Here is a 72,089-nt window from a genome sequence, read left to right as displayed (position 1 = left end):
CCTTATGTTCATAGCAGAACTATTTACAATAGCTAAGATCTGGAAACAGCCCAAGTGTCCATCAGTAGATGAGTGGATAAAAAAGCTGTGGTACATGTACACAATGAAATACTATGCAGCTGTAAGAAAGAAAGATCTCTTATCCTTTGAGACGACATGGAGGGACCTGGAGAGTATTATGCTAAGCGAAACAAGCCAAGCAGAGAAAGACAAATATCACATGATCTCACTTATTTGTGAAATATAATGAATTAAACAAACTGATGAGCAAAATAGACCCAGAGACATAGAAGTAGGGTACAGACTGGCAAACCTCAGAAGAGGGGATGGTGGAGGGGGGGAGATAAACCACAGAAGTTATATGCATGTATGTGTAACCAACGGACATAGACAACAAAGCTAGAGATGGGGTGTGGAGGAGAGATGGGGAGGAGGGCGTCAATGGGGGAAAAGGGAGAAACATCTGTAACAAAAATAAATTAATAAAAAAGAAAAATAAATAAATATTAAGGAGTATGTGTTGCATTTGTGACTTCTGGAGATTACAGGCCAGTTATTTTGCATCATGTCTCCCCATTTTGGGGTGTCTGATGTGTCCTTGTGACTAGAATCAGATTGTGTGATTTGGCAGACACATCAGAGAATAGTGCTGTGTTCTGGCCATGCATCCTATCAGGTGAGACAAGAGTGCAATTTTCCCATCACTGAGGACGTTCGCTGTCATCATTGTTGAAGGTGCTTTATGCTGCACTTCTTTACTGTGAAGTTACATTTTTTTCCTTTGAAATTAATGTGTTTTGTGAAGACATTCTTTGAAACTATGCAAATATCCCATTGTTCATCGAACTTTCTTATTAATTTAGTTATATCAGAATGAACTATTTTTTTTTCCTATTTTATTCAATGGGTTATACAGTTGACCCTTAAACAACTCTGGGGTTAGCTGCGCCTACCACCCGCACACTCAAAACTTGTGTTTACTGGAAGTCTGCCCTTCTGCACATGCTCCCAACCTTCAGTTGACCCTTAAACAATGAAGGTTTGAACTGTGTGGGTCAAACTGAACTGAGCAGGTCAGTAGAAAAACATCCATGTGTAAGTGGAGCAGCGCAATTCAAATCTGTGTTGTTCAAGGGTCAACTGTAATCCTTTACTCTCGTGACTTATTTTGATGCTCAAATGTGATGACTTTAAAGATGGCTCTGATGTACTTTTGACATGTCTCATCATTGTTTCAGTACTTCCTTGCTTTCTGGTATAAAAAGATGTTCTGGGCTCATTTTGCGGTTTCCTGCCCCAGCCTTGGAACCAGCCGTTTCTCCAAGAAGCATTGGTTTCTTTTATTGGAAAATGCTATTTAAAAGCCAAAATCTGGAGACTACATGTGCTATTGAGGTGAGGCCTCAAGGCCCTCTCAGTCAATAGAACATTTACACCAACGTTTATTTCTATATCTATATTTATGGAAGCCCTTGAGTTCACATCAGTATCTCTAATCCCAATCTGACACCATAGGCTCATCCATATTTCTATCTCTCGTCTATTACAGTGAGAAATATAATGGGAATTACCCTTACCATATTCACTTTTTAAAAATCAACTCCAAGGTATGGAACCAATCTTCCATCACTCTGCCTCCCTTCTTCCCTATATGGATGCTCACCTCTACTTATTCTGGTCCCAGGATCTCATGCCAGGAAGCCCCTCAATGTGGAAGATGCCCTCCCCACCCCACTTGGTCTCTGACACCCATACCAGTTTGCCTCTCCATGTCAACCCTACCCACCTTCTCCAGGTATATTACCCTTTCACACTTCGATATGTTCACCAAACCAGAAGCTTTCTGAACCCTTTCCTTTAAGGATTTTATGGAAGTTTCATTACAGAGACATGATGGATTAAATCACCGGCCACTGGTGATTAACTCAATCTCCAGTCCTCCTCTCCCTAGAGATCAGGAGATGGAGCTAAAAATCCCAACCCTCTAATCTTGGTTTGGTTTTTGAAGTCACCAGCCCTAATCCTGAAACTAGTTATTGTCCCCAACCCTTCTGGCCAGAAGTCATCTCATTAACATAGAAAAGACACTCTTCACTCAAGAGATTCCAAGGGTTTTAGGAGTTCTGTGTTGGGAATCCAGGACAAAGACTAAATACATACTTTCATCAAACCACAATGGAGAAGCTTTACTGCCTGTTAACCACTTCATCCTGGCAGTGACACCCATGACCTGAGCTCACATTCCTTTGGTGAGAACTTGTCATGTGGTCATACCTGAGGGCAAGGGGAGCTGAGCAGTACAGAGAAGGTGTGTGGCACAGTGCCCAGACACCACCTTTCTGAATGAAGGTTGCCTTAGGATATTGGTTGCTCCAATCTTTGCTTGCTGTCCCCTGACAATGACTGAAATATTACACAGGAATTATAAACTGACACAATGATTCTTTAGCTCAATTTATAATGGCACAAATAAAATAGTGTCTAGGTTATCAGAAAGGAGAATCAAGGAGAATTAATGCATGCTGTCCTTGAATAATGAATACCAGTTAGCATACCACTGAGCTTAGTCTAGGCCTGCTGTTCAAAAGTTTTGCAAAACCTGTACTACAACTAGGTAAAGGATGCCTCTGAGAGTTGTGGCGTGCAGAATCGAACAGGTACAGATGATGGCCCTGTTCCACTGTCCTAGATCAGTAATTAGTATAAAGGATGTAACAGGAGACACATGCATAGAAACCACAAAAATGAAAAACTTGCAATCAATACTTTCTCAATCTTCTCAGAGAAATCAAAGAGGATACATATTCTCTGAATCAAAACATCAACAAAGAGATTAAAAGATCAGATACTAAAAAGCAAAAACCAATGAGGAACAGGGCAGTCATGCCACAAGGGAGGTGATTTAACTCATCGATTCTACGTGAGGTTACATATGGGTTTTAAGATCTTCAGGTTAGAACTCCGTTTGCTAACACTGCTTCTCGAGAACCTGGGGGCATGTGTTGTGGGGAGTCCACGGGAGAACTGAGAGACGCACTTTCATCTTTACAGCTCTGTAGCAGTTGATTTGTTTAACATGAAACATGCATTATTTTGCATTACTTTTCTTCTGGGGGAGAGGAAGAGCATCCGTTCAAGCATCTCTCTATTCATCAATAGGCACACATCTATTACTACAATTTTACATAGCCTGTATTCTGAAACCTTCATTTTTTATTCAATAAGACCCTTCTAGTCAATAAATATAGTCCACTTTCAAGGGCTGTATGAAGCTCCTACCTCATTTACTTTACCAGTCCATTATGATGGACATTAAGACTGTTTCACATGTTCACTGCAAATAGAGCAGTGATGTGCATCCTCTCCTAGGGTAGGTTCCCAGAAGTGTGCTGCAGAGTGAAATGTTTTACATCCCACCAGGTACTGCTGCATTCTTTCCTAAGGTGGTGGGACCGTTTCCCACTCTTGGCAATATTGCAGGAGACGCGCTGTCCCTCACAAGCGCACATTTGAGGTTGGCAATAATTTTATTTGATGGAGGGAAAAAGACTAGTCACATTTTACTAGTATTTCCTTGGTTATTTGTGAGGTTAAACATTTTTCAGATGTCTTTGTGTTTCTTTGGTAACTTGCCTCAAAGTATTTTGCTGATTTTTCATTAAAACATTAAATATTTTCCTCTATTGATTTGCAAGAGCTCTCTATTTATCTGGTATATTAATTCCTTGTCTAATATTTGTGAAATAAATTTCCAATTTGCCTTCTACCTTTCAACCTTGTATGGTGTTTATTTTTACACAGAAGTTGTATTTTTTAAATAGTCGTTTACCAATCTTTCCTATTATGTTTTCTGATGCTGAGGGAAAACGTAGATATGTTTTCCCCAAGCCAAGATTATAATCACCAATGGATTTAGTATTTTGTGGTTTCAGCAAGAATTTATTTTGGGATAGTAAGTGAAGTAGGAAGCCAGGTCTTCTTTTACTTTTCAAATGGCTAGCCAATGGTCTTAACCACATTTACTAATCTAATTTAAAAAGCTACCTTTACAGACATAAACTCCCCATATACCTTGGTTCTAAGTCTGGAGCTGGAGTCTTTCCGTAGTTCCTTCTGGTTTTGCACAGCAACATATATATTTTCATTGCTTTAACTTTATAATGCATTTTAATATCTGCTCAAGCAAGCTGCTCTCATTAGTCTTTCTCAAAATTTTTGAGTATTTTTACTTGTATATTTTTATGATTGTAGAATTGAAAAGAAAGTCTGTTGGATTTTAATTGGAACTGCACTGAATATGTGCACACACATGGGCTGTAACCTTTTTTTTTATATGCAAAGTCGTTTGATCCTGAAACAATATGGGCCTAAATCTTATAATTTTGTAAATTTCATTATTTGTGTTATAAACAACTGGTGACTTATTAGTTGTTATAGTAAATTATGTCTTTTCCAACTCTAGCACATGTTCACAAGGAGACATATGCCAGGATATCTATTGCAGCACTATAAAATGAAAAATAGTAAGTGATTTAAATGTCTATCAATAGGGGGAATGGATTAAATAAACAACAACCAAACAGTAACAGTTTCAAACAATGGACAACGATACAGTGTTTTAAATAAGTAATCTAGATCAATGTGTATTAATGTGTATTAATTTTGAAATCACAGTACCAAATTTTTTTTTAATTTATTTTTCTTTATTGATTTTAAAGACAGAGAAAAGGGGAAGGAGAGAGAGATAGAAACATCGACGAGAGAGAACATCGATTGGCTGCTTCTTGCATGCCCCCCACTGGGAATCGGGCCCACAACCTGGGCATGTGCCCTGACCAGGAATCGAATTGGTGACCTCTTGGTGCATGGGTCGACACTCAACCACTGAGCCACACTGGCTGGAAGTACTGAATTTTTAAAATTAACTTGTCAAATAAGTACAGAATGACCTCATTGATATAAAATGTTAAATTATCTAAAAAAAAAATTGTATGTTTTATGGGTATAAACACATGTAAAAAAGGAAGAATTCTATACCCAGGAAGAATCCCAATTTTCTCTTTTCTTTTCTTTTCTTTTCTTTTCTTTTCTTTTCTTTTCCTTTTTTCTCTTCTCTCCTTCCTTCCTTTCTTCCTTCCTTCCTTCCTTCCTTCCTTCCTTCCTTCCTTCCTTCCTTCCTTCCTTCCTTCCTTCCTCTCTCTCTCTCTCTCTCTCTATATATATATATATATATATATATCTCCCTCCTTCCCTCCTCTCTCTTCTCTCTCTCTGTCTCTCTCTCTGAAAGTGTGGCTTAAACAAATTCAGTGTTTATTCTTCTGCTGCAGTGGATAATCCCGAGCTGGTTCAGTATCTCCTCATGTACATCAAGTTCCTGCTCCTTCTGTCCTCTCAGGCATCCTTAGTGTGCGCGTATTATCTCATGGGCACATGACAATTGCCCTACCATTGGATATCTCATCTGCATTCCAGACTGGACAAAGGGTAGGGGCAAAAGACACAGAAGGTGTGTTCTAACTGAGCATGCTTCCCTGTTGAAGTTTTCTCCAGGAGCTACACTCAACAAAGTCTGCTTATATCTCACTGACGGCAACTGAGTTACAGCAGTCCCCCTATCTGCAGGGGATACGTTACAAGACCCCCAGTGGACACCTGAAACTGTAGATAGCAGGGAATCATCTATATACAGGGCGGGACAAAGTAAGTATACAGTTGTATTAGAAACACAGTTTACTCTTGTATTATTAATTATTATCCATACAAACAACTGTAAATCTATTTTAGCCCCACCCTGTATAGTTTTCTCCTCTATACATACATACCTTTTTACTTAATATGAATTGCTAGCTAATACAAATTGCTAGCATCACTACTCTTGTGTGTTGGGGCCATTCTTAATAAATAAGGGCAACTTGAACACAATCACAGAGATACTGCAACTCAGATCTGATAACCCAGATGGCTAATAAGTGACTAACAGGTGGGGAGCATATATGTTGCACAAAGGAAAGAGTCACATTCCCTGCAGGATGAATCAGGATGGCACGAGATTTCATCATGCTACTCAGAATGGCCAGCAATTTAAAACTTATGAATTATTGCTGGAATTTTCCATTGAATATTTTCAAATATTGACTGTGGGTAACTGAAACTGCATAAAGTGAAACCATGGGTAAGAGGGTACTACTAGACATATTTAAGCTTAAATGGGGTCTTGTCTGGATTTTTTAAAACGCACCTCTTAGATTTTCAACAGATTAGCTGAGGATTAGCAGTATTCAGGGGACCGTGTTTATTTCAGACACTTTCAGGAGCAGGTTCTATGCACTATCATTAGCCCTCAGGATGTAACCATAGCTCCAGTCAGTGCTTGCCAGAGGGCACATTTGTCTTGAGTCAAGATAATGGAGAAAACCTGGTCATTACGCACATTTTGGGCAACCCCTACTTTGGGCTTGGAAATTTGAAAATTTAGACATTGCAATGATTCATGTTTTAGTGATTCTAACCCAGTCTTTTCTTTTCTTTTTTTTAATCCTCACCCAAGGACATGTTTTTATTGATTTTAGAGTGACAGAGGAAGGGAGAAACAGACAGAGAGAAACATCGATGTGAGAGAGAGAACCAATCAGTTGTCTCCTGTCAATGCCTCAGCCTGGATTGAACCAGAAACCTAGTTATGTGCCCTGCCCAGAAATCAAACCTGCAACCTTTTGGTATATGGGACGATGTTCCAACAAACTGAGCCACCCATCTAGGGCAACCCAGTTTTCTTTTTAAGAAGAGTTGGTGCCAGTTTTGCTCAGTGGTTAGAGCACTGGCCCTTGGACAGAAGGGTTGCAGGTTTGATTCTGATCAAGAGCACATACCTGGGTTTCAGGTTCCATCCTGGGGTTGAGCAGGAGGCAACTAATCCATGTGTCTCTCTCACATTGATGTTTCTCTCTCTCCCCGCCCCACCTCCACTCTATCTTAAAATCAATGAAAACATATCCTTGGATGAGGATAAACAAAAAAAGAGTTGGCACCCCAACATGTCAGTACCTTTTATCTGGTAAATTATATCGATTGATTATCAATCATTTACCACTACTTTTTACTCTGGCACCTAATAATAAAACGTGTATTTTTCTGTCATCTCATATACAACTTAAAGGTCAGAAATGGTTCACTATTTTTGCATGGACTGCATGATCTGAACATACATTAAACAAGACTTTTTAACAGTGTGTACAACTAATTTAGCATTGGGAACAGTTTCAGGAAAATATTCTAAAATATTTTTCTATGTTTTATTACTGATATGTCAGAAACAACAACAAAAAAGCTTTATTTTATCCCTATGATGGCTTTGACAATAGAGAATTTCTAGACATTTATACATGCTCTGTATATTACCCTTGTCAATTGCCTATGTGACGATATTTTCTCCCAGACTGTGTCTTTGAAATTTGTGTAGCCCTGGCCAGTTTGGCTCAGCGCTTGGAGCATCGGCCTGCGGTCCAGAGAGACCCGGGTTCGGTTCCCGCTAAGGGCACGTACTTCGGTTGCAGTTTGTCCCCGGCCCTGGTTGGTCGTGCAGGTGGCAGCCACTCGATGTGTCCCTTCACGTCGATGTTTCTCACTCTCTCTCCCTTCCTCTCTCTCCCTCCCATTCTATCTGAACAAAAAATGGAAAAATATCCTCGGGTGAGGATAAAAAAAAAAAAAAGAAAAGAAATTTGTGTAAAAGAGTAGTGGCCCCCAGATTTGGGGGAAATGGCTCAGTATTTCCTTTAACATGGTTATTGACATTTGTTATTTATTTATTAGTTATAGTTCATAATTTAGACATTAAGTTTCAGCTTTCTTTCGATCAAATTACATTTTTGGGGGGCTTCTCCTATTATAATTGAATTTTGTATGATCAATTTTTCTGGAAAAATCATACAAAATAATTCTAAATGTAAGACACACAGGTCAATTTAAATGATTTTCAGGTGGCTGCTGTGCTGTGTTGAGCTACATAATTGTGAAATTAGTTTATTTTCTTATGCTGATCACATCCACTGGTCGGTGAGAACATGTAGGAGTTTAATCATGAAAATACTGGTTCCTCATGCCATTGCACACGTCAGTAGAAAGTCTGTGTGCCATTTCATTTGGATTTAGCAGAAGACAAAAGCTGTCAGACCCACCCAAATGAGATCTGATAAATTGGAAAGTAAAAATAATGAAAATAAAAAACTCTTATGCAGTTGTACTTATTATTTGTGATACTACTTCATATTTATGTCCTATAAATATAATAAATCAGTCAACATTATTGGATGCAGTTCTGATAAAAAAAAATAAATGTGGCCCTGGCCGGTTTGGCTCAGCAGTTGGAGCGTCGGCCTTCGGTCCAGAGAGACCCGGGTTCAGTTCCCGCTAAGGACACGTATCTCGGTTGCAGTTTGTCCCCGGCCCTGGTTGGTCGTGCGGGTGGCAGCCACTCGATGTGTCCCTTCACATCGATGTTTCTCTCTTTCTCTCTTCCTCTCTCTCCCTCCCACTCTATCTGAACAAAAAATGGAAAAATGTCCTCGGGTGAGGATAAAAAAAATAAAAATAAAAATAAATGTGACTACCAAAGGCCTTGGGGCTCCGAGAAGGAGTCAGAAGAACCAACCTGGGCAGGGATTGCAACCAGAAACAGGAGTCAGATGTTTCCCGAGGTGGGGGAGGTGGCCTCTAAAAATTCCCATGAGGGGAGGGGTCAGCTTCAGATATCTGGCATCAACTCTAACTTTGCCAGTCAAATTAAGACATTGGGCCTTTATCCACCCCATCTTTCTCCCCATTCCACTCTGGAGAGGCCATACAAACATCTGAGAATCAAGAAAGGAGGAGGAGGAGACCGGGTAAAAGAGAAATCAAGCATGTGCCCTGCACCACGCAGGCTTCCTAGTCTGAAAGAGAACTCAGTTTGGGAAAGAAAAAAAATTACATTTATGGAGGCAACCTAGGTGTCCACTGATAGATGGATGGATAAAGAAATGTGGTATACATGCACAATGGACTACTACACTGCAATAAAAAGGAAGGGAATCTTGCCATTTCCAACAACAGATGGATCTAGAGCAGTGGTTCTCAACCTGTGGGTCGTGACCCCTTTGTGGGTCGAATGACCCTTTCACAGGGGTCACCTAAGACATAACAGCAACAAAATTACAGTTTTAAAATAGCAACAAAAATAATTTCATGGTTGGGGGTCACCACAACAGGAGGAACTGTATTAAAGGGTTGCGGTATTAGGAAGATTGAGAACTACTGACCTAGAGGGTATTATGCTAAGTGAAATAAGACAGGCAGAGAAAGACAAATACCATATAGTTGGGCTTATATGTGGAATCCAAAAACAAAAACAAACACATACAATCAGAAACCAAAGGGATGGTTGCCAGAAGAGAGGGAGGGATGGGGAGGGGATGAGTGAAAAGGGGAAGAGGAAGTTAGTCAATAATATAGTGATAAGTTTACACAATGACAGCTAGTTACCAGAATTAGTGGGGTGATCACATTGTAATATATAAAATGTCAGATCACTGGATTGTACACCTGAAACTAATATAATCAATGTAAGACTGTATACCAACTATACTTAAATTTTTATTTTTTTATTTTTTTCCTCACCCGAGGACATCCTCCCATTTTTGTTCAGATAGAGTGGGAGGGGGAGAGAGAGAGAGAGAAACATCGACGTGAAAGGGACACACTGAGTGGCTGCCTCCCGCACGACCAACCAGGGCTGGGACAACCGCAACCAAGGTACGTGCCCTTAGTGGGAACTGAACCCGGGTCTCTCTGGACCACAGGCCGATGCTCTAACCGCTTAAATCAAAAAATTACATTTAATCAAGTTTAGAGTTTAAAGTGTAGAGAACTGGAAACTTAAATGCCAAGAATAGGAAAAAAGTGTATCTTATAGTGACCAAAAACTAGGAGAAGAACTTCACTGAAATTTTACCAGAAATATGAAGGCCAGTTGAAATGCAGGTTTGAAAGTGTTGTATACAGTTGTTTCTATTTGCATTCCATTGAGTACAGCTCATTCAAAAAACTCAAGTTTGGCCCTGGCCGGTTTGGCTCAGCGGTTAGAGCGTCAGCCTGCAGTCCGGAGAGACCCGGGTTCAGTTCCCGCTAAGGGCATGTACCTCGGTTGCAGTTTGTCCCCAGCCCTGGTTGGTCGTGTGGGTGGCAGCCACTTGATGTGTCCCTTTCACGTCAATATTTCTCTCTCTCTCTCTCTCTCTCTTCCTCTCTCTCCCTTCCACTCTATCTGAACAAAAAATGGAAAAATGTCCTCGGGTGAGGTTAAAAATAAATAAATAAATAAATAAATAAAATAAAACTCAAGTTTGCCTATGGGGTTTAATTTGTGGAAAAATTTAAATTTCAATACAGTGAATATGTCAATATATTTATTATATATGTATATGTGCATGTATTAAGAAATTCTTTCCTAATTCAATGTCATAAATATTTTATCCTATATTTTCTTCTCAAAATTTCAAAGTTTTATTTTTATCATTTACATTTTAATGTACTAGGAACTCACTTATTTTATGTGTATGTGAGATAATGAATTCTTTTTTTATATGAGTAACCAACTATCCCAGCTTCATATATTCAGTCACCCATCATTTTCCCTATAGGTTATTAATGTCACTTCTGCAATAAATTAAGATTCCACACTTGTTTGCGTATATTTGTGGGTTTTCAATTCTGATCCCTTAGCCAATATAACAGTGTCTTCATACCTTAGATTTGTAATTGTAAATGTAATAGAAAATCTGAGATCAAACCTGTGTTATATATCATGATAAAAGAACAACGGAGAAATGCTGTTGTTCATCTGAAACGTAAAGAATAAGTCATTTCTGGAAGAGATATTAAGTGTCAAAATGAGTATCAATATGGCAGATGGAGAACGGCAAAGTCTCGTGATGTAACAAGAAAAGCTTTACTATAACAAATGACTCAACTTCACGTGTCCTAACCAACCATAAGGTAGTCCATATCCAGTTCTGTAAAATCCCCGTTATTCTCCCATGCTACCGCTTTCCTTTGGGGTCTGAGAAATCATTGAAAATTGAGGAAGGTATGAAAGAAATATTACTAAATTTCACCTTGAAGGCAACTCCTAAAAAGTAGATGTAAGGCCCTGGCCCATTTGGCTCAGCGGTTAGAGCATCAGCCTGCGGTTCAGAGAGACCCGGGTTCGGTTCCCGTCAGCCTGCGGTTCAGAGAGACCTGGGTTCGGTTCCTGTTAAGGGCACGTACCTCGGTTGCAGTTTGACCTTCGGCCCTGGTTGGTTCCTTTCACGTCGATGTTTCTCTCTCTCTCTCTCTCTCTCTCTTTCTCTTCCTCTCCCTCCCTCCCACTCTATCTGAGCAAAAAATGGAAAAATGTCCTCGGGTGAGGATAAAAACCAAAAAATAGATGTAAGTATGAAGATAACAAATAAAAAACTTAAATGCCTTAGTTTAAATACCCAGGTGTTCTGGTGGGTAACTTTTTATAATAATTATACTACATATGCATTTTGACAGCTTTTTGAAAATTTAGAACATTTGAGAGACTCGTATATCTAAAGGGATTCTAATTAAAGGTTTAGAAGTGTTGATTAAGTTGGCAATCAACATTTAAATGTTTGGGGAAATTTAATCTGTTTAGTGCCTAAATTTGATTTATCAGTTTATGTACATGATGTGTAAATATTCAGTGGGATGTTATTAATATTTAAATGAATTCTAGATTAATATGAATAATAAATTGGAAAATAAACTACTTATAAATAATAGTCTTTATTCCTCTTCCTACATAGAAACTATTTGGACACAAAATAATCTCACAATGTGAAGTCCTATATTTCCCCTGGTCTTTTTCTGCAAAATGGCTTTTCTATTTTTGGCCCATAATATCTCCACCAGAATTTTAGAATTAGCTTAGTAAATTCTGTAAAAGTGCTCTGTAGATATTTTAGTTGAAATTGCACTGAATCAATAGATTAATTTGTAATAAATTTTCATTAGGAGAACACATAGCATTTCTTCTGTTCCTGTTCTAAAAGGAAATGCTTCTAACATATTCCCAATTAGGATGATGTTTTCTCGTATTCAGTGATGCTGATGAAAAACTCAACGTCACTATTATTCTCATTTATTTGCTTATGACTGTGAATAAAGATAGTTTTACTTTAATACTTCTTCATTTCCAAACTGCATGCCTTTTAGTTCTTTTTTTTTGCCTTATTTCCCTGGCTAGAACCTCCAGTAAAATGTTGAATATAAATGTCAAAAGCAGACATCTTTTTTTTTGTCTCCTCCTCTCTTAGTCACACAAGCATACTTTTTTTTTTTTTGTAATCCTCACCCGAGGATATGTTTCTATTTATCTTCAGATAGAGTAGGAGTGTGGGAGAGAGGGGGAGAGAGAGAAACATTGATGTGAGAGGGACACATTGACTGGTTGCCTCGTGCAACCAAGGTACATGCCCTTAACCAGAATCTAACCGGCGACTGGTCTGAGGGCCCACACTCTAACCACTGAGCATACTGGCCAGGACCACACAAGTATACTTTTAAAGCTCTTTGTCTCTATGAGCTAAGTAATAAATAAGTTTCAAATTTATTTCTTCTAAATATGAAATTCTCTTCTTAATAAATTATATTGAGTTTATGTTATAAGAGTTTATATTATGGAGCTGATATTATTGTCTTAGCTCCTTACTTTAATGACTATACTCTTCATTTTCAAGGCATTTTAATTGTTCTTTTAACATCTGTTTTCCTCCTTGCCTATTTGTTACATAATTGATTTCATTTTTATAATGGGAGGTTTGCCTTCATTTTACTTCTTTAAATATATTCAATACACTGATTTTGTGACCATCTATTCTAGAAATGTAATATCACCTGTGATGAATTAATTTTTCACTTGATTTTGTAGGCTTTCTTAACATCAAATCTCTTCATATGTTACGATTTTGGCTAGAAAGCTCAATGTTGAATGTTAGGGTTTTGTTTTGTTTTTTTTTCTCCTTATTTTTTCCTTTTCCTCTGTGTGACCTTGTTTTATTTAGTGGTCTTGCATCCCCCCCAATTTTCTGGTCTAGTATCTGGTCTTTGAATGTTTAGTTTACCGTTCCACTGTGATACTGGGGATGTGGCAGATTTGGTCAAAGAATCCTGGATAGCTTAGGTATGTCCCCTGTTTCCTGGCTTTCTATGCCAATGGACCAGGGAGGCGATACTCAGCGCATTCAAAACAACCCTGAAAATGTTTCTTTCTATTTTTCTCTCTAAGTCTTGATTAATGGTTTATCATTCAATATTATTCTTTTATCTTCTGCCATCTATTGTTACTGAGAAGTCAGCTATTAAGATAATCGTTATTGCTTTGTATACAATCTATATTTCCCTTCAATGGCATTAAAGATTTTCTTTCATTCTTGTTGCTATGCAGATTGACTGTGAATCCTTTTTGGTTCTAGAAGTGCACTAAGAACTCATATATTTATTTGACTCTGAAAATTTCAATTTTTTCATCTCTTCAGGTATTTATTATCTTTCCTCTATTCGATTCTTTTGGATTCCGATCAAATAAATATTCTTCATGCCTCTTACCTGCCACTTCACAATGTGTATATTAGATTTATCCCTTTTTATTGTGTCTCTTGTCCCAAACCAGTCATGTTGAGCCCACTTCACCATAAGTGTTGAGAATGTGGGGAAGCAGGTAGGATTTGGGGGGAGCACGCATACCCCTGCCATGGCTCCAGTGGATGTCTTTACTCTGACCATTCTGCTCCCCTTCTCAACATTATCATGTCAAGCTTCACTTTTTAGGCTACCAGCCCCCAAACTCTTTTTGGGCTCTGCCCAATTCTGCCCTGGGTGTAAGCCCATGTGGGTCCTCCAAAGACCGGAGCCCTGAGTGGATTAATTGGTTACATTTGCTCCATTTTGCTACTCACGCGCGCCTCCTTTCCAAGTGGCCTCTCTCTTCCCTGGTTTGAAATGATCAGTACTCTAATGCCTATCAGTGTCCAGAGATGGCTGCAGCATTCATCCCAGCAACCTTAGGGCCCACTGTAGCAAATGGGGCTTTGCTTGACTCAAAACACATAGTTTTCCAAAAAGGGTGCATAAGCCCTTGCGGCCACGTCTACAGCCTCTAAACCAAACGGTGGCCTTGGGAAAAGAGCACTGGATTTAAATTTGGAGGTTTTCACCCTGGCTTTGAATTTAACAATCACCATAATACATTATTATTATCATAATATCTGTCATTTATTATTTGCCTGAAATGTGCTCCTCTCAGCACATGACACAGATTCCTCACAAAGATTTTATAAAGCATTGCTATTTTTTTTCCTATTTAATGGGTAGGGCTTAGGGAACCATAAAACAGACTCTATAGTGAAAACAAAATCTTTCTCTCCTCTTCCAGAGAAGGAGTTCTCAAAGTGTTGTCTAGGGATCTGGGTCAAAACTATTTTCTTAATGTTACTAAGATTTTATTTCTCTTTTTAACTCTAATTCTCTCAAGAGTTTAGCATACATTAGATTGAATTCAGAAGCCGAATAAGAATTCAGCTGTCTCTATGTAGCCAGAGAATAGAGAGAATTACAAAAAGGTAAAACAATGTTACTCTTCTCAGTATTTTTTAAAATTTTGTAAAATGTGGTTATTTGTATATATTGACATGTTGTTGATGTTAATATGTGATCGGTTTATTTTTGTAATTTAAAATAAAATAATAATGTTTAAGGTCTTAGTTTTTACTTCTGATGAGTGAATGTCTATAGGTATGACTCACATAAACAGAGCTCTTTGTGGTCCTCCGTAATTTTAAGGATATAAAGGAATCCTAAGACCAAAACAAAAAAGAAAACCACTATCCTAGCATAATCCTACTTTTCAGCAATAAACATATTTGGGATTGCTTAGGCAACCTCCTTTTTTTTCACCAAGCGTATAAAAGTAAAAGCATCATTTTTTTGCATGTAGCTGTCCAATTTTCCCAACACTGTTTATTGAAGAAACTGTCTTGACTCCACTATATGCTCTTGCCATCTTTGTCAAATATTAATTGAGCATATTGTCTTAGGTCAATTTCTGGGTTCTCTATTCTGTTCCATTGATCTATCTGCCCGTTCTTGTGCCAGTACCAGGCTGTTTTGATTACAGTGGCTTTGTAGTATAACCTGAAATCTGGTAATGTGATCCCTCCAACTTTGTTCTTCTTTTTCAAGATTGCTGTGGCTATTCAAGGTCTTTTTTGGTTTTTGAAATTTTGAAGTATTTGTTCTAGTTCTGTGAAGTATGTCGTTGGTATTTTGATGAGGATTGCATTGAATCTATAGATTGCTTTGGGTAGTATGGACATTTTAATGATGTTAATTCTTCCAATCCATGAACAAGGTATATGCTTTCACTTTTTTATATCTTCCTCTGTTTCGTTTTTCAAGGACCTGTAGTTTTCTGTGAAGAGGTCCTTTACTTCTTTGGTTAACTTTATTCCTAGGTATCTTAATTCTTTTACTGCGATGTACATACACGTGTCTTTTCCCTCACAAATGGAAACATAAGCTGACTTTAAATGTTTTCTTTATTTTATATTTCTTGTTATAGATGTTTGGTATGTTTTATATGAACTCTTCAAGAAGCTCGGACTCTTGGGTGAGAGGTAGACATGTAAGAATCAGAGAGGATTTGGGGCAGAGGAGACACTGAGACACCACAGACCCTTTCTTTACTCAAGGCTCTCTAATAACTTGTTGCAAAGTTATAGTAAACATCACGGTATTGACATGGATACTGGCAAGATACAGAAAAGTTGGTGGAACAAAAAATTGGTGAAGCCTGTATGGAAAACAACATGGAGATTGCTCAAAAACCTAAAAAGAGAACTACCATAAGACCCAGAGATTCCATACCTGGGGATTTATCCAAAGAAAGTAAAAATACTAATTCAAAAATATATGTGCACCACTATGTTCACTGCAGCATTTTTTACAATAGCCAAGATATGGAAGCAACCCAGGTGTCCATCGATAGATGAATGGATAAAGTAGATGGGGTACCTATACAATGAATATTACACAGCAGTTAAAAATATATATATATATCTTGCCATTTGCAATAACATGGACGGATCTAGAATAGTGGTTCTCAACCTGTGGGTTGCGACCCCTTTGGGAGTCGAATGACCTTTGCACAGGGGTTTTAGGAACCGAGACACCGCTCCTCTATCTGTGTCCAGGTGGGTCCGCCCACATGCAGATACAACATGAGGAACTGTATTAAAGGGTCGCGGCATTAGCAAGGTTGAGAACCACTGACCTAGAGGGTATTATACTCATTTATTTTTTGGCAATTCATTTTGGTAAGAGAGATAAATTTAGTGTGTGTTGCATTTAAATGACTGGTTTTTCAAATTTATTATCCAGCTATCAACTTATCATTTAATAGCCTTTTTCAATTCTTTTGTGTTAGTGATTGTTTTATTATACAGTTTTGAAAGTTCTGTTCTGATCCCATGATCTCTTATATTTTATGGTGAAATCGGAAATCAAATATTTAAGCATCTACCATGTTCCAATATTTGGCAGAAGAGGCTCCTTCCCTGCTCTTTTGTAAGTTCTGTGAGGGTGTGACCTGCTCATTTTCCACATGAAATTTAGAAGCACTTACTCTTTCTAAGATACAATCTTCCTGGAGTCACAATCTAAATTATTTATAACTTCTAAATTAACTGTTGGAAAATAATTATTGGATTAGTTTGGAAATAGACCTCTGACTATAGATAAAAAAGGATTTGAATCAGTATTTCAGGGAAACTCTTCAGGCTCTGTCTTACATGCCCTGCTTCTTCCCCCAGGCTGTTATTCTCTTGCTTGTTTGAATAAGCTTTAATGTAGACCTTTGGTCTTGAACTTTGTTCCTTTTTAAAATTTCTCTTTTTATTATGGGTCACATCCTTTGGACAGTTTCCTTGGTTTCACCTGTGTCCCCTGCTACGTTTTCCTCCTATTGCTTTGATTCTGTTGTCATACACTATTTGCTGGTCTCTCCTGTCTTCCTCTCCCAGCTCTGGATCCTAGACCTCCAGCCAGAGTCTGCAGATGTTTATTCTCCCATCTATTAATGTAACCGGCTGTATTTGCTGAAAACTTTTCTGTATATTTATCAAGGTCTTATTATTTTCATTATGAAGCCATGTATTATTATTTCATCCCAATGCCTTTGTGTGTATGTGTTTGTATGTGTATTGTGTATGAGTGTGTGTGTATGTGTGTGTGTGTTATATTGAAGGGCCTTTCCTGTTTAGACTCTCTATTTATTATTAACACACTAGAATATTACTGATTTTTTCTGTCTTGCCACTGACATATCTTCTCCATTAAAAAATTAATGTTATTAGTTTTTATTGCCCTCATCAATGGGAGTAAGAGAACATAGCATCACTGGCCAGACACAAGAATGAGCTTTGGTGCCATTAAGATGACAAAGCACCTTCCTTAGTGATGTGGGCTATAGGAGGTACATGCAATCCACAGACCTACAGGACATGTTCATGCACACATCTGAGATGCTCACTGGAAACTTCTACCTACAACAGAAGGAGAATTTACAGAGTGGGTAATATGTAATAGTATTTGTCAGAGCCAGAAAAATCTAGTTTATTACTGGATCCTGTTTATGATGTTGAAATGCACCTTGGCCTTTGTGACCAGAGGGATGTGAAGTAGACAACATCAACTATGAAAGGACACAAAAACTGAAGGATTTGCATAAAAATAAAAAATGAATTATAGAACCTCCTAGAAAAAAGCAAAGAAGAAGGCAAAAAGAGAGTCAGTAACTCAAAAGATAAATCTCAAATCGCAATCCTAGAAAAATAATATAAACAGATTCAGGAACAACTAACAGGCCTAGACATTAACTTAGGAAACAATGATAAAGATGAGTGCATATAGATCCATAGTTCTTAATGGTGTTCCGAATAATAATACAGAGGTAAGTGGTGTAACTGTTTCATAGGGAACTAGTTTCTTTGGCTATACTTACTAAATAATGAAATTAATTTTTAAATCCTCTCCACTGTCCAACAGAAGCTCTCATGTAAATTCAGGAGGAAATATCCTTAGGTGGTCTTGGAAACAAATGAGAAAGTGCTAACATTTATATGTTTTAAACAGCTGAGTTTAAAACTAACTGAAACCCTTGAGAATATTTTTAAATGTTAGAAAATTGTTTCTACACATTTAAGGTATTCAAACAGGAGGATTTTATGGGTGGCACACAACATTTTCAGCGGCAAAATCACATAATGAAAATGTTTCCAAAAAAAAATCATTTTCAAAATGTTCACTCTATACTTGAATTTATTTCATTAATAAAACATCACATTTTCCTTGAAGAAGAAATCAAATGAGTTTATTTTTTCAAACATACTGCTGGAAAGTACATCAATGGCACACATTCAGAAAAGGTCGGCAAATGTGAAATGTTTACCTTTTTACAAGAGAAAAATGTGTAGCTCAGCCTTGACAATTATTTTAAGTTTGACGATTACTTTAACATCCCTTGTCACAAAACAATATGTGGAGCTCAACAGATCTTTAGAATCATTTCTCGTTTCATAAACAAGTATTGTAAAGATTCCTATAGGTAAGAAAAAAGAATCCACTTAATTAAGTTTACAAACTATAAAACTACAAAAGGGGGAGGGGGGTTAGCAAAATAAATGTGAGCAAAAATAAATGTGAGACGAGCTCACGAACCCCACCACTATTTTACTGGGTACAGTCTGTGTCACATTTGATTGTCTAGCAGTTGGACCAAGTGAAAGCCCACTGTCAGTCCACATATTATACGTCAATAAAGGAAATACTCTAAAGATGACAGAATGGGAAAATGGAAAGTACCAGGGTCCTTGATGTCACTGTTGTGCTGCTGAGTTAAATGAACCAGGGTCATCTATCACCAGATTCCTGGGTGTGAAATGGCAAATCCCTATTTATTTTTTATGTTATTTTAATTTTTAAAATTAATTTATTTTTGTTACAGATGTTTCTCCTTTTCCGCCCACTGACCCCCCCTCCTTCTCCCCCACCCCCCGCCCTGTCCCCAGCTTTGTTGTCCATGTCCATTGTTCATGCATACATGCATATAAGTTCTGTGGTTTATCTCTTCCCCACCATCCCCTGTTCAGGGGATTGACAGTCTGTACCCCACTTCCACAAAGCCACTTTGCACTGGGTATTCTTTTTCCTGGCAGCCTGGTGCATTCTAATGAGTACTCTGTCTCGGGGTCTTTGCCCTCGCTCCTCTTCCTGACTAGGGTGCTCTTACACCAGGGCTTCACATAACGGACCGCGTTTTAATCATTCAGGTCTCCGCTTCAATGTCACTTCCTTCTACTCAGGCTACTGTACCCTCACCCTACCTAACTTACTCTCTATCATGTTAGGCTACATAATTGTCTTCAAAGAATTGAGTTTCTGGAATGTCCCAGTGTGCTTATTTTATAATACTTTTATTTTCAATCTTCCTTTTGGGCAGAGACTTCATCTATTTGTTCACCGCTGTATCCCAGTACGAGAAGCACTGTCTGGCGCAAGATGACATTCAATATTTGTTGACTGACTGACTATATCTTGAATTTTATTTCCGGAACCTTCTCCATAGGAAGCCTATGCTCTAACAGACTGAGTTTCTAACAAGTCACAGAATTCATCCTATTTTCTCTTGATGCTTTGCTTTTGGATTTTCTTTTCTTTTTTTATTTTTTATCCTCACCCGAGGACATTTTTCCATTTTTTGTTCAGATAGAGTGGGAGGGAGAGAGAGAGAGAAAAATATCGACGTGAAAGGGACACATCGAGTGGTTGCCACCCGCACGACCCATCCAGGGCCGGGGACAAACCGCAACCGAGGTACGTGCCCTTAGCGGGAACCGAACCCGGGTCTCTCTGGACCGCAGGCCGACACTCTAACTGCTGAGCAAAACTGGCCAGGGCTGCCTTTGGATTTTCTGTTCCTTCTGCCTATATGTCTTTCCCTCTTCCTCAGTTCTAATATTTAAGGTTCCTACTCTGTGCCTGGTACTGTGTTAGTATGAATCTGAGGTTCAGTAAAACAAAATTTCTATCACAGTGAGTTACCATCTCACATCGCTAGAGTGACTATAATCAAAAGATAAAAACAAGAAATGTGGCCTGGCCGGTGTGGCTCAGTTGGTTGACCATCAACCCATGCCCCCAGAGGTCACCAGTTTGATTCCTGGCCAGGGCACATGCCCAGGTTGCAGGTTCAATCCCCAGTGGGGGACATGTGGGAGACAGACAATCGATGTTCTCTCTCATCAGTGTTTCAATATCTCTCTCCCTCTCACTTCCTCTCTCTCTCAAATCAATAAAGAAAATATTTTTTTAAAAAAAGAAATGTGGCAAGGATGAGAAGAAATTGGAACCTCCTACACTGTTGGCCAAATATAAACAGATGCAGCTATTTTCAAAGCAGTCTGACACCATAAACTGTTAAAATAGTTTTCAGATGAGTTAACAATCCTACTCCTAGGTATAGACGCAAGAGAACAGAAAACATATGTCCACACAGAAACGTATACATGAATATTCATAGGAGCATTATTTATAGTGGCCAAAAAGTGGAAACAACTCAAATGTCCATAGAAGTATGAATAGATAAATGATATGTAGCATATCCATACAATAAAATATTACTGGGCAATAAAATTAAAATACTGACACATACTACATGGATAAAACTTGAAAACATGCTACATGAAAGAAGTTAGTTATGACATGTCATTTATTCTGTGATTCTATTTATATGAAATGTTCAGAATAGGCAAATATATAGAGACAAGAAAATATAGAGAGACAAATACGTAGATTAGTGATTGTCTAGGACTAGAGGAGAGATGAGGGGTTGGGGTGATGGCTAAAGGGTGTGGGTTTCTTTTAGGGCTAAGAATGTTCTAAAATTAGATGTGGTAATATATCCATACATCTGTGAATACAAAAAAAGCCACTGAACTATATACTTTAAATAGGTGAATTGTATGATATGTAAATTATGTCTCAAGAAAGCTGTTAAAATATATATAAATCAATGAAAAACACAAAAATAAAATCTCCATCATATCTAGAAGTCTTCCAAGATTGAACTCTAGTCTTTCTCCTCAAGGAAGTCTTGGTTCAGTGTGCCTGCAGAATTCTGCAGTCGCTCTGTCTTAGCCTAGACCACCTGCTCTTGTAAGTTTTGTTCCATTGTCTCTTTCATCACACTGAATGCTCCTTGGGAATAGGGATGGTGTCTTTCTGTTCTGACTTTCCAAGAGCCTAGAATATACATAGTAGCTGCTTTAGTAAATATTGGCCAAAAGAAAGAATGTGAAGAAATAAATGGGTTAATAATAAAGATAAAGGATTTCATTTTGTTTCAGAACAGGAAAAGAAATGCAAAACTCAAAAAAAAAAAAGTGTAGTGTGACAGAGCAAATCCAGGGAGGGGGTATGAAAATCAAGTTCTCCAGCGTAGACAGTCCCAAGGGGATTATGGGGGCAGGGTGGTGGTGAAGGTCTTTCCTAATGTAAAGGTTCCTGACGTAAAGAGAAGGTCACATTTGCTGGACAACAGGGGTCTATATTGTATTTTTATCAAATGACCATTGCATAGAAATAGGCAAATATATTGTCAGCTAAAGCTTTTCCGAGGTTAGCAGGAGAGTCTGTGGAATAGACAACAAAAAGTCAAGACCCCAAGATCTCAAGAAATGTGGGAGAGTGACAAGGATGGAAAGAGGACAACACAACAGACGGCCCAGATTTTTAAAAGATAGAAGGGATTATCTAAAGAACATACATGTATAGCCCATGGATACAGATAACAGTGTGGTGAAGGCCAAGGGAGGTGCTAGGTGGAGTTGGGCAAATGGGGGAAAATGGAGGACATCTGCAATAGTATCAACAATAAAAAAATTAAATAAAAAGAAAGTATATTTTACCTAAAAATAAATAAATATAAAGAACAGTCCAGAGCATGTTAACTAAACACATTTCAGAGTTGTTTTAACAGAGTATGTACGCCACTTCCATAGTTGCCTCTAGGTTTTTAGATTGTTGGTCTGCAGTAATGTTTACAACACCCTTTAAAATGTCAAAGGATTCCCACCAATTTCTGCTGATATTTATCTTCTGTTGCCTTGCCATGCATCAGATGCCTCAAACCATTGTAAACTTTGCATTTTAACATCCAGCATGAAAATCATCCTTGGCAATTTTGTGGCATTACACACACACTCTTGGCATATTTTTTAATAGCCAGAAAGGGTCAACAGAGTTCTCAAAAACAGGTCAGTAGCAGTAGAAAGAAATATCACAGAGCGGCAAGCAAACAGATTTGTGAAGGTTATTCCAACTGCAGAGAGCATAGGCTAGCACACTCCCCCTCCCTGGCTGGGGAGCACGGCCGCGAGGACAGCGGACCAGCACAGACAGTGACTGAGGGCTTTCTGCATGTCTACTATGTTCTAAGCGTTTACATGTTTTCATTCTAATCCTCAAAGCAATTCTTTGGTGGAAGGGTACTATTTTTAGTCACATTTTTACAGAGGTGGAATGGAAAGAGTGGTTAATATCAAAGCAGTCTGGCTCCCCAGCCCACACCCTACTCACTTTACTACACAACTCTCTGACATCTCTCTACTCTATTGGTTGATTAGACAAGGGAAAGATAGACAAATTACACAAACACACACACATTTGTGTGTGTGTGTGTGTGTGTGTGTGTGTGTGTGTGTATATATGTTACATGTGACACAAAAAGCACTATAAAGAATTGGCATACTATAAGAAAATGCTAACTGAGGTGTAACCATATTATTAAAAGAATGTACTAAAACCGAGCTGGAAATGGCAGTAGAAATGTCTATATATTGGTTCCATTAACACTATTACCTTTGACACCTTTGTGCTTCTATACGAGTTCTTTTCAATGTCTAGGCTGCCTTTTCTACCCTTAGCTGCCTACTGAATAATAATTACTACTCATCCTTCAAGATACATAATATTATCACTTCCTCCATGGAAACTTCTCCAACTCTCTCATGCATAATTAGTCATGCACTTGGCTGAATTTTTAACCGCTTTGTTTATACACCTTTTATACCATCTGTAAATGTTCAGTGCTGGAAACAGAAACCACACTAAGTACATTAAGCAAAAGGAGATTTAGATGCTTATAAAATCGTTGCCAGGGTTCTAGGCTAGGTCTTCTGAAATAACTCAGAGCCCCACAGAACCAACCATAGTACAAGAGTACACATCTTTTGATTCAGGGATCAGGATGCCGATACTTCAACTGAAAGTTCCTCCTGGCAGTTACAAAGTTGGTCGATGGCTTTGGAATGCTGCAGAATACCCACAGTCGCCAGGACTTTGCTTGCCAACAGAAGACAACCAAAGGGGCAGGAATTTGGCCCTTCCAAATCATATGTGAGTACATCAAATTGATGGAACCAAACTTGTCCAGAACCTAGCTGAAAGGGAATCTAGTAAATATAGTTTTTAGCTTTTCAGCCTTTGCAAACAGCAAGTCTTACCAGAAGGAAGACAACTGAAGCTGAGTAAAACAATCTGTATCACCCACTACAGCATTTTTCAGGCTGTATTTTGTTTGATGTATCTGCTTTCATTAGTGGCTCATAAGTGAGTTTCAAAAAAGCACCCTATTTGACTTTTCTAATTCCAGGTGCTTAGCTGAGAAAAGGTATCAATAGACATTTGTGGAATAAAGAATAATTCTTTACTATCTCTTATTTGTTTTGCTACTAAAGTCAAGGGAGAATATAGGACACTATTGGGCCTATTGTTGCATTTATCTACTCCATGTATTCTGGCAGGTAAGTCTGAGAAGCTGGAGTGTATGGACTGAGAGAGCAGTGGGAACTTAATCTATTAGGCCTAATTCAGCTACTTCTCAAATGAGGAGTTAAGTGTGCTAACTAACCACTTTCTATATTGGAATATACCCAAACCCCAGATCCACACATTTGGAGATTTTCCTATGCTCATTTTGATCACAAAAGTTGTGAAAGTCGGTGGGGGTGGGGGTGGATATTAGAAGAATAGTCTCGCCCTGGCCGGTTTGGCTCAGCGGTTAGAGCGTCCGTCTGCGATCCAGAGAGACCTGGGTTCGGTTCCCGCTAAGGGCATGTACTTCGACTTCAGTTTGTCCCCAGCCCTGGTTGGTCGTGCGGGTGGCGGCCACTCGATGTGTCCCTTTCACGTCGATGTTTCTCTCTCTCTTCCTCTCTCTCCCTCCCACTCTATCTGTACAAAAGATGGAAAAAAAAAAAAAGAAGAAGAATAGTCTCTGGGCTGCAGGACAAAAAAAATCTCTGTTGCTAGTAGGCAGAAGACGTTCACATAGATTGGTTTTTCACAGAACCCTATTAATGTTGTGGTCTTATTAAAAATCTCCAGTGTTCCCATTTCCACGAAACAAAACTCAATATCCTTACTCTAGCATTTAAGAGTAAGGTCCACAACTACCTTTGCAAAGACATCCTCCACCCCTTACATTTGCTATTGCAGTGTCCCCTCGTGCTCCAGATGGGCCATGTGCTTGTCTCCATGTTTTGCTCTTGCCACGTGCCTTTCAGAATGCCCTCTCCTCTTTCTGTTTCAAATACAATCTGATTTCCCCTACCCTTTTCCATGAAGCTCTTCTGAGAGACCCAGTTCTTTTCTTTTTTTTTTTAATCCTCACCCAAGGACATTTTTCCATTTTTTTGTTCAGATAGAGTGGGAGGGAGAGAGAGGAAGAGAGAGAGAGAGAAACATCGATGTGAAAGGGACACATCGAGTGGCTGCCACCCTCACGACCTAATCAGGGCCGGGGACAAACTGCAACCGAGGTATGTGCCCTTAGTGGGAACTGAACCCAGGTCTCTCTGGACTGCAGGTTGAAGCTCTAACCGCTGAGCCAAACCGGCCAGGGTGAGACCCAGTTCTTTAATATTCTTCCCCCCTCCCACCTGCTATTCCACTTCCTGTTTCACTTATTATATATGCTTTGAATGTGTATCTTGTTTTTGCCTTAGTACCCTGTATATCAGTTTGTGTCAGCTGTTTCATAGCAGTAACTGGTCTTCTGTTTCTTTTTGTCCTCATACTCTGGTCTGATAAGTTACGTCTTTGTTAAACATGAGATGAAGATATAACTATTATTTTTCTTAGTTTTTATTAAATATATTTTTGATAATTAAAGCAATATAGTTTTATCAAACACCTATCATTCCCCCTGTAATCATTCACTCTGGAAATGTCTCTACATAAAATATTAAGGGCAAATATCATCTCTAGGAGATTTTCCCTGTATAGCTTCCGTCCCCAGTAGTCTGGGTTCTATTCTCTTGGCCTATCACAGCCCTCATTGCACTGTATCAGTTAGTTTCTGGTGCATAAAAAACCATTCTCAAACCTCCATGGCTTAAAATGACAATCAATTATTTCTCACGACTCAGTGGGTCAGCAACGTGCGTTGAGTTCAGCTAGGACAGCTCATCTTTGCTCTCCATGGTGGCTGGGTTCACTCATGGAGATGGCTGGGAAGCCTGGGCCTCCCTCCCTCCGCGTGGTCCCTCATCCTCCATGAGGCCGGCCTTGACTTGTTCTCATGGTTGAAGTTTCCCAAGGGAATGAGAGAATGTGCTGCAAAAGATCTCATGACATCACATGTGTAACCTACTGGAAAACACAGCATAAGATTAGCCAAATTCAAGGCACAGGGAATAGACTTCTCCTTATGAAGAAAGACGTTACGAAGAATCCATGGACACTGTTATCTACTACATCCACTGTGTTTCACCTATTTATTGTCTGTTTTTATAATTAGATTGATAAATCCTCGAATGTCTTGTCTAGATATATATTTTCATGAGCCAAGTGCCTGGCACAGAGTAAATGGCTCAATACTGGGTTGATAAACATCAGATCACATGTCAGGCAGTGGTCGGATACAAAGATTTGTGGGACAGAAGACACAGTCCCTGCTCCGAAGGATTTCACCTTCTGGTAGAATAGGATAAACAAGGAGGCAAGATTGAAAGAGGCTTTTCAAACAATACAAATTGTACTATTCCAACAGGAAACTACAAACGTAATTTCCTAAACTGGGACACAGGTCAGAAAAGCAAGCGCCGATATATATCTGGTGACCGAAAAACTAAGACCTGACACTGTTTTGAGATAAGACTTGTATTCCTAAGTAATAGTTGGGTATAATTAGTAGATAGAACCACATGAGATGTGGCCCTGGGAGTAGGAAGTACAACTGTATGCTCAAAGAAGTAGTGGCTCCCACTTTGCCTGGAGCAGGAGCTGGTGCTGGGGCACGGGGGACGGCTGAAGGGGCGCTTAGGAATGCTGCTGCTTGGTGATGACAGCATCTTAGAGCAGAAGAGCATTAGAAAAAATATGTGTTTAGGGAGAGGACCAAGGACCAATGAACAAAAGAGGCAGAGACTAGAAGTAAAAAGAAGCAGGTATGAGGGCCTAAATCTCATGTTGGCAGCAAGAATGGACGAGAGGAAGCCAAGAGACTGACAGTTATTGAGGCCCTGCTGCTCTTTCATGTGCATTATTCCATCTGGTCCTGCGGCAATGCTGTGAGGTAGATGTCTGCACCACCATCTTGCACATGAGGACAGTTAAGTTCAGATAACTTAGGTAATTGATCCAAGTCCTTGTTAATGGAAAAGCTGGTTCTTTTACATCTTAGTTAAAGGTTGTATTCTGCTCTTCTCAGGACACAAACATATTTTATTATCAAGCTTTCATTTTATCACAAGTTTTTGTAAGGTTGTCACCAAATGACGATCAGGTCTCCAACATCATAAGGTAGCACCCCTGCCCTCTCTCTTCCTGCTCGTACAGTGGAGAAAGGAAAGGGGGACTTCAGACAAAATGCAAGGGAGACAGAAAAAGGGAGTGAGCACAGAAGCGTGCAGCCACTAAGTCCCAACGTAAGCATTAAACATTTCTTCAGTATATATTTAGCACTTACTGAGTGCCAGCCCCGAGCAGGGTGCTGGGAAGAAAAGATGAATCAAACACTATTCTTATCTTTCAAAACAGTAGAGGAAATTGGCATGTAACAAATAAATGCAGTAACTCTTGCAAGAGAACTGATGGCATTCTGTATACAGGCAAATAGAAAGGGATTATTTCTTGCTGAAGCATAGAAGAAAAGTTTCATAAAGGAGAGAGAACTTGGTCCGCCTATTGATAGGCGAGATGTCCAAGTAACAAAAAGGAATAGGACTGCTTTGGGTAGTACGGACATTTTAATGATGATGTTTCTTCTAATCCATGAACAGGGTATATGCTTCCACTTTTTTATATCTTCCTCTATTTCTTTTTTCAGTGTCCTATAGTTTTCTGAGAACACGTCTTTTATCTCTTTGGTTAAGTTTATTCCTAGGAATTAAAAAAATTTTTTTTGTTGCAATGGTAAATGGGATGGTTTTATAGTTTCTCTTTCTGAGTGTTCATTATTGATGCATAAAAATACCATTGGTTTCTTGATGTTAATTTTGTATCCTGCTACTTTGCTGAATTCATTTATTAAATCTAGTTGTTTTTTGGTGGAGTCTTTAGGATTTTCTATGCACAATATCATATCATCTGTGAATAATGACAGTTTCACTTCCTCCTTTCCAATTTGGATCCCTTTTATTTTTCTTCTTTTCTGATCAGTGTGGCTAAGACTTCCAGTACTATGTTGAATAAGAGTGGTGAAAGCAGACATCCCTGCCTTGTTTATGTTCTTAAGGGAAATGCTTTTAGTTTTTGCCCATTGAGTATGATGTTGGCTATAGGTTTGTCATATATGGTCTTTATTATGTTGAGATATGCTCCTTCTAGTCCCACTTTGCTGAGAGTTTTTATCAAAAATGGGTGCTGGATTTTGTCAAATGTTTTCATTAAAATGTCCATACCACCCAATGCAATATATAGATTCAACATAATCCCTATTAAAATACCAACAGCATATTTCATAGATCTAGAACAGATACTCAAAAGTTTATATGGAACCAAAAAGACCCCAAATAGCCACAGCAATCTTGAAAAAGTAGAACAAAGTGGGAGGGATCACAATACCAGATTTCAGGTTATATTACAAAATGACTGCAATCAAAACAGCCTGGTACTGGCACAAGAGCAGGCATATAGACCAGTGGAACAGAACAGAGAACCCAGAAATCAACCTAAGACATTATGCTCGATTAATGTTTAAGAGAGGCAAGAGCATACAATGGGATAAAGACAGTCTCTTCAATAAATGGTGCTGGGCAAATTGGACAGATACATGTAAAAAAAAAAAAAATGAAACTAGACCACCAGCTTACACCATACACAGGATAAACTCAAAATGGATAACAGACTTAAATATAACTATGAGACCATAAAAATCCTAGAAGAAAATGTAGGAAGCAAAATCTCAGACATCACATGTAGCAGAATTTTCATGGATACATCACCAAGGGCAAGAGAAACAAAGAAAAAAAAAATTAATAAATGGGACTACATCAAACTAAACAGCTCTGCACAGCAAAATAAACCAGCATCAAAATGAAAAGGGAACCCACTGTATGGGAGAACATATTTTCCAATGATATATCAGATAAGGGACTGATTTCCAAAATATATAAAGTAGTCATACAACTCAACAAAAAGAAGACAAACAATCTAATTATAAAATGGGCAGAGAACCTGAATAGACACTTCTCCAAAGAGGACATACAAATGGCAAGAGAACATATAAAAAAAAATGCTTAACGTCACTAATCATCAGAGAGATACAAATTAAAATAACTATAAGGTATTGGACCACACCTGCCAGAATGACTATCACCAATAATTCATCAAATAACAAGTGCGGGCAAGGATGTGGCGAAAAGGGGACTGTAGTACACTGTTGGTCGAAATGCAGACTGGTGCAACCACTATGAAAAGCAATATGGTGTTTCCTCAAAAAATAAAATATTGAACTGCCATTTGACTCAGTGATCCCATTTCTTGGGATATATCCTAAGAAGGCTGAGACACCAATCAGAAAGAATATATGCACCCCTATATTCATAGCAGCACTATGTACAATAGCTAAGATCTGGAAACAGCCCTATGCCCATCAATATATGAGTGGATAAAAAAGCTGTGGTACATATACACAATGGAATACTGTGCAGCTAAAAGAACGATCTCTTACCCTTTGAGATGACATGGAAGGACCTGGAGAGTATTATGCTAAGCAAAATAAGCCAGTCAGAGAAAAACAAGTATTATATGATTTCACTTACTTGTGGAATCTAATGAACAAATTAAACTGATGAACAAAATAGATCCAGAGACATGAAAGTAGGAAACAGACTGACAAATCTCAGAGGGAGAGGGTGTGTGTGTGGGGGTGGGGGTGGGGGGCAGGAAGAGATAAACCAAAGAATTTATATACATATATGCATAACCAGTGGACACAGACAGCAGTGCAGGAGGGTGGGAGTGCAGAGGAGGGTATCAATGGGCAGGGGGTGGGGGGAGACATCTGTAATACTTTCAACAATGAAGATAAATTAAAAAACAAAAAAAGGACTAAGAAATTTGTGAAAGGTGTGGAGGGTACAAAGCAGGGGATATGGATGCAGTACCATTCACTGCAGACAGGGGTCACATGGAAGAGGGGGGACCAGATCACAGGGCCAGGGCAGGTTAACCAGAGGCCGTCTAAGACAGCAGGTAAGGGGTAAATTCTAGGGTCAAACTGACAAGCTTTGAATCCCAGTCTGCATCTCCCTCCCCTTTTGGCTTTAAACCAGTTGTTCAACCTCATTAAGCCTCTCTTTCCTCATCTATGAAAATAAAAATGTAAATATGTAAAATTAAAATAACAACACCTTCCTCCTCTCTCTTCCAACTTCTGAACTGATGGTAGAGCAGACAGGTGTCAAATAGAAACCAACAGATAGGTGTTAATCTGGCCAATCTGGATCAGATTTGAGGTGAAAATGAGTTTTCCAGCACTCGCTCTCAAGCCCAGATAGTGGACCCTGCATATGAGGACAGTGGGAGCTGCTGGAAGGTACTTAGCATGAGGAACTGAAGCCCCTCACGCTCTGCAGGCCCTCGTCACTGAGCGTGTAGTCCACAGACGAGCCGCCTCGGCTTCACCTGAGGGTTTAATGGAAATACAGACTTTCAGGCCCCTGCCAAGACCTACTAAATCAGAGTCTGCATTTGAATGAGATTCCCCAGGTGACTCCTGAATATCAACGTTTGAGAAGCACTGCCAGCGAGCACCGGACCTCTAGACAAGAGTCTACATCTGGCCCATAAGAGCCATCGCTCCTTTTCCCGTATGGAAGAACCAATGAGCGTTGGACCAGAGGCAGAAGATTCTACCTGCTGCCTCTGTGAGGGTGAAAGTTCCCACTGAAGAAAGGCAGAAATTCTGGGTGGGCGAGAGGATGCTCTCTCCTGTAAGTATAGAGGTGGAGGAGGAAGATAACCCAGGAATGTGACTAGTGATGGGGTGCAACATCCCCCAAGATTGTGAAAGGAGGACAAGGGGAATCTGAAAAGAAAAACAATTTGGAATATTTTATAGTTACATTTTTTTTATGTTGAAATCTTAGCTCCATCTAGAATTTCTTCTTCGCTTCTGCTCAAATGGCATCTAATGGGACCTTCCCCGAGCACCTTACAGAAACTCCTTAACACTGCCGCCACCTCCTCCAACAGTCAGCACGCCCTGCTCCCCTAGGGGACTGCCTGAGTTATCTGTCTCCTCCCCTCCCCACTGGAACATAAGTTCCTCAAGGAGCTATATCTACTTTGTTCATCGTTATTTCCCTGCTGCCTAGAACAAAGCGGCACTGGAGACGTATGCTAGGTACTTGATTAATATTTGTTAAGTGAATGAATACGACAGATCCTATGGGGCATCAAGTGGAGTTATCTAATAATAACTGTTTATACGTCTAGAGTTCAGGGGGAAATCTGAGTTAGAGGTAAAGACGGTGAGTCATCAGCTATTGGTGGGAACCGAAGCAAGGAGGCTGGATGAGATCACTTGGAAAGAGTTCTGAATTTAAGAGAAAGATGACTTGCTTGTTTGGTTGAGGTGAGGAGGAATTCCAAGAGAAAAAGTGGTGTCATCTTCAGCCATGCTTGGTCAAAAAGTATAAGCAGGTCACCACGAACGCCAAAGGCAGGTACCTCTTCCCGTTTTCCTTGGTCAAAGCTAGCAATTTCTTGGAAAGTTTTATGATGTCACAAAAGGCAAAACAGCCAACAGCAGCATTTATCATTTATGGAAAAACACTTTAATAATTCACTGCTTCAATTAACATTTGCTGTTAACCAAGATTTTTTGTCTGAAAGCGTCATACTCAAGCTCAGCAGGTCGGCTTAGCATCAACTCCATCTGTCCGTCATGGAACCCAATGGGATGAACACAAGGAGACAAATGCCAGGCCCACTGAAAGCTGGCGGTGGGAGCCACCTTCCAACGCAGGCTGCTCCTGGGAGCCAAGAACCCCATGGAGTCAGGAAAAGTGAACTTCTGTCTCCAAAAGGAGCCTAGACTCTCCAAAGGAAAAGCAGAATGTCTTCCCTACATGAAAGGAAGTGATTACTAATTAGGCTAGTTCTCTCTCACATACCCTTTAATACAAGATGATTTCTCTCCATGTTTTCCTTTCCTGCAAGCTGAAAAAAACAATCTATAGTGAAGCAGACAGAGCCCTGTCCCCATATTTAATCTCTTATAATCTGGTCATTTGCTTATAACTATTTCTGCCTAAAGGTAACCCTTGCCGCTGAACAGGAATGCCAAAAGAACAGGAATGCCAAAAGGGAATAATAGTAACAATGAATATCATTCATTGTTACTATTATTTCCATGGATTAGGATGTATAAAATCTTACTTTTAAAAATTGTAACTTCGATAATCACACTTTACTGGGATGAAACCATATTAACAACTTACAAGGTAGCAATCAATGATCAGAGATTCTGCTCTTTGACTTAAATAGCAGTTACTTAATCCCTCTGAACTCAATTCCTTCAAATGTAAAATAGAAATAATTTCAGAACACTGTTATAAGTCTTAAATGAAGCACTAAAAAAGCACTTTGCACATTACTTGTCTCCTGGAAAACACTAAAACATTTCAATTATGGATAACAGGTGAGATGCACTCATACCTCCAGTGAATAAAGGTGAGTCCATCTCCTCCACCTTTTCAATTATTCACTCAGCCACTTCATTCATTCAACAAATATTTACTGAATTACTGCTACATACTAAGCATTGTTCCAGGAGCTGAGGATCCAGTCAAAACCCCTGCTCCCAGGGAACTTGCAGTATAATCCTCGAAGAAATACTGAATGAATGAATACATTCACAGCTAGCCACTCATTCAATTACCCATCTGTCACCCCTTTTCCCCTCCCCACCCCGAACCTAAACCATAAACTAGTAGGTAGCTTATATTTGACAGATGATAGACAGATAGGCAGGCAGATTCAAATTACTAAAAAAATATTACACCTTGGCCGGTTTGGCTCAGCAGTTAGAGCGTTGGCCCGCGGACTAGAGACTGGGTTTCGGTGCCCTCTAAGAGCACGTACCTCAGTTGCAGTTTGTCCCAGGCCCTAGTTGGGGTCGTGTGGGTGGCAACCAGTTGATGTCTCTCTCTCACATCGATGTTTCTCTCTCTCTCTTCCTCCCTCTCTCCCTCCTGCTCTATCTGAAGATAAATGCAAGAATGTCTTCGGGTGACGATAAAAAATATATATATATATATATATTAGGTGGTGGTAAACGCTACCCTGGAAAGATGAGTGATGGGAGCGGGGTCTATTTAAACCCGGGCGTCCAAGGAAGGCCTCTGCCTCTCTGACACTGTGACATGGGAGCTAAGGAGTCAGGAGTGTGAGATCAAGCTGCCGCCCAAGCCCTGCAGTGGGAATGAACTCTCCTGTGCCGGACACAGCCATGCGGGCGGGTGCAGTGGGCAAGGAGAAGAACGAGAAGGGCCTGGACAGGGGGTCAGGCCTTGTTAGGCCAGCGCAGGGAGATTGCTTTTATTGTGAGCAGGATGTTAAGTCATTGGGGTATTTTATCAGGGACGTGGCAAGAAACTTTTTAAAAGTTTACTCTGTGCAGAAAGTAAATGCCAAGGGGAGTACCTAAAACAGAAGTTGGAAGGCTAGTAAACCCGAAACATAAAGCCAGGGGCCCAAACTAACATTCTGTTTTTCAGTCTCGAAGCAGAAATAAGGAAAAGCAGGTGGATTCATTTAGATTTCAGAGGTAGAGTCATCGGGAATTTATGATTGGTTGGTAACAGGGAGAGAGAGAACTCTAAGCGTTCTGGCTTGAGCAGCTGGAGAAATTCGTCCCTCGCTCTTGAAGCCCCCACCATGCCCAGATCTGCAAGATCACTAGAGGTTCGCGCAGTTTGAAGTGATCCGTCCTGCTTCCAAAAATATATCAAGAACAAAAACTGAAAGGCGTGATCCCTCCCAACCTCCACTGTTTCCACTGCTGTTGCATATTCATAAGATCAGAGGGGTACTGTCTACAGCGGCAGCAAAGTCTCTATCAAGATCCTTCTCGGCCACAGCCTGGCCGCAGCCTTGGATTCTAAGCTTATAACTTGGTCAGTTTCAAAACACATGCTTAGCCTTTCCCCCCAAAGCCCCACACCCTGCTGAAGTGCTGAGCCTGCTGCATCTGCCAACCTCAAGCAGAGACTGAGGCAAAGCCCCCCAACTTCCCTCAGGGCCCCACTCTGCACTCTGGGCCTCAGCCCGGCCCCACCTATCGAGAGTTCCTGTTTGGGGACCTTTGTGCCCTTCTCATCCCTGGCCTCCTGTTGCCACACAGAGGGGCTCCAGGAGAGTTTCCTATGATTAACTCTCCTCATACAAATCAGGTCCTCCCCTGAGCTCAGCACACCCTGAGGACAGGATCCTAGCTTTTGCTTAACTACGTAGGGAGAGAAAAATGCCCTTTTAAACCTAGCCCCAGGGCAAGGTAGGCCTAGTGGCCATACACTTAAATAAACCACCACCCAAATGTTTTGCTCACAAAAAGGAAAAAAATTGTCCCAATTCTATCTCCATCATTAGAAATACAAGACTGCCATAAAGCAACATTTTCTACCTCAAAAGTTATTCCTTTAGATAAGGAAAATTGAACTTATATTTCCCCTAAAAAATGTGTACGCATGTAAACTTTTAAAAAAATCCTCACCCAAGAATATGTTTGATTTTAGAGAGAAGAAGGGAGGGAGGGAGGGAGGGAGAGAGACAGACAGAGACAGAGACAGAGAGAGACAAAAAAAAGAGAGATCCATGTGAGAAAGAAACATCGTTTACCTCCCGTATGTGCCCTAACCAGGGAAGGAACCTGCAACCTAGGCATGTGCCCTGACCAGGAATCGACCCTGCAGCCTTCCTGGTGTACAGGATGATGTTCCAACCAACTCAGCCACCCTGCTAGGGCTAAGCTTATTTTGAAAAATATAAGTCATAGATGAGCCAACACAAATATGGAGGCTGACAATCCTCCAGGAACATAATTTACCTTGGTGACAGGTGGGGAGCATGCCATTTGGAGGTGAGATGAACTGACTCCCAAATTAATTGGAGCAGGCAGCATCCATCCTGCACAGCAAGGACAGGGCCTTTAGAGCTGGCGTGGTTCCCATGGAAAGCTGGCCAGGCCCTGAGTCTGCCAAATGCCCCTTTAATACAATAATGCTGAGGTTATTGTTCCAAAACGGGCCAGGCCCAGAGTCATGCTGATACAAATTATTTTTCTGTTGATATATATTAAACTGTGTCATCTTTAACAAAAATAATACTCGCCTCGATGAGATGTGTTCACGTGCCAGGTAAAATTGGGTTTTAATCCAGTTTTTAGTTTTCTCTTTAGGGAATTAAAGTGAAGCCTCGCCCCACCTCACTGCCCCCAACCCAACAGTGAATCGAGCAGAAGGAAACGGCAATGAGCACATACAAGAAACTTAAGACACCACTGGAGTTTACAAAACACAAAGGATGGAACTCTTATTCCTCAGGTGTGAAGGGGGTTTCCAGAGTGGAGAGGAGGGCGTGGGAATGGTCCTGAATGACTTAGTTGCGGGAGGAAATGGCGGGAGAAAGTAGTCGGCTGGAGGGAACGCACCCTGGAGCGCGCACAGGGCACATCTGTGCAGACTGAAGCACAGCTTTCAGGGCACAGTCTAACTGCGTTCTAAGCTTGGTCCTCCCACATCGTGCTCCTATTGAGAGATGACCTCACCTTGCCTTCTATTATTACCCTTCTGCCTGAAGGCTTTGTTGTCTCTGGTCCCACCACAGGGCTTTGGCTGATAGATCTTTGAAAGGTTGTTAGTCCATGTGGATTATAAAATTATAGCTGGTCTTTGGCAGTGCCGATCTCAACAAAAATCACACCCATCAAATATGGGAGGCTCAGTGGCCTCTCACAGATGAGCAGAGCTGGGAACAAAGGGCCCTGCTACACCCGGATCACCGGATGAAGGTGGGCCTCCACTCACCTGCGACCACATGGCCGACTGGCAAGTCTCCTTTTTGGTTACTTACTGCTTCATAGAACACATGTGCTCTAGTAAAATTGGTTTGATAATTAATTCATGCAAACTGGATTCAAACTTCCCTTTTATTTGTGTTATCAATATAGACATTATAAATCCAATGGAAGAAGTTTCAAAAGAAGGTATTAGCACATGAATATAGAAGTTTTCTGTGTATCAAAAACTAATCCAAAAATAAAAGGTAAATGGTAAACGGGGGAAAATATTTGCAATATCATAACAGATCAAGTGCTAACATATTTAGAATAAAAATTCAAATGACAACAATGAGTAATTTTCCACCTATCACACTAGCAAAGATTTTAAAATGAGAATGTTCAATGCTGGTGAGGGCATTATAGTTCCTGGATACCAATTTGGTAATAGGCTTCAAGAGGTTTAAATATGTTCATGTCCTCTGATCCATGAGCTCTACTTGGGAATAGATCTAAGAAAACAGTATAAAATGGAAACAAAGATTTAAGCACACGGTTGTCCTCTGAAGCATAATTTACAAGAACAAGACAAATATCCAATACATGAAGAATAATTAGGGAAATGATGGTAAGTCCATATAATGGAACATGATGCTACTATTAAAATGATGCTTCTGAATATTTTTAATGATACAGGAAAATTGTTATAAATGACCTTTTTAAAATGAAAAATGCAAAATATTATTTTATATACATAATGTGATTTCAACCATGTAGAATTTCATTGCCAAAGATCTGGGAAGAAATATATTATAATGTTATCAGTAATTGCTTTAAAGCTGTAGAATTATTTTTCTGCTTCTTGACACTGTTATGCTATTTCTGCACTCTCTGCAATGAGAATATGTTTTTATAATTAGAAAAAAAATTAGCAAAAATATAATACATATTCACATGAAAAGGAACCAAGACTGTTTGGAGAAATGGCTGAATTTCAAGTCTGGGGTATACATTTATAAGGTGACCCTGCAGCATTTTGTTGGTACCCCAAAACAGAAAACTTTGAAAGATGGCTGGAATGGGTCAGGTAAAAAGACACATGGAGCCAACCTGAAGAGGCTCCCATAGGCCAAACACAAAATAACTTGAGCTCCAAAAAGAAAACAAAGAAGTGCAAGTAACTAAATCACATTAAATATGTTAAAAGAAAGGCTTGAGTTTACAATGTTATGAAATTAAAATCACTGGCCACCTTTGGAGGCTGCTAGAGAACTGAATTATTATTCAGAGAGCTAGGAAATAGAAATCACGAAACCTCCAGTCAAGATGGCATTGTAGACAAACATGGTACTCATCCTCCCACAAACACATCAAAATTACAACTAAAGTACAGAACAACCATCATTCAGAACCGCCTGAAATCTAGTTAAACGAAAATCCTACAACTAAGGATATAAAGAAGCCACATCGGAACTGGTAAGAGGGGTGGAGACTGGGAACAGGCTGGTCCCACACCCATGTGTGGCAGATAAAAACTAGGAGGGATATATCAGCTGCCAAGCTCCCCTCTGAGCAAGGGATCCCAGCCCCACATCAGGCCCCCTGACCCAGAGTGCCAATGCCAGGAAGAGAAGCCCCCATGGCTTTGGGTTGTAAAAACAATGGGGATTGTGGCTGAGTGAGCTCCTAGAGTCCCAGGCAGTTCCTCTTAAAGGGTGCGTGCATGAACTTACTCGGCCTCACTCCCTCCGAGCTCCAGTGCTGGGGCAGGAGCTTGAAAGGCACCAGGGCATAGGGGAAGGAACTGAATTGTCTGGCATCAGGATAAAAGCTGGAGGGGCAGCTTTCTCCCAGAGAGAAGTGCTGGCAGAGGCCACTGTTCCTTTGCTGAGCCCTCCCCCCATAGAGCAAGCAGGTAGGCACCATATCTGAGTCTACATCAACCTGGCTAACGTTGTTTGCCCATCCTGGTGACTCCCTGAGGCCCCACCTCATCTTACTTTTGGGCCCACCCAAGTTATTTCTAGTGGCTTTTCCATACAAATGGCCTGTCTTGGCTCATGAGTCAGACTTTTCTAAAATCTCTCAAACAAGCAGCATTGACCTCAGCATGCCCTGTACCTCTAAGTGGCCGCAGGCCTGACACTAGTGGCAGCTGGCCTTGGTTCACAGTTTGGCCTCTCCTGGGCATCTCCACACCCAGCACAAGTAGTAGCCATCTGCAGATCACTTTGTAGCTCATGCTGGGTGGACATGGGCAGGACACAGGCATCGGCTGACCTTGGCCTGCACCTCCCAGGAGGCCCCAGAGCCAGTGCACCAAAAAGACAGCTTCAGACAATGTTGAAGCACCACCCAACCACCCCCACAAGTGACCTACTCAAAGGGGGCACTCAGAGGGCACCAGAGCCCCACTGAAGTAAGTCCTTCTCCGTAGAGTGGGCCCTGCACAGCCCATCTTCCACAGTGGTTGTAGCCAGTCCTTGCAGCTGATCGGCCCGGGGGAAAATCCCTCCCATTGACATGTCAACAGCAATCAAGGCTCAAATACACCTTTTTGGTGTAGGAGCTGATGCTCCAACCAACTGAGCCACCCTGCTAGGGCAGCATACAGCTTTTTTTTTTTAATCCTCACCCGAGGATAGAGTGGGAGGGAGAGAGAGGAAGAGAGAGAGAGAAACATTGACGTGAAAGGGACACATCGAGTGGCTGCCACCCGCACAATCAACCAGGGCCGGGGACAAACTGCAACCGAGGTACGCGCCCCCAGCGGGAACTGAACCCGGATTTCTCCGGACCGCAGGCCAACGCTCTAACCGCTGAGCCAAACCGGCCAGGGCAAGCATACAACTCTTGACAGCAACTTCTGACTACCTCGTCTCAGTGCAACTGAGGCATATCAGAGAGCTTCCCCAGAGAGATCCAAACTCACAGGTTTTCAGTTCCACCAAACAGATGCCAGACCTCAACAAGCCTGAAAACGGACAGCAGAGGCCACTCTCCTGATTCTCCAACCCAAGAAAATTTCTCCCAGCCTCACTGTAACTGACCAAGATGGATCAGGCAGGAACAATAAGCCAGTTAGTGCCTGTACCCTGCAGTGTGGAAGGCTTCCTGTTTCAAGTGGCGGGTACATCTTCCACTTACAGGCAGTGAAATTCTCCTGTGGGCCACCCCAGATAATATATGAGGATCTTTTGTGGCTATTAATCTGGTCTGGGCCCTGCAATCCATATCTACCCATGATATGTATGCTTTGGTCAATAATAGACCTGACAGCCCTGGCAGGTTTGGCTCAGTAGTTAGAGTGTCGGCCCACGGTCCAGGGAGACCCAGGTTCGGTTCCCACTAAGGGCATGTACCTCGGTTGGTTTGTCCCTGGCCCCGGTTGGGGTCCTGTGGGTGGCAACCACCTGATGTGTCTCTCTCACATCGATGTTTTTCTCTCTGTCTTCCTCCCTCTCTCACTCCCGCTCTGTCTGAAGATGAATGCAAACATGTCCTCGGGTGAGGATAAAAAAAAAAAAATAGACCTGACAAACACCTGAAAGTTTTCAGGGATTTACATAATGGACTCCTCCTCTCCTACCCCACCCCTCCCATCAATAGGGTTAGGGAATAGGGGTGCAATTTGAACAGTTTCCTCCTCATCAATTATAGACACTGAGCCCAAGGACTTAATCCTCTTTCTCACTGAATCCTCAGTGTCAGACAGTTCTTGACACACACAATATATTAAATGAATGTTGTTGAATATATTAGTTTAGTCACTTAGTTTCCTAGGTTGGCTTTCTTGGACAGAAAGTGTATTAAGACCAATGTTATAGTAATAAACTTTGTATCCTCAGACCACATAATTTCTCTTGGTAAGTGAACACATTAACACATAGGTGTCATCATAGTTGAATGACCCTTGACCACCTCAAATCTGACCTGCAGGACTTAAAGGCCTTGTCTAGCCACAGGCCCCTTTTAAAGCAACTTTGAGAGATTTGGGCCTGAAATTAACAAAACTCCAGTCTGCATCATCTTTTGTTTAAAGTAAATTAGAACAAGTCGGAATTTCCCCACTTATCTACTTAAGATGACTGGAGACCTGGGAAAAATGTTTCCATGCAGGTACACTCAGAAAAAGATCAAACACATTTTGGAGAGAGGAGTCTACCAATTAGGACCTAAGATCCCTGAGACGTCTAATTGGTTCCTCGGGAAGACAGCACTTGGATCAGACATTAGCCCCCTAAACCACCTGCCATTGTGTTGACTCACAGAGGCACAGATGATCTGAGCAGGGGACTTCCTTCAAACAGCCCCTGCAGGCAGAGTGAGAGCGAGTCCCCCTCATCGTTTCATCAGGTGCAGGCTGCATTTATTCTGGGTCTGCTCTTTTAATGCTCTGTGAGCCATCCACATGGGTAAGGTCTACGGTCTATTATCGGAGTGTAATCTTTTCACTTTTCAAAATAGCTTTTCTCTGGAGCCACAAAGCTTAAGTAGGGCACCGGAGTGCTAATCAGCTCCTGTGCGTGTGTGGGAGACAAGCCATCTGTGTAACAGCCGAAACGAAAAGCAAAGCTGGATCCCCGCGGTCTGATCCAGGGGTGCAGTAATGACACCCAGAGCTCCTGTTCCAAAGACCCTGGCCTGGGTTCCCATTAGAGTGAGAGGGAGAGAGCAGTGGTGGGCAGGTGATATGCACTTGACCTGTGGGTGAAAAGTACAAGCACCAGCACAGCTCCTCTCGTGGTCATTCGACTGCTGCTAGGATCAGAAGCTTCTGGGCCACATGCATTGCCACAAGGGAAGATTTCTTCTGAATCATTTATTTTCTGACTTAATACAGAAACATAGTTTTGTTTTTCTAGAATATTCTCCTCCTTAGTCAGGATTTATGTGCCCATTTCCATTTTATTTTATTTATTTTTTTATCCTCACCCGAGGACATTTTTCCATTTTTTTTTTTTTGTTCAGATAGAGCGGGAGGGAGAGAGAGGAAGAGAGAGAGAGAGAAACATCGACGTGAAGGGACACATCGAGTGGCTGCCACCCTCATGACCAACCAGGGCCAGGGACAAACTGCAACCGAGGTACGTGCCCTTAGCGGGAACCGAACCCGGGTCTCTCTGTACCGCAGGCCGACGCTCCAACCGCTGAGCCAAACCGGCCAGGGCCCCATTTCCATTTTATAAGTCCCTAAACATTGATTTCTTAATCAAGAAGAAAAAGTAAATAAAATGCTGCATTTTCATACACAGTTAATCTCATTTTTCCTTACACTGATACACATGTTCAGGACACACTGGAAGCCATTTCAATTAGTGTGTGTGTGCGTGCGTGCGTGTGTGTGCATGTGTGTAACTTAAAGGAAGAAACACCTGTCTAATTCTCCTCTGGGGGTTAAAGCAACCATAGTAAGGGTACTGGCAGAGGAGGCCTGTGCCAGAGCTGGGTGCCAGGGTTCTCAATGAGGGTAAACAGACTTGGCCACCAAAGTGCCTAGAAGTGGGTAACGTCAGAAGGTGAGGGTGTTAGCCACGTCTTAGAGAGTATGAATGGCCAAAGCCAGGAACATTACATCTCTGACATCCCACACACCTCACAATCAATCCAACAGCAATTCTTTTGGCTATGCCTTCATAATATATTCAGAATTGCTTGTTTTTGTCTTAATCCTCACCCAAGGACATGTTTTTATTGATTTTGAGAGAGAGATTGACTGCCTCTTGTAACACCCCAACTGGGATCGAACCCACAACCTAGGTATGTGTCCTGACTGGGAATCAGACCTTCACCTTTTTTGATGTTCGGGACAACACTCCAACCAACTGAGCCACCTGGTCTGGGAAGAACTGCCTCGCTTCTTCCTGACTCGAACCATTATAACCTGGTCCAAGCCAACATAAACTCTTTCCCAGGCAATTCTGGTAGACTCCCTACTACTCTCTCATCTTATAATTTTATCTCCCCCACCCAAGACTGTTCTCCATATGACAGTCCCAAGTTGTACTTGTATTTTATCCTCACCTGAAGACACTTTTTGCATTCATCTTTGGATAGAGCAAGAGGGAGAGAGGGAGGAAGAGAGAAACATCGACGCGAGAGAGACACATCAACTGGCTGCCACCCACACGACCCCAACTGGGGCCAGGAACAAACCACAACTGAGGTACACGCCCTTAGCAGGAACCGAACCTGTATCTCTCTGGTCAATGGGCCGATGCTCTAAACACTGAGCCATACAAGCCAGGGCCCAAGTTGTACTTTTTTAATACTCACCCAAGGACAGTTTTGCATTTATCTTCAGATAGAGCAGGAGGGAGAGAGGAGGTAGAGAGAGAGAAACATCGACGTGAGTGAGACACATCAAGTGGTTGCCCGTCCACACAACCCCAACTGGGGCCGGGGACAAACTGCAACTGAGGTACGTACCTTTAGTGGGAACTGAACCCGAGACTCTCCGGTCCACAAGCTGACGCTTTAACCACTGAGCCAAACCAGCCAGGGCCCAACTTATACTTTTAAAATATTTCAGATGATGGTTCCTCCATGCTCAAATATGTTCACGAGTTATAGTCTCAGGTAAAAGCCAAAGTCTTTAACCATGGCTTCAAAGGCTCTACGTCCTATGCCCCCCTTGTCCTCACTGCTGCTTCGACCTTATTCTTACCAGTCCTGTTCCATTCATCCTACTCCAGGCTTCACACTAGCATTTCCCTCTACTGGGATATTCTTCCCACCAGACACAGGCATGACTCTCACTCTAAATTCCTTTCAGTCTCTGTTCAAATGTCATCTTATCTGAGGCTTCCCTGATCACACTACATAAAATAGTAGCCCCAGTACTGCTTGTCCCTCTTATGCTGATTTATTTTTCATAGCACTGTTGTAAACATATATATACATGATTGTGTGTGTATCCACCACTACAGCCAGCATCAGAAGGTAAGTTCTATTAGGACAGGGATTTTTTTTTCTCATTGATATACCCAAAGCACCTAAATCAGAATCTGGTATATGATAAACATTCAATAAATGAATGAATGAAAATCACCTTTGGCATTTTATTCAGAGACCAAGGACAGAATTGTAGCCAAGAGACAAAGCTAAGGGCTAGAAGCCAGAAGGGGATATCAACAGGAGGATGACTAGGGGCTGGAGCAGAATCGAAGTGAGAAGGTCCATGGTTCAGAAGCCTGAATCTCACTCTTACTGCCCACCACTTCTGATACGGGGTATGTCACCTTGTTTTGAAGCCTGATTGAGAACCAGGAAGCTGGTAGTTTGAAGACTCCACTTTATTCCCCTTGGGTATATCAGAACATTTCCTGATCTCCAGCACCTGTTTCTTTCTCTGGAATTCCTCAAGCTCCCAGGGAGACTACCTTGTGTTGCCTCCATCTCTGTTTCGAGTGTCTGATGTGGTGCCAGGCAAAGGACACACATTTGGGATTCCCTCTGCAAACTCTTGGAAGGTGGGATGTAAGTCCGGGTCTGGAGATGGTCCAGGGTTCTCTGACACTCCATCCCCACTCTGCGCTCTCTCCTCCCTCTCCACAGTCCTTGTGACCCTTCTCAGCCCAATAGTAGATCTTGAAAGACAAAACAAAATCAGGACTGAGACATTTACTTTGTTGCTTTCATAAGTATTAGAACACAGTCTTCAAGCAGGATCTACTCTTTCTTAGAACAAGATCTGTCCTTTTATGCCTGTGGCTAAAACAAAGCCCCTCCACGTCTCTGCCCCACAGCCCTTTTTGCAATTCTAGTATATGTGGATGTCCTTTTTCTGGACACAATCTTATATGCCTTATCATTGTCTTTAATCTCAATTTTATTCATAAAAATATCAAGTTAATCCTCAGTGACTGGTGCATGTAAGGCAGTGTTGGGTGTGTCCTCTTCCTTCACCTTTGAATTGTCCTTTAGCATCTGAGCTGATCAGACAGCTCCCTCTGCAGTCTCCTTGACATCTTCATGTGCCTCTTCCTTTTGTTAGCATATTTTCTTTTTTAATCAACTTTCCAATTCTTTATTAATATTTTTTTATTACAGATGTCCCTCCTTTTCCACCTTTGACATTTGACACCCTCCTCCCCGCTCCCCCACCCTTCACCATACTGTTGTGTCCACTGGATGTGCATATATGCATATATGTTCTTTCGTTTATCTCTTCCCACTCCTCACCCCCCTTCCCTCTGAAGTTTTTCAGTCTGTTCCCTACTTCCATGTCTCTGGATCTATTTTGTTCATCAGTTTTATTTGTTCATTAGATTCCACAAATAAGTGAGATCATGTGATACTTGTCTTTCTCTGATTGGCTTATTTTTGCTTAGCATGATACTCTCCAGGTCCCTCCATGTCATCTCAAAGGGTAAGAGATCTCTTTTTCTTACAGCTGCACTGTATTCCATTGTGTAAATGTACCACAGCGTTTTTATCCACTCATCTATTGATGGGCACTTGGGCTGTTTCCAGATCTTAGCTATTGTAAATAGTGCTGCTGTACTTTTCTAAAATTATCTTTATTGTTATGAATATTACAGATGTCCCCCTTTTCCCCCATTGACATTCCACCCAGGCCTTCACAGTACTATTGTCTGTGTCCACTGGTTATGCATATATAGTCTTTGGTGAATCTCTTCCTGCTCCCCCTCCACCCTTCCCTCTGAGATTCATCAGTCTGTTTCCAGCTTCCCTGTCTCTGGATCAATTCTTTCTTTTTTTTTTTTTTTTAAGTCAATTTTCCATTTAAAGTCTCACGTGGTAGAACTATGATTATCTTTTTGACGTATGTTTAGAATATCTACCTATTTCAAATCTCATACTACCCTTTCACTTTTTTTCTCAATCTTTACATCACCAACAAATTCCTTGTTGTTGGTTAGAATTAGACCCTGTATTAATCGGGGTTCTCCAGAGAAAAAGAACCAACAGGGGATATATATATATATATACACACACACACACACACACACACACACACACACACACATATACATACCTATGTCTATTATCTACAGAGACAGAGAGAGAGAGGGAATGAATGAGGAGACCAGCTTATTATAAAGAACTGGATCAAGTGACTCTGGAGACTGAGAAAGCCCCAGATCTGCAGTCAGCAATCTGGAGACCCAGGAGAGCTGACAGTGTGGTTCCAATCTAAAAGCCAGCAGACTTGAGACCCAAGAAAAACCAATGTTTTAGTTTAAGATGGAAGGTAGAGGAAGACCGATGTCCCAGCTCAGCAGTCAGGCCAGAGGAGTTCCCTCTTACTGGAGGGGACATCAACTTTTTGTTCTATTCAGGCATTCATCTGATAGGGTGAGGCCCACCCACATTCAGCAGGACAATCTGCTTTACTCAGTCTGCTGACTCAAATGTTAATCTCACCCAATAACACCCTCACAGACACATCCAGAATAATGTTAGACCAACTATCTGGCCATCTCTTAGCTCAGTCCAGTTAACACATAAAATTAACTATCATGGGCCCCTAGTTCTTCCTCTACTTTTGGAAAATAAAACTGCAGAGAGGGATCAAGATCCTTCCAGACTTTGCTTTCTACCAGAGGTTTCATTTCAATATCTAGTTAATTCTTATTCCCTTTCAATATACCATTCCCTGACGATACACTGCTTCTGTCAAGTTCATGTTTTACAAGAAGTGCGCATCAGCCCACAAACAAACATTTTGTGTTGGTCACCTGTTGTTATGCAGCAGGCATGTGCCAGGAGTCATCACTCCTTTCGTCTTACCCAGCGGCCTATGAAAGTCCATGATGAGCCCTGGCCGGTTTGGCTCGGCGGTTTGAGCGTCGGCCTGCGGACCAGAGTGTCCTGGGTTTGGCTCCTGCTAAGGGCATGTACCTCGGTTGCAGTTTGTCCCTGGCCCCAGTTGGGGTCGTGTGGGTGGCAGCCACTCGATGTGTCTCTCTCACATCAATGTTTCTGTCTCTCTCCCCTCTCTCTCTTTCCCGCTCTATCTGAAGATAAATGCAAAAATGTCCTCGGGTGAGGATTAAAAAAAAAAAGTCCATGATGATTTCACTTCAGTTCCTCTCTTCTGCTGGTTTTGCCCACAAGCTCTGAGGAGAGGGTCCACTCTCAGTCCCTGTGTTTTCTGGCAGGAACCTATCTCCTTCATATATCAGCTGCATTTTTCTCACTTTCTGTGAGATTGATTATTTATTTATTGTTTTGCACATCTGTTATGGCTTATAATTCACAGGCAAAGCTAGTGGTTTACTCACAGCAAGGTTACTGCAGATAGGAAAAGAAGTCACAACCTGGCAAGAGAGGCACCTGCCTGAACAGAGCAGACACACTCAGGGACTCTGTTGGCTGGCAGTGATTGTCTGAAAAATACTGCATTTGGGGCAAAGGGATGGCACCGAAGGAGCTGCTGCACCAACAGGAGGCGGAGAAGCTACGATGGAGAAGCTCCAGTGGGCAGACGTTGGACTGGGCAGGACTGCCGGCACCCAGCCTATTCAAATTCAGTTGGCTGGATTCAAGTTCAGGGGTAAGACCACAGTTTCTGGAAAGGGAATTTGCAAGAACAAGGCCTGACCTTGGTGGTGCAGAGCCAGTGTCTGGTTTTAGCTCCACTTTGGAGCTGAACATTCTTGGGCAAAACTTAATTTCTTTACCCTGGTTTTTTCATCTGTAAAGAGGAAAAAGTAACAGGGCTCATCTCACAGGACTGCTGTGAAGGTGAAATGAATATATGGAAATTAGAGTATGTAAAGCCCAGCACAGAGAGCATTCCAACGTAGCTGTTACTTTACAGGTGTCTGAATGGGAACTGGTGCAAAAGAATAATTATAGGAAGTAAATGGGGGTGAGAACTGGGAGTGTTTTCAGGTTTGAAAACTTAGTGAAGAATGTTTCTAAGGAGGTTAAATGACTGAAACATGGTAACAAGTGTGGGAGTTAAAAAGTCACCCTGGTACACTTGCCAGGCCAGGAAGGCCTTGCTGAGCTGAAAGCATAACCTGATACATAAGCCCAACCTTATGAGCAGACACCCCGAGTCTCAGGTGGGGAGGAAACTGCCCCCAGCTTTAGGGATTCATGCAGTGCAGTCTTGAAATTGTGTTTAACCTCTTTTTCTACACAATTATTTAGTCATTTTCATTATGAAGTATATACAAAAGAATGTACAACATATGTATAGATTAATTTAATAAAACATACACCCATATATTCATCAACCGCCACGAGATACAGAACACTACATGAAATGTGCAGCCCTCCCTGTACTCTCTCCTAATCATACCCTTTCCCTTCCTGCATAAGTTACCACCAGACTGGATTTTCTAACTGACTTTTACCACCTATGCGATTAGGTGGTAAACACCACACTATTCAGTTTTTCAGGGTTTTGAACCATATGCGTACTCCCTGTAACCTGCATGTCTCTCTCAGCACTGTCCTTGAGATGTACCCATGCTGACGCATGGACCTGCAGACCTTCCATCTTCACTGCGCTTGGTGCTGTTAACAAAAGTTTCAATTCCCTGGGAAAACATAAAATTTTTTAAATAGTAGGTACTTAGTGACATAGCTTTAAAATATAGAGAGCAAAATTTATTGAAACTACAGGGGAAAATCAACAAATCCACTGTCACAAGGGGAGAGTTAATCTAACTCTATTAAGATAATAAATCAAGCAGAGAAAAAAAAATCAGTAATAATAGAACAGACAGAAACAAAGAAATAGTTATATAGGTAGCCAGGAGGAAATGCTGAGCAGTCAAAGAATTATCAGGAAAACTGCTGTGGTGTGAAGTGAGATTACAAAACAAACACGCATTCTCCAGAACATCCTTTTACTCTGTGCCTCCTGCTAGACTGGGAACAGAACTTCAAGGAGGATCATAAAAATTTTAAAACATCTCTCATACCATTCCTGCCTTTTCTTAACTTTCCCTGCTACGGAAGAACATTGCTGTGATTAGTTGGATCCAGACCACTAATTGGGCCGTATTTAATAAGGATACAAGGTCACTGTAGATTTAAAGATTGCCCATATATTGGTTCTCTCTACTCTCACTCCTGCTTCTTAAGCAAAATGGTGAGACCTTAGGACTACTCTCTTTCGGTATGTGAACAATTCTGAGGTTTGGGGCAGCTTTGGGCTTCTAAGGAGCATGAAATAGAGGCCCTTAAACTATGTTCTCTGCATAATTTATAAGAATTCTGAGCACTAGGGCTTAGAGCCCAAGCCTAGGAAACAAGTCATGTTTTGCTTCCTACCTTTCATTATTCCTTGTAGGAAGATTTTTCACGGGGATGTGAAACAACTGTGTGGAATGCAATTCAGTTATTCCTAGGTCCCCTAAAAACAGTAGTACCCACAGCATACTAGATGCCCCTATTTTTTTTTTCCCTTGACATGGACAGATTCCTTATTCTGAGTTTTATTTCCCAGAATCTGCCTTCCCCTCCATGAGAATCATCCTGATTGCTTATCTTCAATTGTTCCAAGTTTCTTCTGTATTTTTACCTCCTCCGGGCACCTTTACCTACATTCCTAACTCTTGATCAGGCTTCAGTTCGGCTCCAGGTCACTAGAATCCTGTGTTTTCAGATTTACTATTTGTGGTATTTCCTCACTCTCTCTGGGAACTCTTCCTCCTCCCCATAAGCAAAAGAGTAGCAGTCTTTACTCCCCATGAAACAGACTGATCACCTGCTTTATATGTTTATGTACAACTGGCCCCTAAATGAGGGAACAACTTACCTGTTACTGCATGTGTAGAACCCAGCTGTAAGGGTGTGTGTTTGCCATTTCAATGCGATGGTTCCACTTCTCAGCCTGAGATCTGAAGCCATGGGTCTGTAGATAGAGAACTGGGTCAAAGTCTCACCTGAATGCTATTCCTGGCATCAGTCAAATGAGGAATAAGCCCCCCTTTTAGGACCAAAAACCAGAATTGAAAAAGTGGACAACAGATATGCAAACGAAGCATATCCCACACATGAGGGAGGCCACTCTTTTGGTCCACACTGAACAGTGACGAGATTGTTATGGAGTTCGTCAGGAAGAGAGAACAAGGTAATCAAAATTACAACTGACATACAGAGACTGGCCAGAAACTAGGAAGGAAGGTACACAGATAAGATTTCAATGAATCGGGGCCAAATACAGAAACCTCAGCAAACTTAATATGATGGATTGGATCTCTGGGTTTTGTTAAATGAAATGTTGTGCTAGTCTGTCTATTTACTGATTATTTCCCAATACTTTTTCTTCTTATCTAACAAAGTCTTTGGCAGTTTCAGTCTGTTAGACCTGCTAAAGAACAAAGGTCTGGGGATGCCCAGGCCCAGAGGGGTGGGCTCCATGGAAGCTGGATTGAGAGAGCCCTCTCCAAAGAGTGGATGAAACTTGGGGCACAGGGTTAACACTATTTTTAAGCAGCCCCTCCACTCTTAGCAAGTCTTTCTCCAGAGATAAGCCATGCTAAGTTAGGAATTTGCTTCATTTAATGAGGCTGAATTCTTTAAAACTTAGCTCAAGCAGGAAGAAAAGCATAGTATGCATGTTTTACACACACTGATTTGGGCACTTCCTCGAGGTTTCTGGTAAAAATGAAGTCCTTGAGTTCTTGAGGTCCTGACATTGACCTTCCTCATCCCCATTCCCTTTCCAGAACTGAAGCTGTCTTAGTTCTTGGGAAGTTCAGTATTAGAGTGAATTCCCTAAATGAATCCTCCAAATTGGACCTTACCTCTCTGTTCAGACCTTCCACATGTCAAAACATGCTCAGATACCTCCAAATATCATTTTCATTTATTATGCACCACCATACTTTGTCTACATGTTAAGACATCACGGCACTCTCCTGGATTCCTTTACTGGCTGCTCACACAAATATAACTTTTTGTCAGTATTGTGATAATTAAGGACACAGACTCAAAATTTTAAATTACGAATCTGTTGTTGTAGAAAGGAGAAACAAGTTGTTACAAACATCGGTTGGCATCCTTAGATATATTTTACAGGCAGCCAGAAGGGGTGATGGGCTGAAAGATGGAGGATGGTACAGAAGAACAGGGTTTGGAAACAGCACTGCGTTACGCGCACACGGGCACAAGTGACCTTTCTGTTCCAAGGCAGCCTGCAGATGGGGCGCCGTCAACCCAGCTCTGAGAACTGGCTGCAGCTCTGAGTGTCACGGCGGCAAGAGGGTGTGGAAGCAATGCTGCCTTTCCTAGGTCTCAGATTTAGGGTGTGTGTCGGACGGTGTTTGTGCTGAGCCCCTTCCTGGAGGTCCTGCACAATCGCAGTGAGAATTCCTGTTTGTCTCACTCTTGCTGGATGTCAGTATTACTGGAATATTAAAGCATGCTGACTCCGTTGCTGAACTTGTACATATTTGGAGCACAACCGAGAGTTCAACATTGAGGACACCTTACTGCTCTTCTTATTCAAAGCTACTCTCCTTTTTTGGAAATCTATGAACACCATTTGAACTCCACTTCAGAGTCTCTCTATTTCTACGCCTTCTTTGTACAAATTCTGAGAACTGACGTGTACTAGACATGGAACTAGGTGCTACATATCTAACAATGGGCAAAACACAGAGCCTAGAGCATACAGAGCAGGTAGGCCATTATCAATACCTTACAGAAAAGCCTGTGATGATGGCAAACAAAAGAAGGTGTGGACATGCATAGGAGCTCCAAACCTAGTCCTTGGGAGCATGTCCTCCAGAAGGGTTTCCCATCTCCCTTTCTACTTAAATATCTCCAGGATCTATCCCAACCTTATTTCTACCACACTGTGTGGTGAGGCCAAGCTATCACCATCAATTGCTTAGACTATTCCAATAGTCTGATAAATAATCGGTCTTCCTGATTCCACTTTTTTGCCTTTTCAATCTATTTTTACATGTAGCAGCCAGGGTATTGTCTTGTAAACATGTAGTCTTTATTGTATCATGTCACTTTTCTGTTTAAAATATTTCAGTGGCTTCCCATCAGTTCTTATAATATGACTCACCCCATTCCTACCTTCCTAGTTCTGTCTGCACTGAACGTGGCTCACTCTACTCAGCCACACTGGTCTTCTGTGTGCTACAGTCTGCATTCTTGCTACAGGTTTTGAACGTATCACTTTCTCCTGACTTCAATATTTTCCCTTCCCCTCTTTGCCGTATTAAGTCCACCTCTACCTTTGGATCTCAACTCAATCATTGTTTCCTCAGAGAAGACTTTCTTGATCTCCCTTATATCCTTGGTAACATAAAATATCTTCCTTTATGATTCTACGGTAACGAGCTTTTCTCCTTCATCACGTTTGTTAACAGCTGTGGTCTTTCTTCTATCAGTCTGATTGTATGGATAATGTCTCTCTTCCTCACTAGACATGCTCCCTAAGGTCAGGAACTCAGTCAGGAGCAGAGAGAATTGGGAGAGACGAGGTTTGGAAGTTAAGCAAGGGCTACATCATAAACACTTGTAGGTAAGACTAGGGAATTTAAATTTGATCGTAGAAGTAGCAGTTTTCCTATGATCAGCCAATGATAATATTGGAGGTAATTTTAAATTTTCATTCAAAGTTTTTGTGTGTGACAGAAATTGATTCATGATTATCAGATTAATCATCGGCTCAAGAAGTTGCTATTCAACAGCCAAATAGGAAAGATTTTGAATTTCCTCCCTGAACATGAGAAGATTTTAATTTTCTCCCTAAGCAGAAACAAATTTAAACTAAATCATTAGATAAATGATCAGAAATCAATTTGTTGTGTTATAACTAAGCATAAGTACCCAACCAAAGGAACCAATTCATTTAGCACATGCTAAAGAAAAATTTCCAGCTCCCTTAAAAGCAATCCATAGTTCTCCAAAGATAGCACCAGAGGGAGAATGTCTACATGGAGGGGAGGGGACTAGACCTCATAGCCAAACTTCTGTCCCTTCCAAACACCTTTCCTAAAAGCCCCTAAAATCATAGATACAGGCATGAAACCAAAGGTACTGTCTCACACCCTCTAAGTTCTCTATCTTACTTCCTAAAAATGATGTCAGCATCAATTCTACATGATCTCTTCCAGAAAACAGAAGATGAGAGATCACTTCCTAATTTATTTTATGAAGCTGATATTACCCTTATGCCAAAATAAAACAAAGCATATTAAAAATAAAGCAAAAGGCCCTGGCCAGTTTGGCTCAGCAGTAGAGCATCGGCCCATGGACTAATGAGTCGCAGGTTCGATTTCGGCCAAGGGCACATGCCTCCATTGTGGTTCATCCCAGGCCCTGGTCAGGATCGTGCAAGAAGCAACCAATTGATGTGTCCCTCTCCCATCGATGTTTCTTTCTCTCTCTCTCTCTCTCTCTCTCTCTCTCTCTCTCTCTCTCCCCCCATCTCTCTCCCTCCCACTCTATGTGAAGATAAATGAAAAAATATCCTTGGGTAAGGATTAAAATATAAAAAATTTTAAAAAATAAAGTAAAAGATCAGTATCCTTTATGAATATAGATGAAAAAATCCTTAACAAAGTATTAGCAAATACAATTCAACAATCTATAAAAAGAATCATATATATGACCAAGTTGGGATTATTCCAGAGATGCAAAGCTGATACAATATTCAAAAATAAATCAATAGAATCTACCATATTAACACCATACAGAAGAAAAATCACATGAACAATCAATACAGAAAAAGCGTGTGACAAAATTCATCACCCATCATGGTAAAAACTCTCAGAAACAGGACCAGAAGGGAGCTTTCTCAATTTGATAAGAATATCTACAAAAACCCTTGATAACACTATGATTAATGTAGAAAGATTGAATGCTTTCCCTCCCAATATTGGGGAGAAGGCATTCACAACTCCTATTCAACACAGGGCTGTAAGTTCCAGCCAGGGCAATAAAGCAAGAAAAAGGGACAAAAGGCATGTGGATAGAAAAGGAAGAATAAAACTGTCTCTATATACAGACTTCATGACTTTCTAGGCAGAAAATATCAAGGAATCCATTAAAAACTCCTAGATCTAGTAAACTGGTTCAGCAAGATAATGAGACAAAAGATAAATATGTAAATATTATGCTGGTAATGATTACTTTGGGCAATGAAATTAAAAATACAGTGCCATATACAATCACTTGAAAACTGCACACCTAAGTGTAAATCTAACAAAATATATACAGGACTTGTATGCTGAGAGAGAGATACTGGGTCCATGGATTGGAAAACTCAACATGGTAAAAATGTCAATTCCCCCCAAATTGACATGCAACTTAATACAGCTCCTACTAAATTCCCAGCAAGGCTATTTGTGGATGTAGATGAGCTGAAACTATCCTAAAATGTATGTAGAAAAACTAAGGAACTAGAATAACTAAAACAATTTTCAAAAATAAGAATGAGGAGGAAACAGGGAGGCTGATTTCAAGACTCATTATATAGTTACAGCAATCAACATGGTACGGTGTCGGCAGAGGGATGAACAAACAGAACGATGGAACAAAAGAGAGAACCCAGAAATTGACTCAAATAAATGTGCCTGATAGGTTGTTCACAAAGGTTCAAAGGTAATGCATTTATAGTTCAATGGAGGAAAGAACCTCGTCAACAAATGGTGCCGAGAAAACTGGACATCCATAGGCAAAAACCTTGACCTCAGTTTCACACCTTATACAAAATTAACTCAAAATAGGTCAGACATAATTGTAAAGCATAAAACTATAAATTTTCATTTAAATATAGTTAGCATTTCAGAGGGACAATGTAGTGATTCAACATGTATACACCTTACAATGTGATCAGTCTAGTAGCCATCAAAATAAAAAGTCAAAACAAAAACAAACTGAAGTAATCTTACCTTGATCTTCAATGATGAATAGAAACTTTTTCTTCCCAACTGCTTTATGCTTCCTATCAGAACAAAAACAATATTTACTGAACACATTATGTGACAGCTATTCTAATATTACCCATTTGGATGCTCACATAACACTGGGGGCGAGTAATGTTATCCCCATTTTATAACTGCATATAAGGCTTCAAGAGGTTAAATAAGTTACACGAGATCGCACTGTTGGTTATCAAGTTATAAAGTCAAGATTCACCTGCAGACTTGCCTGGCTCTAAAACCAGTGCTCTTTACCACCATAATATCCTTCAAAGACAATCTGTGTTGAGCATCACTTGAGCAGGACTTTACTTTGGAGTGAGAGTGAGGAGCAGATTTTACTTGTGTTTTCCCCTCAGCCAGCTGTTTTTCTCCTATCTCCTTCCCTGCACTGCTCCTCTGTGCTCTGGTGCAGATACACTTCTTGTATTCCAGAAGCATCACAGGCAAGCTGAGCTTTTCCGCTTCACTGACTGACCTGATAAAATCCAGTATTTTTAAAAATAAGCTTCTAAACAGCTCATGGAATCATTCTGAGGAATTGCCCGCAGCACCCAGCATTTGCCGTTCTTTTGACTCTCTCAGTAACCTCCAACCTCCCTACTCTCTGATGATTCTGGGCAGTGGTAGTGGTGGTTTTTACGTTATGTTAACAAGAAACCCATTCGTTATTATAATTAACCCAAACCTCACATAGGGTAAATAATTCCTAAGCTTGTGATACCAGAGGTCTTCTATTTTCACAGTTCGGAAATACTGAATTAATTCAATGTTGAATTCAATGAATTCAAAACGGATATGGGAGATTCTTTAGGACTGTTGGCCATACACAGCTCTAGAGAGATTTCAGTGAACAAAATACCACACAAACCAGCCCAGTCTTCAGCAGTACTCTCTCTCAATTTTCCTTTAGAAAAAATTGAATGTACATTAATCTAGTTCTTTACCATGTTCTGGGCACTGTGCTAAGTATTTTAAATGTGTTAAATAATTTAATTCTCCCCAAGCCATCATGACACAGGCCTTCTTATCATTCTCACTCGACAGATGAGAAAACAGACCTGGAGAGGTGGGGCGGCTTGCCTCTAAACCACAGGGATGGGGTTTTGAACTCAGACAGTCTGATCAAGAGCTCAGAAGCTTAATCGTCATGTTTTTCTACTTCATTGTAACGAATTTGCTACTGTATTTTACTAATTTGCTTCTATGTGCCTTTGGGGGTCATTACAAGAAAATCAGAGAAATAGTGATTTTTAAAAAAATAGTTTCAAAGCAAGAATACTAAAAGAATTCTAGTATGCCTTCAGCCAGGTTTCCTAATTGTTAACATTTTACTCATCTTTTGTGTGTATGTGTACACGTGTGTATATGTGTGTAGGTAGAGACACACTTTTTTCCAAATAGGTTGAGAATAAGTTTCAGGCAGGATGACCCATCTCTGCTATTTCCTAAAGAAAAGGACATGCTCCTATATAACTACAAAATTGAGAAAATTAATACCAAGATCACATAATCCACAAGCCCCATTAAAATGTCACAAATTGTCCCAGTAATTCACTTTATGGGAAAGGAAAGTACAAAGATATTCTGGCTTAAGACCCATCTGGGGATCAAGTGTTACACTTCATTGCCATTTCTTTTTATTTTCAGCCGGACAGCTCCTCAGTCTTTCTTGGTTTGTGATCTTGATGTTTTTGAAAAGTACAACTCAGTTATTTTGTAGAATTCCCTTCAATTTGATTTTACTCATGTTTCCTCAAACCCTAGAAAGTTATATATTTTGGCAGAAATGTCACAGAAGTGATGCTGTGTTCTTCCAGGGCATTTTAGCAAGAACACAATGTTGATTTACACCATCCCGAATTATGCTAATTTTCATCACTGGGGTAAAGTGGTGCCTATCAAATTTCTTCACTATAGTCTCCGCTTTATAAATTAATAAGTATCTAATGGGGAGATCTTTTGAGATTGTGTTACTGTCCTATTTCTCATCAATTTTTTACCTACTGGTTTTATACTCTATGATGACTTGTGATAGGTGATTATTTCTTACTACAACTTTACAGATGAGAAAACAGAAAGGTTCAGTAATTTATTCAAGGTCACACAGCTTGGATTTGTAGAGCTGATTTGAACTCAGACAGTCTGACTGCAGAGCCTGCAATTTTTAACCACTACATTATTCTATTTCTGGGAGAGCATAATATAGAATTCTTTTTAAACCTAGTGCAAATGACCAGCGGTTTTCAGCATGAGCATCTTGAGGACAGAGCTTACATTAATTTATCTTTGCATCCCTACCTGACACAACCCAACCTTGTCCTTTGATAGTTGCTCAGTATATTTTAGTTAAAAAAATAAAACACAAATTCAATTGTAAGTGGCAAATAGTTTTGAATGGAGAAATGCAGACCTTGGTTACTAAAATCATTAGTAAAGGCACAGGATTTCATTGAAGGAATAAATCTGCCAAAAAAACAAAAAAAAAAATTCAAATAAATTCAACTCCTCCATTAAAAGCTCAGATTTCACCAATCTTAAAACACAGATCCCTAGTAAGACTGGAGTTCACACTAAGGAAGACTGTGATTTGCTCTAATTATTCCTTAAAAGTAGATAGCCCATTATAATAAAATATTTGCTCTTGGCCTCATTCTGTCTTATTACTCTAAAAATAATGAAAGAAGATAGGAAGGAATTGACACTTCCTTTTTATGAAATTCTAAAAATGTCCTAGAATAACAATGCAAAAGCAACAAAGAGAGTGTCCTCATCACATCGTCTCAGGCCTGTGCAGTCTATGTGTCTCCTCAAGAACAATGCACAGCACCTACATGGCGAAGTTTTGCATGAGGATTCAACTTGCCACCGTTCTGCCAGCCACCTGCGCATCTGTGGGGCTGTGGTAACATTCTCTTACTCTGTAAAGAGTGTGGAGAGAGTCAGAGGTGACCAATCCAACAACACAGTAGAATTCTGCAATGTGGATTCCATGCTAGAATAGGTATCTAATGTCCCATGAGCCCAGAAGACCAATAAGGACACTAATTTCTGACCTTTCAGAACTTACACTGTAGGACTTAATAATAGTTATGGGATTTGGAAAGGAGATTACTATGTGTGACAGTTAAACTTGTCTTCTGTTTCTAGAATTATCTGTTTCCCAAGGAACCAGTTTTCAGGATATCTATACTGGTCATGCTGCAGGCATTCCTTAAATAGCAGATGATGCATAGTTGTCCATTCACATTTAATAATAAGGAAATAAGACTGACTAGAAGCTCTATAAATGTGGGTAGAATTTCACATCTGGCAGACTTCACATCTTTTCAAATATTTTAAGTCACTGGCCTATGAGTCAAATCAGGACTCACATAGTAATTTAAAATGTATTAATTTGATTGTACATAATTTAAAATTGGGTCATTACACAGACATTATACTCTGGCTTCTTTTGAAAAACAGAGACTATCTAGCAGCAATAGGCCCACCTCCACAAACACCAGCTGGCCAAGAGTCAGTGGCTATTCTGCCTGCACCCCGTTTTACAAGTGTGTGTGGCCTATCTGGTGCCTCCTCACACTGGAACTTATAACGACTTGAGAGTGAGCAGGCAGGAGGCTGGACCTTCAGCTGGAGAATCCTTATATCCTCCAACAAAAAGGATTTTATTTTGAAATGTCAGACACACTAGCTGCCCTTGCTCTGTCTGGACAGACCATTTCTTTCTTTCTTTACTTTAATATAAAAAATTAAACCTCAGGTGCATGGAATTGAGTTCATCATGCTCCACAAGTTATCATTTTTGTGCAAGGCCCTTCTCTTGTTATAGTTTATTCTGTTGTTGTTATTGTTTTTTAATCCTTACCTGAGGATATTCTTCCATAGAGTGGGAAGGAAGGATAGTGGGGTGGGGGGAGCATCGACTGGTTGCCTCCCACATGGCCCTATGAACCAAAACCGAAGCACATGCCCTTGACCAGAATCGAACCTGTGACTCATTGGTCCATGGGCCAACACTCTAACCACTGAGTAAAACCGGCCAGGGCTATTGTTTTGTTTCTTACTGTCCTATCCACCCTGCTATTCAATTTTCCTTCATGGCCACCCAGTCAGATGTCCTCCATAAGGTCTTGAACAAATATTGTATGGAAATTACCGTATTATCTTTGAGTAACACAATGACTTACAGGAGTGCAGTAGCGTTATACCAGGCTCACCTGACCCTGACACCTAAACCAGGGGAGAAAAATGGACATAGACACAAACCACAGACTAGACTCATTTTTCAACATAGATGAAAAAATTATAAATCAATATCAGAAAACTGAGCCCAGCAGTGCATTAGAAAACAATACATCCTAATGATGTATGATTTATCTGGAGATACATGTCCATTAGAAGTTTAAAGGAAAACATATGACCTGATTGATAGATACCCCATATACAGCTGTTAATATTCAACAACCATTCCCAGTTCAAACAAATTAAACCCCACTACTTTAAGCAAATTAGTAATAAAGTAAACCCCAAAGTAAATACCATGCCTCGTGTTAAATGTTAGAAGAAAGCCGACAAACAACTGCAGCAAAGTAAATGAGGATTCTCATGATCACTACTACTAAAAAGTTTTATTGAGTTGTGCCCATTTCAATAAGATAAGAAAAATACAGAGAGGAAAAATGGCGGCAGAGTGAACGGAAGCTACACAGACCATCTCCCAGAACCAAACTGGAATTACAACTATAACACAGACAAATCGACGGGAAAAAGCAACAGAAAAGCAGCTTGGAGGACCATACAATGAGGGACACTGACTCCATCCCGGTAGGCTTGTGAAGGCGCGAGATGGGGGCTGGGAGCCCACGGTCAGCAGCTCGGCAGCGGCCTTAGCTGGGAGCAGCGCCCGCGGGTTACACTCCCAGGCGGCTCCATCGCAGAGCTGGGACAGACGCTGAAACAGCCACAGCCACTCACCTTGGGCTCCGGCAGAGGGAGGGCGGACTGGACTGGAACTGTGTCGGGACACTCGGGGTTTGGAGGGCGCTCAGAGCTTTGGCTGAGTGCAGCCACTCAGGACGGTGGCCACATTGCTCCTTCCCAGGGCTCTGAGAGAGGCAGCAGCCCCTCCCTCAGAGATCCAACCCCACCTTGTGGGCCATTGAAGTGCTAATTGAGGCTCACTAACAACCAGCATCTGCCCCACCCTCGTGAAAGCCCCTTGGCTGAGCACCAGAGGGAGTTATTCAATCAACTGACAACCCAAAACTCATCAAGTAACCTAGACTGCTAGCCTCCAGGCAAAAAGCTAGAGGATAACAGTACCTTTCCTGGGCTGGCAACTTTAACCAGGAAAGTAAGACTTGACAGTGGTGTTCAACGTGGGTCCTCCCTCGCTCATCTAAACACAGGAGAGGGAGCCACAAACAGCAGAACACCAACACCCACAGGGAAAACTTGACAGGCTCCAAAGCCCACAGTGATAGCCAAAATGGTGAAACACAGAAACAGAAGCCAAATGAAAGAGCAAGAGACCTCCACCGAAGATGAGATCAATGTGGAGCAATTAGGCATGTTAACAGAGCTAGAATTCAGAGCCATGATCTTGAGGAAGCTGAACAGCATGAGTAAGGACATAGAGACACTGAAAATAAGCCAATTGGAAATTAAAAACCAACAAGACGACATAAAAAATGACATATCAGAAATGAAAAACACATTGGAAGGTTTAAAAAGCAGAGTTGAGGAAGCTGAGGACCGGATCAGTAAATTAGAAGACAGGGTAGAAAAAAATCAACCAATCAGAAAAACAAAAGGAAAAAACTATTAAAAAACAGGAAGACAGCTTAAGAGAACTATGGGACAACTGGAAACGTAATAATATTCGCATCATAGGAGTCCCCGAAGAAGAAAATGAGCAAGGGATAGAGAATATATTCAAAAAAATAGTGAGAGAAAACTTCCCTAATTTGGTGAAGGAAGAAAGCATTCAAGTTCAAGAAGCACAGAGAGTCCCAAGTAAGAAGAACCCAAACAGGCCCACACCAAGACACATAGTAATTAAAATGCCACAAATTAAAGACAAAGAGAGAATCCTAAAAGCAAGAGATAAGCAACAGGTTACCTACAAAGGGAACCCAATAAGGCTCTCAGCTGCCTTCTCACAAGAAACACTACAGGCCAGAAGAGAATGGCATGAAGGAATCAAAGTCATGAAAAACAAGAATCTGAATCCAAGACTACTCTACCCAGCAAGGCTATCATTCAAAATAGAAGATCAAATAAAGAGCTTCCCAGACAAAAAAAGGCTAAGGGAATACATTAGCACCAAACCAGCACTGCAAGACATGTTAAAAGGACTGCTGTAATTAGCAGTAGAAATGGGAAGAAAAATAGAACCACACTAAACAAAAATGGCAATAAATAAGTACATATCAATAATCACCTTAAACGTAAATGGCTTGAATGCTCCCATAAAAAGACACAGAGTAGCTGATTGGATAAGAAAGCATGACTCATCTATATGTTGTTTACAAGAGACCCACCTCTCAACAAGACTCCTAGGTTGAAAGTGAAGGGATGAAAAAAATTTTTCCAAGCAAATGGAAAGCAAAAAAAAGCTGGGGTAGCAATTCTCATATCTGATAAAATAGATTTCAAAATGAACACCATAACTAGAGACAAAGAAGGCCACTATATAATATTGAAAGGATCTATCCAACAGGAAGATATAACCTTGATAAACATATATGCACCCAATATAGGAGCACCAAAACATATTTAAAATCTTCTGGAGGACTTCCAAGGAGAAATCGACAATAATACAATCATAGCAGGGGACTTCAACACCCCATTGACAGCACTGCATAGATCCTCTAGGCAAAAAATTAGCAAGGAAACAGAGACCCTAAATGAAGCACTAGACCAAATGGATTTAATAGATATCTACAGAGAATTACACCCCAAAACTACAGAATACACATTCTTCTCAAGTGCACATGGGACATTCTCAAAGATAGACCACATGATAGGACACAAACTAAATCTCTACAAGTTCAAGAAGATTGAAATCATATTAAGCATCTTCTCAGAATACAATGGCATGAAACTAGATATCAATTGCAAGAAGAACATACAAAGACTTTGGAACACATTGAGGCTAAATAGCATGTTATTAAACAATGAATGGGTCACCGAGGAGATCAAGGAAGAAATTAAAAACTTCCTGGAAACCAATGAAAATGAACACACAACAACACAAAATCTATGGGATGCAGCAAAAGCAGTTCTGAGAGGGAAGTTCATAGCACTACAGGCCTACCTCAAAAAACAAGAAAAATTCTTAATTGACTGTCTAACCTCACAACTTAAAGAATTAGAAAGCAAACAAAAAGAAAACCCCAGAGCAAGTAGAAGGAAGGAAATAGTAAAGATGAGAGCAGTAATAAATGACATAGAGACCAAAAAAACAATTCAAAGGATCAATGAAACAAAGAGCTGGTTTTTTGAAAAGATAAACAAGATTGATGGACCCTTAGCTAGACTCACCAAGAAACAAAGAGAGAGAACCCAAATACACAAAATCAGAAATGAAAGAGGAGAAGTAACAACCAACACCACGGAAATACAAAAGATCGTTAACAACTACTATGAACAACTATGTGGCAACAAATTCGACAATCTAAGCGAAATGGACACATTTCTAGAAACACACAGTCACCCAAAACTATTCCCGGAAGAGATAGAAAACTTGAACAGACCAATAACAACTAAGGAAATTGAAGAGGTAATCAAGACTCTCCCAGCAAACAAAAGCCCAGTCCCAGATGGCTTCACGGGGGAGTTTTACCGAACATTCAAAAAAGAACTAACACCCATTCTCCTCAAATTATTTCAAAAAATTCAAGAAGAAGGAAGACTTCCAAACTCGTTCTATGAAGCCAGCATAATTCTAATTCCAAAACCAGGAAAAGACACTACAAAGAAAGAAAACTACAGGCCAATATCCCTGATGAACATAAACGCCAAAATCCTGAACAAAATATTAGCCAATCGGATCCAGAAATACATCAAAAAAATTAGTCACCATGACCAAGTGGGGTTCATTCCAGGGATGCAAGGCTGGTACAATATTCGCAAATCAATAAACGTGATACACCACATAAACACAATGAAGAATAAAAACCACATGATCATATCAATAGATGCTGAAAAAGCATTCAACAAAATCCAGCATCCATTTCTGATAAAAACGCTCAGCAATGTAGGAATAGAGGGATCATATCTCAACATAATAAAGGCCATATATGAAAGACCTACAGCCAACATCATACTCAATGGACAGAAACTAAAAACATTTCCATTAAGAACAGGAACAAGACAGGGATGTCCACTTTCGCCACTCTTATTTAACATTGTACTGGAAGTCTTAGCCACAGCAATCAAACATGAAGAAAAAATAAAAGGGATCCAAATTGGAAAGGAGGAAGTGAAATTGTCATTATTTGCAGATGACATGATATTATACATAGAAAACCCTAAAGACTCCATCAAAAATCTACTAGACTTAATAAATGAATTTGGCAAAGTAGCAGGATACAAAATTAACGTCAAGAAATCGACGACATTCTTGTACACCAATGATGAACTCACAGAAAGAGAAACTGAAAAAACAATCCCATTTACCATCGCGCCAAAAAAATTACAATACCTAGGAATAAACTTAACCAAAGAAGTAAAGGACCTATTTGCAGAAAACTACAGGTCATTGAAAAAAGAAATAGAGGAAGATATGAAAAAGTGGAAGCATATACATTGTTTGTGGATTGGAAGAATTAACATCATTAAAATGTCCATACTACCCAAAGCAATCTATAGATTCAATGCAATCCCCATCACAATACCAACGACATATTTCATAGAACTAGAACAAATACTTCAAAAGTTCATATGGAACCAAAAAAGACCCCGAATAGCCACAGCAATCTTGAAAAAAAAGAACAAAGTAGGTGGGATCACAATACCAGATATCAGGTTATACTACAAAGCGACTGTAACCAAAACAGCCTGGTACTGGCACAAGAACAGGCATACAGACCAGTGGAACAGAACTGAGAACCCAGAAATGGACCCAAGGCAATACGCTCAATTAATATTTGACAAAGGTGGCAAGAGCATACAGTGGAGTAAAGACAGCCTAATAAATGGTGTTGGGAAAATTGGACAGCTACATGCAAAAAAATGAAACTAGACCATCAACTTACACCATACACAAAAATAAACTCAAAATGGATAAAAGACTTAAATGTGACCCGTGAATCGATAAAAATTCTAGAAGAAAATGTAGGCAACAAAATTTTGGACATCATACAGAGCAGAATTTTCACTGATACATCACCTAAGGCAACAGAAATAAAGGAGAAAATGAACACATGGGACTACATCAAACTAAAAAGCTTCTGCACAGCAAAAGAAACAATCATCAAAATGGAAAGGCAACCCACTGTATGGGAGAACATCATTGCCAATGATGTATCAGATAAGGGGTTAATTTCCAATATATATATAGAGTGCTCATACAACTCCACAAAAGGAAGACAAAGAACCCAATTAAAAAATGGGCAGAGGAGCTGAATAGACACCTCTCCAAACAGGACATACAAATGGCCAAGAGACATATGAAGAAATGCTCAACATCACTAATCATCAGAGAGATGAAAATTAAAACAACAATGAGGTATCACCTCACACCTGTCAGAATGGCCGCCATGAACAAATCATCAAACAACAAGTGTTGGCGAGGGTGTGGAGAAAAGGGGACTCTAATACACTGCTGGTGGGAATGCAGACTGGTGCAGCCGCTATGGAAAACAATATGGTGCTACCTCAAAAAATTAAAAAGTGAACTTCCATTTGACCCAGTGATCCCACTGCTGGGAATATACCCAAAGAAGCCTGAAACACCAATCAGGAAGAATATATGTACGCCCATGTTCATAGCAGCACTATTTACAATAGCTAAGATCTGGAAACAGCCCAAGTGTCCACCGGTAGACGAATGGATAAAAAAGCTGTGGTACATATACACAATGGAGTACTATGCAGCGGTAAGAAAGAAAGATCTCTTATCCTTTGAGACGACATGGAGGGACCTGGAAAATATTATCCTAAGTGAAAGAAGCCAAGCAGAAAAAGACAAATACCACATGATCTCACTTATATACGGAATGTAATGAACATAACAGTCTGAGGAATACAGTAGACCCAGAAACATGGAAGTAGGGAACAGACTGACATCCCTCAGAAGAGGGGGGTGGGGTGGGGGTGGGAAGAGATAAACCACAGAACTTATATTCATGAATGCATGACCAATGGACATGGACAACTAAGCTGGGTACAGGCGGAGGTGGGGTGGGGCGGGGGGTGCCAATGGGGTAAAAAGGTAAAATATCTGTAACAAAAAAATAAATAAAAATTCATTAAAAAAAAAAAAGAAAAATATAAATAGCCCTGGCTGGTTTGTCTCAGTGGTTAGAGCATTGGCCTGCGGTCCAGAGAGACCTGGGTTCGGTTTCCGCAAAGGGCATGTACCTCGGTTGCAGTTTGTCCCCGACCCTGGTTGAATTGTGCAGGTGGCAGCCACTCTATGTTTCCATTTCATGTTGATGTTTCTCTCTCTCTCTCTCTCTCTCCCTCTCTCTCCCTCCCACTCTATCTGAACAAAAAATGGAAAAATGTCCTCGGGTGAGAATAAAAAAAAAAAAAAGAAAAATATAAATAGATACAAATATTAGGAGGGAGACAAAAAGTGCTATATTGCAAATTATATAATTGTCTCCTTAATATAATAGAAGCAACAGAAAAACCATTGGAAGTTATGCAAGTTGGCCTTATATGAGAGAAGTGTACCACGCTCAATAGCCTCCTATATCAACCAGCAATAATAATTAGATAAGAGTGTGATGGAAAAGTATTCACTCCAGGAAGTAGAATTATTAAATACATTAGAATAAATCTAACAAAATCTATATTAATAAAATTACTCCATTTTACCTAAAAATATAAAAGAAACTGTATTAAATAGAAAAGCAAACTGTATTCTTAGAATAGAAAACTCACATTATCTGCATGTGCTTTAAAAATACCAGTTCACACCAAATTTATAATTCAGGTGTGTTCTCAATTAAAACAGAAAATAAATTTTTAATAAACTCCACAAGTAGATTTCCAATTTTATCACCCAGGGAAAAACTTTACAAGACTTAAGAGATAAGGAATAGAGCCAAATTTGGCTGTGATGTGAAGGAGAGTCATAGGTGATAGCGAGAGAAGGTTTAGAGATCAAGAGAGTTTTTTTTAGACACTTAAGCATGGTTAAATGCTGATGGGGAAAAGCCAGTAGAGAGGGAGAAGCTGAAATGGAAAAAAAAAAAAAAATAGCACAAAGTTTCCTAAATAGCTGAGGAGTATGGTACATTAGCAATAAAATTATAACAAAATGAACATTTACACACTGAATTCTTGTTCGGGGTAGTATCATGCACATATTAGTTTGAATCCTATCTTCAATCCCTTCTGAATTCACAATGAGAAGACCAAAAGGATATAATGAAGGGGGAAAGAATCAGCGAGGAGACTATGGAACACTGTATTTATCTGTCAGTTACAATGAGAATATATTAAAAGATATAACGGATATAAGATAGGGGAAAAAATTACCAAACTGTAATTTCCTGCAAGAGACAAACTGGACAGCAATGCCAAGGTAATTTCTAATTAATCAAAGCTGTTTCCAAGGTCCCTTTCTGGCGCCTCTGCTTGATGCTGAAGGAGGGCAAACGGGAACATTGGCAGGGAAGGCGGCCTGTTGAAATCCTACTGGAACATAAGGGGAATGACATTGTCAGAACAAAGAATCCAGGCCCCCAGCACAGACTACCAGCTAATGGTGAGAGTCCTGCTGCGGTGATATTTTTAAAAGGCAATCATGCAAATTATTAGAGGAAAAAAAGTGTAGCCTTAAGGTTATTTGAACCCACCCAATCTGTTCTACAGAGACTAAAAAAACAAACAAACTTAAAAACTTTGACAAAGTATAGATAACAAAAATAAATATTAAAATGTATCAAAGATCCACCTAAAACAGTAGGAAATTATCAGGCAAAAATGTTAAGTGAAGAAACTTTTCCCAGGACATTTACCAGATCATCTGAACTTTTAACAGCAGTTCCCAAGGCTTGCTTTGGCTTGGGAGACAAGACCAAAGCCAGGGTGCATCCAGAGAAGGATCTACAAGGAGAGCCTCCCTCCAAAGAGCTGTACCTCAGTATATGGGCAAGACAGACATGAAGCTGCCTCCCCTGCCCCACATACCCAGGGGACTGCTCTGCCCTGGGCACCCATCAGGATGATCGGTAAATGAGTGTGTGATGTCCGGGGATGGAAGGAGGTGAAACCACAGGGGTTCCCAAACATGACTGGGGGAACTACATACTGAAGCCACAACACTGGAAAGGCAGTTGGCATGATTTAATCAACACTCTCGATCCAGAAGCACAAGAATGTTGAGAGTAGCACTGTTCAAAATTGTCCCAAGATGGGTTACTCATACAATGGACTGAAAATTAAAACAGCAATGAAAATTAACAAACTATTACCCCATCCGAGGATATGGGCAAATCTTACAACTATGACATTAAGTGAAAGAAGAAAGTAACAAAAGAAAACATACAGTATTAATTCCTTTCATATAAAATAAATCCAACGAAACTACATCATGTTATTTAAGACTATAGTTAGGCCCAGCTGGTGTGGCTCAGTGGTTGAACGTCAACCCATGCACCAAGAGGTCACTGGTTTGATTTCCGGTCAGGGCACATGCCCAGGTGATGGGCCCAATCCTCAGTGGGGGGCATGCAGGAGGTGGCCAGCTGATGTTCTCTCTCATTGATGTTTCTCTCTCTCTCTCCCTCTCTCTTCCAAATCCAAGCAAGAACATGATTATTCCAAAGTCAGGGAAGTGGTTACATTCAGGACAGGGAAAGGAGTTTGGGGGGGGGTGGCTCACTCCTTTGTGCTGGCTGGATCTAGTTAGTAATTACTAGTTAGTGCTCACTTTACAAATTTTCTCTAAATTGTACAAATAATGTCCTATTCTTTTCTGCATGTATGATATATTTTGCAATAAATATTGGGAAAGAAATCCAAGACAAAAATAAGTTAGACTAAGAGGAGGAGGGGGAGGATGAAGGCAGAGGGGAAGGTCACCACTGAGGGAAAATGAAGGCAAGGAGCTCTCTAATTTGAATTGTCACAGGGAACCAAGAAACCTATCTTCTGAGCACCAAGATAATGTTCCTTGCTCTGGCTGCTCCTAGCTCTACAGTTTTAGTGTTCCTTATAGATTTCTGGATCTCTAAAATGGAAAGCAAAACTTGAGAAAATCTAGAATGTCTCCGTTTGTTGGTGCTTCAAGTATTCGAAAGGAACCAACACAGTCTCTGACAAAGGCCACCCTGCCTCCCTGCTGCTAAAACAGAGCCATCCCCCAGCAGATAAACTGAAAAAGGACAAAGATAACTGGACTATGAATATACTCATCAGTGAAAAAGAAGGACTGAGCTGACAAATCCGAACAATGCCCCACCCCCTGGCCACCCCAAGTATACTTCTTGCCCTAAAATGAAAAATCATTGGAAAATCTCCAATTCACATACTCAACAAAATTTTAGGGGTGCGTTATGATTTATGAAAATAGAATATAAAATTATAAGAGAAGCACAGTATGAATTAGGTTTGAAAAGCATGGGTTGGTGAAATTTTTAAATGGAGTCAGCAAACAAGAGATTTGCCATGAGAAAAAAACTGAGATAACAAAGCAAATAGATGCTCAAAAAAATTCTTAAAAAAAATTTTTTTTTCTTTATTGATTTTAGAGAGAGAGGATGGGAGATGGAGAGAGAAGTAGAAAAATCAACGAGGTCATAAACACGCAATACACTGTATAGATAATGTGTCTTAGAATTGTGCACTTGAAACCTGTATAATTATGTTAACCAGTGTCATCCCAATAAATCCAATATAAAGGGAAAACAGAGAAAGAGAGAAAGAGAGAAAGAGAGAAAGAGAGAAAGAGAGAAAGAGAGAAAGAGAGAAAGAAAGAAAGAAAGAAAGAAAGAAAGAAAGAAAGAGAGAGAGAGAGAGAGAAAGAGAGAGAGAAAGAGAAACATCAGAGAGAACGACTGGCCACCTCCTGCATGCCCCCCACTGGGGATTTGGCCCACAACCTGGGCATGTGCCCTGACCAGGAATCAAACCGGTGACCTCTTCGTGCATGGTTGATGCTCAACCACTGAGCCACACCGGCCAGGCTCAATAAAAATTCTTAAACCTCAAAAGCAGTGGCCTACTACACATAGAAGTGATGAAAGAAAATACTTGAGACATGGAGGACAAATCAAGTATATGAAATATGCATATAAAAAGCATTCTCAAAAGAGTTTGTATCACAAATGGATACTGAATTTTTATTAATGCTTCACTGGAATCTGTAGATACGAACGTGTGACATTTTCTTTTGACCCACTGATATTAAAGATTGTATTAACAGATTTTATAGAACCTCATTCCTATTTGTTCACAGTATATTATTCTTTCAATGTGTGGTTCAAAATCAATAAAAGAGAAACATGTCTTGAATTAAAGAACTACTCGAATTTTCAGGTTGAAATGTTTCATTTTACTCACAAGCAAATACAATTTTTTAAAAACTAGATCCTCATAAAACTTATGATGATTTAAAAGTAAACTCAAACCAGCATTTAAGTAAAAAGGAACAATGAACCACCAAGGAAAAATAGACTCCTGCTGGCCTCAGATTTCTGCTCCATAACAACAAATGCCAGAAAATCAATTTGGCATTAGCTGCAGAATCTTGAAAACAGTAGACACGCTAGCCCTTTCTATGGTGTCCGTAAGCATTCATTTGACAATCCATGGGAAGACATTCGAACCACATAGGAACTCAGAAAATCTACCAGCCACATTTCCATCCTTAAAAGCTATTTCAGATTCTACTTCAGCTAATCACAAGATGAATTTAAATTTTTAAAAAGCCTAATAAAAGGGAAGATGGTATAACAAATTGGTAGTAACTATTAAAAACAAAGCTGATTTTTAAATATCTGAGAATTAAATAAAATCGTCACTAATTATTTTTGACAGAACAGCTACAAAAACAATAAATTATAAAAATCTAAAATCCCAATGATCTCATTTCAAACTGCAATGTGTGGTAGGTGGAAAACTAAAGTAGAAACATTATAATTTTTTCTTTTTGAAAAATGAGTGGGGAGAGGGTCAAAAATACTGTTTCATTCTTGACTTTGAAAGTATTGCTCCTCCCTCATTTGCAAACAGTGAAATGTAAATAATCATGTTATCAGCATATATTTCATTTCCTTATCGAATTCCTTTTAATTCGCTTTTTTCATATGCTGACATTCTAGACACAATATAGAATAACTGTGATGGTAATATTCCTGTCCTATTTCTTGCTTCATCAGATTCCTTCTGTTTTAGTATTAAGAATGCTGTCAGCTGATATCTTGAAATACATTTTATCATGTTATATTTTTTGTTTATTAAGATTTGTATCAAAATGGATATTGAGTTTTTACTAATACTTCATTGAAAATTATGGAGACGGTTGTGACCTCTTTTTCTTTTGGTCTACTGTAGAAAAGATTATATTAATAGATTTTCTAAAACTACATTCTTACTTGTTCATGGTATATTATTCCTTAAATGTTGTGTGGCTCAATTTACCATTATTGAGAATATGTTTTTATCTACATTTATGGGTGAAAGGAGCCTACAATTTTCACATTTTCGTCCAGTTTTGGTAGCAAGTTTACACTTGGCTTGTAAAATGAACTTAAGACACTTGTCCATTTTTAAAAATATTCTTTAATCATTTATATAGCATAGGAACTAGTTCTTTAAAATCTGAACAAAACAAGTGAGCTTTGATTTCATTTACTTACAGAATTTAAATTGCTTCCATGGTTATTATCCAATTTTATATTCCATGTATTCTGAATCACTATAATTTATGTTTTTCCATTAAAATGCCTATTTTACTGAGAACAGGGAAGGGGAAACCAGGCAGAGCCTGGCCTTAGGGACAAGAGTCCGGAGGGGGAACAAGGCCACTGCCACACGCAGGGCAGAGTAGCAGCAGAGTGTGGCACAGAGAAGACTCTGGACATTTGCAGAGGGTTCACCTGGAGCACCCTCCAAGTGCTAGTCAGTGCCTGAGGACGGGCAAGCACCATCCACAAGGACGAGGAAGGAGCAGATTCGTAAATCTAGCTTGGTTACTAATCCTTCCCAGGACAAATGAAGCACAGAGGAGTTCATCCAAATAGATTAGTTACACGTAGTGTGTTTACTGCACTGGAAATAAGGAAAATAAATAAAGCAGTGTTATCACTGAGGCCATAAAACCCATTTGGTGAGCACTAATCTCCTTAGTTTGCTATTTTAGTATTACCAAAATGTTCATAACATTTATGGCTTCCTTATATCAGAGACACTTCTTCAAAGCAATCTTTAAATTCACTGTTATGATGCATTTTTGGAGTTCTGCTGTCAAAAATATTTCCCTGGACATAAAAGGAAATACACGACGGCTTTATCCAGACCCTGCTTCACGTCAGGCTTTTTTTTAGGTTCATTTCTGGTCTTCAATTTTCCTTCTGTTCTCAAGCAAAAGCTTGCTTCCCACCGCTACTCTCAAGTGTTTCCTCTGTACTCCACGGGTGGTTGGGTTGCAACTGCTGGTTTGTGCTTCTTCTCCACTGGACTGAGAAAGATACTCAAAGACAGAGACTGTGACCCGTGTCACATATCGACATGCCCACATTTCAGAACCAAGCTTAGCCAGCAGCAAGTGTCACATGAACCTATACTGAACGAGTGAAAAGCAGGCTGGGGACAACCGCAAGTAGGAGCGGCCCTCCCTCCTCTCCAGGGGGCTGGACATTTCCTAGGAAACTACTGAGCGCCTGAAAGGTGGGACTGCATTTTCAGGCTGTTTAAATGCCCAGAGTGATTACTCTCCCAAGATCATTCCCCCTTAATTAAACAGGTCTCTAATTCCCCAGGTCTCTAATTTTGGTGGAAACAGCCATCACAATGTAACTCTAAGAGATGCAGAGGCTCACTCAAACACAGAATGCGGTCTAGTGAAAAAGGCTTATAACAAATTTCCAGACTAAAAGGAAGACTAAAACCACACACTGCTACATGTGGTATCACTAATCAAACAAAACACAAATGAAAACACGAACATTTTTTTTTATCCTCACCTGAGGACATTTTTCCATTTTTTGTTCAGATAGAGTGGGAGGGAGAGAGAGAGAGAGAGAAAAATTGATGTGAAAGGGACACATTGAGTGGTTCCACCCGCACAACCCAACCAGGGCCAGTGACAAACTGCAACCGAGGTATGTGGCCTTGGCAGGAACCGAACCCAGGTCTCTCTGGACCTCAGGCCGATGCTCTAACTGCTGAGCCAAACCGGCCAGGGCACGGACACTTTTTTCATGAGAAAGATGGAGAAAGATGGAGAGAAGATTCCCCATTTAGTAATTTTTCCTAGAATTTCAAGGTGAGAACTGAGCCACTTAGACTGATATAACAGAACAAACTCAAGACTGGAGATAGACTCCTATTACGTATCTTGCCATTACTGATAATAGAAGCAGACAGTACCATAACATAAGGAGGGAATCAGGCCATCTCTGAGTTTACGATCTCAAACCAGACAAGAGTCAACGCGTTGCTGACTCTGAGGCAGTTGGAGGATTCGGGTGAGGGCGTGACAGATAAGGAATCGAAATCTGAGAAGGATTTACCTCAGGTTACATCCAGACAACTGCCACCAAAAAGTGGTCAATCCGAAGGCAGTGTGTGCTCCAAGGTTCTGCCAAAGCTTCGCTTGACTCTGGATTTGATACCAAAAATAACTACAGGGTTTTAAAAAAACATACATCATCAATTCCAATTCAGTAGTCATCGTGAAATTTCTTAGTTCAGAACAGCTGTCATGATCGAGGGATACATGCTAATTGTAAAGACGTTAATGATGAAAAGTAATTAAGAGGCAGTAGCCAGCAGAACGCCACTGCAGCCAAGAAAGATGTCTTCCTGCTCGATCCTTCTTTGTCTTCCATGAAGGAAGACGTACTGGGTTAAACTAGGGACTGAGTGCAGCCTCATCTTTATTAAGTAATCTACACACTAATTTTTAATATATTTCTTCTCATTAAGTATTTTCTATCATTCTGAAGTATGCTTATTAAATAGGGGAGAGAAGATTCCCCATTTAGTAATTTTTCCTAGAATTTCAAGGTGAGAACTGAGCCACTTAGACTGATATCATAGAGAATTGAGCTCTTATACTGTGGCCTGCTTGACACAGGTGACTTTTTTTCAGGCAGTATAATCTAGTAAGTAAAACTCTGGGCTTTGGAGCAACTTAA

This window comes from Molossus molossus, unplaced genomic scaffold, assembly GCF_014108415.1.
Source record: "Molossus molossus isolate mMolMol1 unplaced genomic scaffold, mMolMol1.p scaffold_m16_p_13, whole genome shotgun sequence".
Lineage (NCBI taxonomy): Eukaryota > Metazoa > Chordata > Mammalia > Chiroptera > Molossidae > Molossus > Molossus molossus.
This window is presented reverse-complemented; position numbering follows the sequence as displayed.